This window comes from Pelobates fuscus, chromosome 1, assembly GCF_036172605.1.
Source record: "Pelobates fuscus isolate aPelFus1 chromosome 1, aPelFus1.pri, whole genome shotgun sequence".
Classification (NCBI taxonomy): Eukaryota; Metazoa; Chordata; class Amphibia; order Anura; family Pelobatidae; genus Pelobates; species Pelobates fuscus.
In genome coordinates this window covers 412,628,325-412,700,413 of record NC_086317.1, presented here as the reverse complement: position 1 = coordinate 412,700,413, position 72,089 = coordinate 412,628,325, and the positions used below count along the sequence as shown (strand labels likewise).

General features: G+C 41.0%; 2 protein-coding genes across 10 annotated transcripts; one reads left to right on the top strand and one right to left on the bottom strand.

Annotated features, from left to right (window-relative positions):
• Window positions 1-15,648: 15,648 nt before the first annotated feature.
• CBX5 (chromobox 5) lies at window positions 15,649-61,347 on the bottom strand. 6 transcript variants are annotated; one of them, XM_063428434.1, is made up of 7 exons: window positions 60,968-61,346; window positions 58,110-58,197; window positions 38,294-38,377; window positions 25,920-26,082; window positions 20,979-21,144; window positions 18,509-18,606; window positions 15,649-17,387 (listed from the first exon to the last, which is right to left on the bottom strand). In XM_063428434.1, exons 2-7 carry the CDS (start codon window positions 58,132-58,134, stop codon window positions 17,237-17,239), a joined length of 687 nt encoding a protein of 228 aa, XP_063284504.1. In that variant the 5' UTR covers window positions 58,135-58,197; window positions 60,968-61,346; the 3' UTR covers window positions 15,649-17,236. The 6 variants fall into 6 exon arrangements, with proteins under 6 accessions (XP_063284504.1, XP_063284508.1, XP_063284507.1 ...); XM_063428438.1 differs by having other exon boundaries at window positions 38,294-38,374; XM_063428437.1 differs by having other exon boundaries at window positions 61,169-61,346.
• A 150-nt stretch (window positions 61,348-61,497) lies between these two features.
• HNRNPA1 (heterogeneous nuclear ribonucleoprotein A1) lies at window positions 61,498-65,746 on the top strand. Of its 4 annotated transcripts, none has more exons than XM_063428430.1 (10): window positions 61,502-61,616; window positions 63,065-63,172; window positions 63,381-63,527; window positions 63,630-63,840; window positions 63,935-64,027; window positions 64,125-64,232; window positions 64,633-64,848; window positions 64,925-65,068; window positions 65,231-65,306; window positions 65,433-65,746. In XM_063428430.1, exons 1-9 carry the CDS (start codon window positions 61,602-61,604, stop codon window positions 65,296-65,298), a joined length of 1,110 nt encoding a protein of 369 aa, XP_063284500.1. In that variant the 5' UTR covers window positions 61,502-61,601; the 3' UTR covers window positions 65,299-65,306; window positions 65,433-65,746. The 4 variants fall into 4 exon arrangements, with proteins under 4 accessions (XP_063284503.1, XP_063284501.1, XP_063284500.1 ...); XM_063428432.1 differs by having other exon boundaries at window positions 61,505-61,616; window positions 64,125-64,229; XM_063428433.1 differs by lacking the exon at window positions 65,231-65,306 and having other exon boundaries at window positions 61,498-61,616.
• Window positions 65,747-72,089: the final 6,343 nt, after the last annotated feature.

Genomic DNA, 72,089 nt, shown 5'->3' with positions numbered 1-72,089 from the left:
CTATCCCCTCGTGAGGCAACAAAAGTCAGCTTGCTCCCTTAGTCGGTAAGGTCAGGACACTTACTGGTGAGTCACTGAGAAAAGGAACAAGTCGGGTCTTCTTCATGCGCTGTGTGTTGCTGTTGAGGGGGAGCCCTGGTCTGACTTCTATGTGTTTTTCAGCCGACTCCCATCACGGGTATCTCCAGGTTGGGCAGCGTAGTGAGGTGCAAGGTTCGCCCTTCTGCGAGTCGTGGGGGGACCCTCTGCCTGTGGTTCCCTCCTGTAACTGACCTCCCTGCCTCCCGGTCAGCGGTGCGGCCTGTACCGTGAGCTCTCCCGTGCGGGAGTACATCACGCTGGGCATAGGATGCTGGGGTTATTGCAGGGAGAGTGGGTCGGGTCTCGCTTCGGTGCTTGGGGAAGTTAGCGCTGGTATCCAGGTAACATTGCGCTGTTTCCCGCCGTGATGGTCTGCGGTTCCGCCGGTGGGCCGTTCTGGAGGCTCGAGGGGGGTTTACTCCCAGGTGGCGTCGGGTTGCCGGGCGGATCCATTCTGCTACTGCTCGCAGCACTTGTTTGAAAAGCAGTCTCTGGGCGTTTAGCTGTGTCCAGGTGCTGGCACGGAGTCGGTCATAGAACTCCTGTGTATTTTTGGGAGGCTTTGGACTTCGTCGCTTGGTCAGGCATTATTGTGGGGGTAGTCGCCCCCGGCGAGGTCGGGGATATCCCCCGCCGGTCCAGAGGGGGGGGCAGCGGGGCAACGTTTGATCGTCGCTTGTGAGGAGGTTCTGTGCTGGGAGATCGGCCGCTTCCCCCAAGCCTCAGGCTCCGTTCAGGTGTAGGCTGCGTGGCCGGTTCAGGCGCTTGCTTGGTTTTTCGTCGCAGGACGGGTATCTCTCTGTTCCCTGTGTGGTCCTGATTCTGTTTTTGGGCTTCTCATGTAGTTAGCATAGTGTGGGTAGTCATGAGAGTCGTTTTTATGCCTGTTGGTGCAGGAGCCCTTAGAAAGCACATCCGTCCATTTTGGCTGTCAGGCCCCGCCCCCTATTTCAATTATTTTAATATACCATCCCACTGTTCAGGGGATGGAATATTAATGACCGATCAGCCCTAACCCATAGCATGACTGTGATTTTCTCCTAGTGATTTTATATGGGGATCATATTGAGCCCAGTATACTTTAATTTGTATTTATTTATTTGACTTTTTTATGGCAGCTGGCTACCAAGAGCTTTCTCAATCTTACTCAACCTACCATATACTAATTGATTTAACCGTTTTCCTGCTGGCTGCTAATGCATAGTATGGTTTTTAAAATTCGTGTCCGCAATTTGACAATCCACTCCTGGATTTAAGACATTTAGTTGTATCAAGACAGGCTGAACTCTGGTGGACATTCAGGTCCATATAGAGCTTGTGTTGCAAAACCTGGGCATTGGTAAATCCTTTGGACAATGTTCGGATTTTGCAGTACAAATGCCTCTGGACAGATCCGGATGATTTGTGGTAATACAAACTAGGGGCGCTTGAACTATGCAGTATAAACCCATTGGGTTGGGCATATGGAGATGACCTACATGCAGGAACAGACTAAGCCTTTGTGCCTTAGATTCCAGGCCCTTTGAAGGCCAAATATATGCACATTAACCCCTTAAGGACACAGCTTCAGAAGCTTGTCTTACGCTTAATGACACAAGCAATTTTTGCATTTTCTTGCTGTATGCGTTCAACTTCAATTTGCATCTCTCTCGTTTATTGCACCGACACATATTATATACTGTGTTTTAGAGGACAGAAAGGGCTTTAATTTGATGTAACATATATATATATAAATGCTTATTTATTATTAAAAAAAATACAGAAAAATGCAAACTTTTGTGTTTTTTGTACAGTTTTTGCAATAATAATGTGTGCCTAATTAGTGCAGGCTAAAGAAAGTAATTAAAAATAAATTAATTTAGTTGTTTTGATTTACAGAATATATAATGTGTCTGGGATTTTCAGTTTTGTTTGGTAGTTACAGGTCACAAAGCACAAGGAGTAAAATAAACTTTTAATATGGAGCGATTTTAGAATTTGGTATGTTTGTCTTGTAAGCTTAATAGCCATAAAAGAAAACAAAATTGCCACACAAAAGTATATATTTATATAAAGTAGACATCACAGGCTATTGTCCTAAGGTTGTTTTGACACTTTCTAAGTAGCCATTTCACCGCCAATCTCTGCTAAATATTGGAGTCAAATTTAGTCTTTTGGGTTTTTTGGCACACAAACTTATAACAAAGAACTTCTCATGTGTATTTTGTAAAGTTGGTGTGTGCTATTCCTGTACAAGGTTTTATTATGTGTTTAGTTACTTCTGCTGAGTACAACGGTACCCCCATTGTATGTCTTTGGCACTATTTCGTGAAGCTACAGTGCCATATAGGAGACCTGTCCGTTTCAACATTTACAGTAGAATTTTGAGAGGCGGATTTAATGGGACTATGCTTCAATTTGGGGTATTATAGCAGTTTGACTGTTCAAAAATCTCACAAAGGCCTACCATTTGTAAAAGTAGACACCTCAGGGTATCTCATATGGTGCATATTGTGCTTTAACATACCCCCATTTTTTCACCAATATATGCCAAAGTATGTGGTAAAATATAATTTTGGGCATTTTTTACATATGGATTACATTTTTGCTGGGCATTTTGTACATTTCATATGTGCCACTAAGTTCAAACCCCCCCAAATTATGCTCAGCTAAGCCTTCTGAGTAAAACAATATGCCCAATGTATGACCTAGACACTATTTTGTGAAGTTACACTGCTGTAAAAGAGACATAACAAGTTAAGTTTTTTAAGTGTGAATTTTCATGGAGGGTTTTGATGCGTCCGTGTCCCACTTTGGAGCACTTGAGCAGGCTACATATTACAACTACACTATTAAGGCCATTTCTTAAAGAAGACATCCCAGGGCAATTCAAAAGGCATTTTTTGAACCTTAGCGTGGGATCATTTTTCCGCTAGCTTGTACCAAGTGTAGTGGTAATACGCATTTTTTCTGCCTTTTTGACACACAAAGTGAGTTTGCGCAGTATATTTTTCAAACCTTATGTGTACTACGACTGTATAATACTTCATATGTTGCTCAACTATGTCTGCTGAGTACAGCAATACCCCCGTATGCACCTTTGCCAGGTATATGTGGACGTTGAAGGGGCACATTTGAGACACAGCCATTCCAGTTTTTTTCAAACTTTGAATTATTACGCTGTGTCCATGTCCCATTTTAGAGTATTTTACAAGGCTATATAATCCAATTACCCATAAAGGCATACCATTTCTTAAAGAAGACATCCCAGGGCAATTCAAAAGGCATATTTTGAACCTTAGCGTGGGATAATTTTTCCGCTAGCTTGTACCAAGTGTAGTGGTAAAACGCATTTTTTCTGCCTTTTTGACACACAAAGCGAGTTTGAGCAGTATATTTTTCAAACCTTATGTGTACTACGACTGTATAATACTTCATATGTTGCTCAACTATGTCGGCTGAGTACAGCAATACCCCCGTATGTACCTTTGCCAGGTATATGTGGACGTTGAAGGGGCACATTTGAGACACAGCCATTCCAGTTTTTTTCAAACTTTGAATTTTTATGCTGTGTCCATGTCCCATTTTAGAGTATTTTACAAGGCTATATAATCCAATTACCCCATAAAGGCATACCATTTCTTAAAGAAGACATCCCAGGGCAATTCAAAAGGCATATTTTGAACCTTAGCGTGGGATATTTTTTCCGCTAGCTTGTACCAAGTGTAGTGGTAAAAAGCATTTTTTATGCCTTTTTGACACACAAAGTGAGTTTGCGCAGTATATTTTGCAAACCTTATGTGTACTACGACTGTATAATACTTAATATGTTGCTCAGCTATTTCAGCTGAGTACAGCAATATCCCCGTATGTACCTTTGCCAGGTATATGTGGACATTGAAGGGGCACATTTGAGACACAGCCATTCCAGTTTTTTTCAAACTTTGAATTTTTACGCTGTGTCCATGTCCCATTTTAGAGTATTTTGCAAGGCTATATAATCCAACTACACTATAAAGGCATATCATTTCTTAAAGAAGACATCCCAGGGTAATTCAAAAGGCATATTTTGAACCTTAGCGTGGGATCATTTTTCCGCTAGCTTGTAACAAGTGTAGTGGTAATGAGCATTTTTTTATGTATTTTTTTACTTTGTAAATCTTTTTTTACTTTGTAAAGCTTTTTTTACTTTCTAAAACCCGTTTTTAAACTTTTTTTTTACTTATTAAATGTTTTACATTTTCTTAACTTTTTTTTACACTTTTACATTTTTTTCTAAACTTTTCTTTTACCGTTAACCCCTAACTAGCAGTAAGCAGCACTAACAGTAAATTCCCCATTTTCCCATAACTCCCACCCACCCCAGCTAGCAAAATATATAATTATAAAATATTTTAATGAATTAATTAAATAAATTGAACCCCTGAGGGTTAAAAAAATAAATAAAAGTTAATCCTCAGGGGTTAAAAAAAAAATAGATCACAGTATAATACTGCGATCTGTATGTTGATCACTGTAGGCAGTGATCAACTGGCAGGGAAGGGGTTAATTTTTATTTAGACTGGGTAAAGGGGGGTGGTATTTTTTTTTTACTTAAACGTTACTAAAACAGTTAAAAAAATTTTTTACCTTTTTAAAGCTTATTTTAAAAAAAAATTAACGTTAACCCCTAGTTAGCTTAACACCAAATTCCCCAATTCCCCACTAACTTCCACCCATCCCAGCTAGCTAAATATATAATTTTTAAATATTTAAATTAATTAATACAATAAATTTAACCCCTGAGGGTTAAAAAAAAAATAATAATTAACCCTCAGGGGTTAAAAAAAAAAATCAGATGACATTAAAATGTATACCCTGCCAATTGATCACTGTAGTCAGTGATCAATTGGCAGGGTATACATTTTAATGTCATCTGTAGTCAGTGATCAATTGGCAGGGAAGGGGTTAATTTTATTAAAACAGGGGAAAGGGGGGGGGGGGATTTAACTTTAATATTTTTTTTCCACCAGGGGGCAGGATCAGTGAAGATCCGTCTCCCTGCACTTCACACAGAACCCGGAAGTGCAGGGAGGCGGAAGGTAAGTACATTGAGCACATGTGCTCGCTCTGACATGCTGTCAGAGCGGGCACATGAGCTGGGGCAGCCCGATCGGGTGCTCCCGGTCTGCCTCTAATACAGAGGCAGACCGGAGCACCGTTAACCCCGCGATCGCCGCGATTGCGGCGATCTGGGGTTAACTTTTGTAAATGACTGAAATTTTCCGTCAACGGTCCTTAACGGTCGGAAAGGGGTTAAATAAATGTTAAATATAACTTTAATTTAAAACTGGATGTGTACAGTATGTATTCCTTTGGATGTTTACATTGTAACGACCGGTGCATCAATACATGTCTGTCTGAGTAAAATCTGTGCGAATGAACTTGTGAACTGGATGCATGTGCTTTTTTTTTTAGCGTCAGTATGAATGCATTTGGATTGTGTATTGTGTGTTAGTGTGTGACTGCATGTAAACATTTGAGTGTAGTGAATATGTGTGTGAATGGGGCAATGTATTTTGACTGGGTAAAATATAGTAAAGCAATTATGTATTTGTAAATGACTTAATATTACATACTTTGTGTCAAAGAAGGGCTGTATGTGTGTAAATCCTAAAGTACAATATGTGTAGTGGCCGAGGTTTATTTTCATGTAGTGTAAGTGTGATAATACAGTGTTCTACGAGCGAGTATAACAGATGTGTGTGAAGGCAGAGGTGTATCTGTATGGAATGTAACGATGTGCATGTAAGGGTGTTTTATTTTGAGTATGTGTGCATTTTTGTGGAGGGCCCTTGTGTGTAAATACAGGGAGGTGATGGTATATGTATGACAAAGTGCATTAGTGTGGAGAGTCTGTATGAATTCAGCGATAGTTGTATGGAGTGTCTGTGTGAACATGGGGGGGAGGGGGAGTAAGGAGAGAGAGAGAGCAACTGTGAGTGGTGTGAGTATTTTTATTTAATATAGTTTTTGGAGTCCCCCAACCTCTTTGGTGTCCTTTTGACCATCCTCCCCCTGTTTATCTCCACATTATCTCCTTTTTTTCTCTTTTTCTGTCTCACCGTCCTATGAATCTGTACTATGACCTTCACAACTTGTCCTTCCCAAACACCCCACTTGTGACTTTCCCCATTTCTATCCCAATCCTGACACAATATTTTCACCCACACCTTCCATTTTGTGCCTCTTCCCATTAACCCAACAAATATGTATAAAACACACCCATACCTCTCTTTCCACCAGCCCATATTTTCCCCTTCATTTTCAAGCATCTCTATTTATTTTTCCCATTGCTGTCCCCATATACTTATCATGCCCTCCACATCATCAGGGGCCCCACAACCTATCGTTGGAATATATTTTTAAAACCGTTTTGCGTTTCCAGTTGGAGAGATCTCTAATCTCCCCAGCAGGAGCATGTCTTTGTGATCTGGCTCCTGGCTGTCTCTGGCCTTCTGTTCACAACCGATGTGTCTGCCCCTGCCTACGGGTGTGTTACTAAACAGCAATCAGTGGTAAACTGAATTTGAAAATCCAGGATTAAATAGCCAAGCTATGACTATCGCTAAACTGGAGATATTCCCCCCCGTAAACTATTTAGGCCTGACTATTGCAATTCTGTTTACATCTCACCACCATTCATTGTTTAGTGAATAATCACCATGGGGTTGTGCGATCATGCTTTTATTTAGAAAAGCCTATGCAAAAATAAATAAATTAGGGCTCCCAATTGTCCCACATTTGGCTGGACAGTCCCAATGTAGTTTCCTGGTGTCCCACATCTTCAGCAAGCACTAGGCCCATGGTTCTGTATGTTGGGGGCCGGCCAGAGAGGGTTGATGCCAGGTTGGCATGCCCATTCCGTGGGTTGACCTACCCATTATGGGTGTCACCAGTGAAGCAACTTGTATCACTAGCAATGACTCCTTGAAGGCCCACCCCCCATGTCTGTCCCAATTCCATACCTCCCAATGTTAAGTATGAGGTTTTATTAGTTAAAATGCACATATATTGTCATAGTGAATTCTATCACCAGCATGAAAGTCACATCCTGTAGATGTATTGCTGGTACAACCTGAATGCTATTATCCTATTTTTTACATTCTGTCTTTGTGGCTAACAATGTGGTTATTTCCTTTTTATTTTAACCCCTTAAGGACCAAACTTCTGGAATAAAAGGGAATCATGACGTGTCAGGCACGTCATGTGTCCTTAAGGGGTTAAATTAGTGATGAAAAGCCCTTGTAGTATTGACTAAAACCCCGGTTCTAAACTCTAAGCTGTATACATGCATCATACGATAGTACTGTGAGTCTCTTGAGAATACTTTTTCATTGTTGCCAACCCAAACAAATAGGTTTGTTTGCAGCAACTCCCCCCCACCACCAACCCCAACCCTTTTCAATAACATCTGCTGTATTTTCTTTGCCTAGACCTGAAAGCAGCCTGATGCCTTAAGCAGTTGCCTATTGTATTCTTATACGGGTCATTCCTGCTGATGTCATTATCAATAACAATAAATACTGAATATAGCAATGTAATTGGTGATGCCTAGTAACATGCATACAAAGCAATGTATGTTCTTAGCAGTCACATAAATGTAGCTGATGTGCATATTTTCAAGGATGTTTACTATTACTACATTTTTCAGGGGAAAATGCACAGGTAAAAATTATGTTTCTAGGGCTCCGAGTAGATTGGGGAAGGAAGGTTATGAGCCATGACGGAGAATGTATAAGAATGGAGGAAAATCACAATATCATCTTGGGAACCCTCTAAATAAAACTACATGCTATTTTTTTTTTTTTCATTTTTGCTACAATTCACTGTTAAGTAAATAAACCCCAAATATAAAGTTCATATACAATGGATTGCAGGAAAATGCTATTTTCTGGAATCCTAATGTCTTCTATACACTCTAGAGCACCACATAAGCAGATATATGTGACAATGTTGTCTTAAAGTCCTTTCTTTACCAGTATGAGCGACATCATACTCTTACAGCCTTTTTTATCTTTTCCTGTGGGTTATCTGTCATTATCTCGCTTCCTAGCTTAATGAATTTATTATATATAATCTTCTCCCCGCACCCCCCACAAAAAAAAATGTATTTCAGTGTGCAACTCTTGTAGATTTTATTGATTGTTCCCTATCTATATGATATCTCTCTACATACAGGACAGCAGTGTTAACATCTGCTCCTCTCCATAAACATTTGTCTATAACAGTGGTTCCCAAACCTTTTAGGTTCAAGGCGCCCTTAATATTTCACTATTTCACCCAATTTAAAATTTCTAGGTTGCGTATCTGTACAGCGCTGCGGCATTTACTGGCGCTATAGTGTAATGTACAGTGGTGGTGTTTAAACGGGTGCTTGTATATAGTTATTGTGTTTTAATACATGGGTGTGTTTGTATGTAATGTTTGCGTTTGATTGCAGGGGTGTGTTCACTTTTAAATGCGGATGTACATTTGTGTGATGTATTTGTGTTTGAGTGAAGGGGTGTGTTTGTACATATATATATATAATTTTTTTTAATGCAGGGGTGTGTATATGTAATATTTGAGTTAGATTGCAGGAGTGTGCTTGTATGTTGTGCTGGTGTTTAACTGCTTGGATGTATGCACATACACTACTACATACATACATACATACAAACACATATGCACATTAACACACAGATGCATATAAATACACCGACACATACACGCAAATTCATATGGTTAAATATTTTATAAATAAATAAATAATATAGACACCGACACATCCACACACATAGATACCCACATGCACCCTAACACACACAAACATCGATACATGCCCACACCATGACACAGATATATATAATATATATATATATACACACACACTTTATTTTTTAAATATCTCCACCCACCCTCCTTTCAGCTTAATTTATGTGCCAGGAGGGTGGCTTGGAGTCCTGCTGCTGCTGTGGGATAGAGGTTTGGAGCGCTTCATGATCCTCTCCCTCCCGCACCATCTCTCTGTATGACACTAGAAGGAAGTGACAGGCTGTCATTTCCTCCCAGCCGGCCGACATTACAGGGATCCGGCGCCCAACCAGGCTCCTGTTCAGATGTAATGCTTCCCCGGTGCTGTAATCATAGCATCGGGAAAACATTCCACGGCACCCCTGTGTGCACGTCGTGGCGCCCGCAGTTTGGAAACCGCTGGTCTATAACTTTATATCAGAAACGTATTTAACATTTAAAAAAAAGTGGGATCACATTTGTAAATCCTTATATGTAGATAGCATGTTAAAACTACATTGGGGTTTTATTCACTGAAGTTAAAATGTCTTCTGGTCTGGTTTAGCAAATACAATCCAAGGGCAGCTAGACTTTAAAGTCTGGGCTATGTGCTTATTTGCCAATGTCCTAACTTTACACATTAGCCTTTTGAATTACCTTGAACTTAGCCTGTATTTTCAGTATTTCCAGATACAACTCAATGACTGAAATCTGGAACTGACTTATGGAAATAAACATGCAAATGGTCACAGGGAAGGTGGGGAATTACAGTCAATCCAGTCACATCCGGGTCTGCATGTTTGGGGGGGGTCCAGTAGGTGGCCCATGCACTTAGGGCCACTCGATGGGTATTTCTGAACCAGGGTCCATATAATACTGACAGCCCTGGAAGGAAGGGAATGGAGGTCATATCCTTTCAGCTACATAGGGATGCTCGCACTGGGAGGCAGAGAGACGGGGAAAGAACCTGTTAACAAGAGGATGGCTTAAGAAAATAAAAAAACAAAATTATGACATGTATGTGTAATATGTGCATACCTCCCAGCAAACACCAAATCTACATGCACACCCTTGCAATCAATTGCTAACATTACATACAAATATAACTTCATTCAAACACCAATTTTATGCTCTCATTGAAAAGCCAACACTATCTACAAACACACCATTCTAATGCAAACATTCCATAGGAGTACACCACTGCATTCTAATGGCAATGGTACATACACACAAACATTGCTCACAAATACAATCATGCAATGATGGACAAATGGATCCCCCAGCTGGCATAGTATTGTGGTAGTTCTAAATTGGAATTTACCTTTTGGCCACCCTTGCGCTGGAAAGGGGGCCCAAAAAATATTTTTTGTGGCCTTCTCTACATTAGTCCTGCCTTTCACAGGGTTATTCGCTATAGTGAGGATTGTTGGCAATTCAAAGTAAATTTAAAATATAATGGCAAAAAAGTCAGTTATCCTTTCAGTTCAGGTATTTTGAATTTAAAATTTGAAACTTGCTATTTCAAAAGAACTGGCCCCCCACCTGCCAGAACATTCAGTTCAAACTATTTTCAACAACTTTATTGAGGGGGAAAAACCCATTAAAAAAAACTGTCAGTAATATCTGTTTAATCTCTAGATTTTGGGGCAAAAGAGTTAAACTCTTAACCCAATTACATGTCTGTTTAAAATGGATTATTTTAACCAAATGTTACAAACACTTGAATTGTCTTCCCATTGTTAACTGGCTATAGGGATATCTTTCCCATAAATAAATCTACTCAGAACACAGACCAACTGCTTGGTGTAAGTATAACAAAGGTCAGGTTTGTGATTTTTATCAGTACCCATTGTCCAGTTTTCTTCATTTGATCAGCATCTCATGGAAATTAAAATGAGTACTGAATTGTTGCTTAAGATTAATAAAAACTTGGAAGTGTTTTACCTGTAAGAACCATTGAAATTTGTGCATACAATGGAATAACTAATATTGTATTGTTTCATTTTCAGTGCTACGTATTACATACACAAAACAATGTTCAATTGTAAATAAAGCCATTTCAGGAGACCACTAAATTTTGTGTTGTGGAAAAAAGAGAAAACGGAACAGAACAATTTTCTGTCAAAAGAAAGTGGTGGCAAATTCATAAATCGGAGTTGCTACAAATATGATGGCCCTCTACATCCCCCCCCTCCCCCCCCCCCCCCCAAAAAAACCCAAAACATTAAATAATAAAATAAAAAAAATCCAGACATAAGAAGTTGAATAAATAAAACAAAAATGCCTAAAATTACATGTAAATGGCATTGTGATAAATATCCCTGTTGTGTTAAGAGCTGCAGGCTATGTTGACACTTTACTGAGATGGAAATGTATACACACACAGTGTAAAAAGAGTGGGAAAACCTTTCTGAGACTGGTTTGTTTCCCAGTTTGCCTACAGGAATATATCTCTTTGTAGTGCAATGGACTCACCAAGATGTATAAGGTATTAGTCAGGAATTCTGGTATAAGCTGTGCCATTAACGAGTGAGGAGTTTCTACCTTGATTAGCTCATTCAATCTAATTTTGCATCTGTATAAAAGGAACTGCAATCTAGTGAATATGCAATTTCTAACCATGGGTGTGAGAGCACTCTATACATTTTAGGTCATTGTGATGATAGACATAGCTATTGCAAAGAGATGCAGACGATTGTTAATGATACGGATATGCCAACGATTTGAAAATGTGCTACACAGAGGTGATCACAAAGAGTTATTAGTATATGTAAAACGCCAAATTCCCCAGCCATTTCAATGAGCAAATTAAACAGCAGGAATCAAGCATAATTATGGGAACAAAATCAAGAGGGCTCAACCTCACTCAAATATGTTGCAGATTTTGAATGCTATTTTAGATGCAAAACCAATGACAACAAATCTCTAATAAAAGGCATGCTTTTCCCCCTTTCGGGGTATATCTACTAAACAGTGTTTTAAAAACTATTTGGGCAATGGAGTGTCTGAATAAAAGTTGTATTTACAGCAATATGGAAAGAAAAAGAAGCCAAAGAGTGTTAAAAAACTATACTCAAAGCAAGCATCAGTGATCATGCAATAAATGATGAAAAAGCTAAGTGATGAGCACGTGACATAGTATTCTGCCTCCTAAAGTCAGCAGCCTATAGAACAGAAAATAGAGCTTCAATATGGAGCAAGTTCAGTTGTAATGAATGGCAAACATCTCCAGCCTCAATGATCTCTGGATCATGAGAGCACACCGTGATACATATACAAACAGATGAACGAAGGGAGAGGACCTGAACTCACAAAACAAGTACATTTAACCCCAGCAGTAGAGCAATGTTTAAAAAACAAAGTAAAAAAAAAAAAAAGAAACGTAACTTTATGTCCCACTTCACACAGACTCTGAAAGAAACTAAAACCCAGTTACCCAAGTCTTATGCTTACTCCAGACGTTTCTTAAAATATTATAAGGAAAAGTGCAATGATTGCAAATACCCACCGCTAAAACAAACAAACAAAAAAATGTGGCCCATGTGAAGTTCCTAGGGGTAATAAATCCTGAACCAGCTGGTCACATGATCAGGGAACTCCATGTTTAAAAAAAAAAAAAAAAAATACTTCCAGATGGACTCTTCCTTAAACATCTGGCCTAGTACCCAGGTGCTGCATGAATACACATCTGTCATGGTAGTTTATAGTGCACGCAGACCAGACGCATGCTACTGCAGTTTGTTTTGGAGTATGCTGAACACTTAAGGAAGATGTACAGAAGACATTTGCATTTACTAAATTAAATTAGTATTTTATTTGTCCGTTATCACAATATAGCGCTTTAAAAAAACCTATGTGAACCTGTGAGTAAACCACTATACCCTCAGTAACGTAATGTGCCCATCCCATTGTACTTAGCTACGGAGTTTGCTGGCACTACATAAATAGTAATAATGGCGCTATAATAAAATAATATAAAAAAATATATATATATATAGCATTTACAGTTCACAGAATTAAATGTGATCGAAAAGTACCAATTAAGCAGCGCTTGACTAAACTTTGTACCATTTCAGAATAGGTAGTTAGGACCTGCATCATTTGGTAATTTTGAAATCTTGCAAGAGGTGCATTTAAATATGCACATATTGCATGTTGGCTACGTTAATATATTGGTTAATCTCCACATAATCTAAAACACCAGAAAAAGGAGGATGGCAGGGCACCAAAATAAAAGTTAAAAAACAAAATCCCAGCACAGGTTTCAGATTTTTAGAATTTCTACTTTATTTTTTTGTAACCAATTTGTGTTTTATTTTAAGTCATTGACTTCCATATGAATCATAACCATCAAAAGAACCACTTTTTAAATAAAATTCTGTTTTTAAATGCATTTTTTTTTTAATGCTCATTGAAGAAGTACCACTTCATACCACTTATTAAAGTCCTAGATATAAAATTTACCTGCTCAAATGTGAGAGTGCAGTGAGCTACTGTCTTGATACAACGAACCACATACTGTATGCCAATAAAGGCAAACACCTTGATCCTGCAGTTGCCGGACTACATATACCAAGGTGCTCAGTAAGTTGGAAAATGTACTCTAGAACAGATGCAGTGCCACATTTAGCCAAAGGCATTTGGCAGTGATAGCTAATAACCAGAGTACTGTTCACAACATGTTCATTGCTTTCGAAACTCATGTAAACCAAACGTGGAAGAATAGGCTATTTTTTTTCCTCATCATGAGCACAGCTCTAGAAGTCAAAGTGGCTATTAAAAATGTTTAGAAAACAGCATCATAACGAGAAATGGTATCACCAGGTAGCTGTAACCAATCCAAAAAAACTAAACCTCTAAATATGTATATATATATTGTCAAGAAACCTTTTAAAGGTGTGATGTATCTCGGACACATTTTTTCTGGTTTGTTGAATGGAATAAACATAAATGTATTCTGGAAACTAATGTCACAGAGCAGCTAGCAAGTTTTTCCTTTAAGGTTATAAAATGTTAATTTTTACTTTTTTTTTTTTTTTTAAGAAATGGTTGATAACAGCATATAAACACTCTTACAATATTAAATAGTTTAAAACTATAATGTAACCAAATATATATATAAAAAAAAGTGATGTGTAAACGGTTTTCATTTGGTTTATATTCTCTACTTTTCTATTTACCAGCTAATCATATGAACCAACTACAATTTGATCTAATTTTAAAACTTCACTTCTGCAAACAAGCCATAAAAATCAAGGGGGTCATACATACAATATATACAATTATTAGACCTAGACTTTTTATGGACTACGGAGTTCCCCTAAAAACAGAAAGAAAAAAAAAGGATTTGGTTGTCTGGAGAGCAAAATATGCTACTGAAACGTATAAACAAAACATTCAAATCATTAGTTTTGAGAATTTTTACATTTCAAAAAGTTAATCTTAAGACGAGTTTACATTGTTCCATAGAGTATAGCAAGGGGTTCTATTTAAGTTAATGCACTTATGCTGCCTCAAGCAATTGCATTAATTTCCCATACAGAAGCAATGCATGCACAACATTGCGCACGCACACAGACGTTTTTTCTCACAGAATTGGGAAAAAGGATTACAAGAGGCATCTTGGCCACTTCCTGGCTAATCTGGACATCACTGGAAAAAAAAAAAAAAAAAAACTACTGAGATTTCCCTAATTTTCTACTGTTGGCATTTCTTAAAGGAAAACGTCAAACACCATTGTAAATAGTCAAAACATTTTAGAACAGTTTATGGGAGCTGTTCTGGTTATGGTGCTTGGAGTGTTCTATAAAAATCTTGTAAGCATTATATACATAATGCATAAAACGGATGGTCCAATATCTTTTGCATACCAAAATTAAAAGTTCAATTAAGAAGTGTTTTTGACTGCAGTACAGTAAACTTTGTACATAAAGCTGTGTATATACAAAATAGAATAGAAGAGAATAGAAATGGGGATAATGAGGTCAGTATAAGAAGCGCTATAAAGCCGTTCCGGGGGGGGGGGGGGGGGGGGGGGGAGGTTGGGTGAAGGAGGCAGAGAGCAAGTCTCACATGACTTATGGGTATGCTTCTGTTCAGCCAACAAAGTTCAAATGCAACAAACATTTTCTTACATTACATCAGATATTGTATACCACAATTTTTAATGACCAAATGTTAAAATAAACTCTGGAACGTATCCAATTATACGTTGTATGCTACTATTTGTAAAGTGTTATGTAAATAGGGATTTAATTAACTTTGCAGTTTATACATTATTTACGTGAGGAAAAACTGTACAGTGATTGGCAACGCCTTTAAAGAATATTAGTTTACTTCCAGTAACATTTACAGGATTATTGGCAAGTGAATACTTTTTCCTCCTCCTTTAAAGTACATAATACTTTGTTTTGGTGTAAAGTCCCTCATTAACATACACGTTGATTTCAAGAAGGACATGTACTCCTAAATAAATTCTGCTTATTTTAAAGTAAACTTACAAGTGCTTTATAGCAGGACTTGCTTGTTAAAGCACTGCCACATCAAATCTTCATTTCTTGTTTTTTTAAGTTTGTTACATTTAATGAAAAACTTAAGAGATTGTTTTTTAAAATGATGAATATTGATAATTGTTTTATTTTTTTTTAGTAAATTTCACGTATTTATTGCAACTTATCTGACCAACTGCTGCTCAGCCAGATAAAGTGCCATTTTCTCAAAAAAAATCATTACACATAATTTAGAAATATTTCATTAAATCTCAAATGTAATAAACTTAAAAACAAGAAGTAAAAATTTAATAGTTGTGTTTTAAATAATTTTGCAAAGAGTAAGTGCTCAGATATTTTGCCAAATTTAAAAATAACCCCTTCCCCCTCCAAAAACAAACAAACAATTCCTGACCGGAAAGATTAAATAGGGTCAAAATATCTAGGATCTCATTTATCAGAATGACCAATTAATGGGTGAATGACACAAAGAGAAAAAAAGGTGACATTTGGCAAAATAACGAGTATTTGTTTTATAACAGATGTATCAATTCTACACCAGCATTCATTGTTAAAATAAGCAGCTTTTATTTAAAATGGGTTCTGCTCAAATAAATGGACAGAAACTGACACGGTACCTGCAGAAGTAAAATACTTCATATTGCACCTTTCATACATATCACAAAGTTAACTACTTCATGGCTGTCTAACTACAATGCTCTGAAATATAGCATGTACAAGTCATCAAATGAGACGTGGGAAATGGAGTCCATACCCAGGGAGCTTACCATTGATTATCTGGTTACCTCAAAATTGTATAAAACCCCAGTTGCAGATTTATATGGGAATACACAGACATAAAAATATAACAAACACCCCAGTAAGCTTCACTACAACATTCTCTATAGGTGTTCCATACTTGGGAAACAATACTCTTTGTGGCATTCATTATGGCCTCAGATATAAAAATCATGACATTCTATTACTAAATATGGCACATGAAATGAACCACACATACAAAGTCCACACTGTCTCTTAACATTCCCCACCAATAACCTGTAAGGGGTCCCCCCCTCCCCCTTTAGAGTGTAGGTTCCCGTAACCACATGCAATTAGTGTATTCTCTCGAGGTATTTTTCATTCACATTTCTGGTACTGTTTCACAGCAATGTGCAGAGTTGATTCCTCTTGTTATGTGAAGTTCTCATTCCTTGTGGTTGTTTGAACCCTACTCATTTCAGGCACAAAAACGAGGAAATGCAAAGAGACCGAACATCAAAGTATACATATATAGATATATATATATATATATATAAAAAAAACTTAAAACAAAAATACAGTCTTCTCCCTCATAGAACAAAAAGTCCAAATGGTAATAAGCAGCAAGGTTTCCCTTCACAGTACACAATATATCACTGTTAAATCGAGGGATGTCCTTTTAAAATTGAGCCAAGTAGTACCCAATCAACACCCAAAAAGTTAACCATTAACATTAATACCCTTTACCACTAACTTTCAACACTGTAGAGGTTCATTTAGCATAACAATTCATGGTCTTAAGAAATGGGTAAAAACAAATAACGTATCTTCCCCATATTCTACAGTGCCTCATTTCCAAGAATGGAAGAATTGCCATGACACACTCCTTGCATCTCATGGCCATCAGATCTTGTGCAAATGCCCCTTGCTGGGCTGTTTCAAGGTGGAAGGGTTATTTTAACAAATGAATGCGAAAAAAACCAAACAAACAAACAAAAAAAGTTTTACCCCCCCTCTTGATAACACTTGGACCAGGGTGGGTAAGGAGAGTGGGGAGAATGTGTGTATGTGAGTAAATAAGGAGACAGTATATATACACATGTAAAAAGAGCAGTTTAGCTTTTCACAGCTTCCTTTTCTTTGTTTTCTGTGTCCTCAGGGTAGGCATGCCAAGTCAATCTTTCTTCATAAAATGCAATGACAATCTGGGGGCATTTCAGGTTGGCTTCTTTAGCAAGTACCAGGTCAGCTTCGTCTGAATCTTTCCTACAAGGAAAATAGGACAGATGTATCAACATATTAATCTTGACAATCTCAGCCAATCCAATGCTTCCTCATAAGAAAGCATTGGTGGGCTAATGTGTATGTGATGCAAAGAGCCATGCTGCGCCCTTCAAATGCTCTCTAAGAGCTGCATTTAGGGCCTCTAGTGACTGTCAGGAATACAGCCACAAGAGGTGTGTTAAAGGGACACTCCAGGCACCCAGACCACTTCTGCCCATTGGAGTGGTCTGGGTGCAAACTCCCATCACTCTTAACCCTGCAAGCTAATTATTGCAGTTTTTATAAACTGCAATAATTACCTTGCAGGGTTAAGTCCTCCTCTAGTGGCTGTCTACGAGACAGCCACTAAAGGGACTTCCGGCTTCTTAGAACATGAAAAAAAAGTGTTTTAGACGATGCTGGGCGTCCTCACGTTATGCATGAGGACCTCCGGCCTCGTCGGAATCCCCATAGGAAAGCACTGAATAATACTTTCCTATGGGGATGTCTAGTGCGCGCGCGTCCATTGCCATTAGGTCTCCCCCGCCCAGAGCCTGACCAAGCACCAAGGGACATCGAAGCTGGATTCAGGTAAGTCACTGAAGGGGTTTTAACCCCTTCAGCAACATAGGATGGGGGTTAGGAGGGAGGGAGGGAGGGGAGCACAGTGCCAGCAAAACAGGTTTGTTTTCCTGGCACTGGAGAGTCCCTTTAATCCTGCAAAAAAAAATAAAAAAAAATTGCCATTTTGTAGAAACAGCTATGTTTTCATTGCAGGGTTAAAACGACAGGGGTACTACACAAAGATGATGTGTTGAGTGTCTTTAGCGTCCCTTTAAGTCATATATGCACTAGCAAATGAAAAGGCCTGTGATTCGCTTACAGCTGCAGTCTGGGACCTAACTCACCATATTGGAGAGGTATGCCATTTGTAGCTCTCTTATTATATCTATGTTAGTATCTTACATGATGAAACAGAAATGGAACAAGGAGCATCTTGCACCATAACAAAAGCAATAAGGATTAATGTTGTTTTAAGTATGTCTCTAGTAAAAATAGATTGTAAGTTGACAAAATATTTCTCAAGTTACAGCACCGCCCCTTCAAAAAAGAAACCTGCTTACCATTTCATCAAGAACATGAGCTCGCCACATGAATCTGTAGCACCAATAATTTTCTCTGGTTCCAGACCTCTCTCAAAGCCACGGGCTATATCATTACTCTGTAAAAAGAGAGAAAGTTTAGAAATATGTGTGTGTTTTTTACTGTGATCTTTCTGAAAGAAAGCTAGGCCATCTGCCTAGATAATGTAATTTGTAATCACATGAGAGTAAATGCGATTTGTCAGCTTAAGTGGTTTGGGATGGTTCAAAATAAATAAATAACAGAAATTTAAGTATTGTTAATACATTTATGTTCCTGTCCTACCTGCCAGAACAAACTAATCTGGAAGTCTGAAAGGCGAGATAGGGTTATTGTCTTACACTAGAAGAAGGGGAAAATAAATAAAAGAAATAGAATTTTGCCATTTTAAAAAAAAATTATTCTGCCTCCAGTGGTGACCTAGTAAATGATCAGCTTGTCCCGCACGAATTGTAATATTGTAACACAGTTTTGGGAAAGACACTGAATGGAATGAAATCTCAATTGTATTCATTATTTTTGTTACTGATCCTATGTACAGTCTTATGCCATATGGATTTTGGTATAGTACCATAAGGAGTGACGTCAGGAGTTGTTTGCATTAACAATATTTACAGATCGTTTTGCAGATGTCACAGCAATAGTTAAATAAAACAAAGTTGTGCTTCATTAAAGGGATACTATAGGCACCAATTCATCTCAGAGCCCCTCCCAGTCACAAGAGGCATGTAAATGGATTGGTGCAGAGTTGTGTTTTGCTGTGCATGCTCACAAGCCTCCCAATGCTTTCCTATTGCAGGACACCAGGCTATATCTTGTTCATCTACAATCTGCAAGCTTTTAATATGTTCATCCACTGTATTCATAAAATGTAAAGCTCTGGCAGCTAGAACAGGTACAATGTAAAATTCATACAATGGCTTCAATGGATTCGTTTACAAGACTTTAAATGTTATACAAAATTTATTCAAATCCAATGTATCCTTATGTACACTGGCCAAATCATCAAGGGTTTAAAGAATCCTTTAACGTTTGTGCAGTGGTGCCATGGGGCTGTTTAGTTTTGGATTAGCTGTTCGCATCACACACATAATTATTTTTTTCTCAATTAAAAAAAAAAAAGTGTTTGAAAATGGCAATGGAGGCAGTACCGTGTTTCCCCGAAAATAAGACCTACCCCCGAAAATAAGCCCTAGCTGAATTTTCGGGGTGGGCTGCAATATAAGCCCTACCCCGAAAATAAGACCTAGGCATTTTACCTTTGCGGCCCGGCGGGACTTCCTTCTTCTATGAGGAGGAGGGGGAGGAGCGTTGCGGGCCGCGGCATCGCGCAGCGTGATGACGACGTGCGCAGCGTGATGACGACGTGCGCAGCGCCGTCAGTCTGCCTTCACGGATCTTCAGCGGAAGGATCCATTCCGGGCAGTGAGGCACCCAGTGGTCGGACTCTTTGAAATGTGAGTAGATACTGGTATTTTATGTCTGGGACTTAATTAAAGGGGGGGTGAATTAATTAAAGGGGGGGTGAATTAATTAAAGGGGGGGGGGATTAATTAAAGGGGGGGTGGATTAATTAAAGGGGGGTGGATTAATTAAAGGGGGGTGGATTAATTAAAGGGGGGGTGGATTAATTAAAGGGGGGTGGATTAATTAAAGGGGTGGTGGATTAATTAGAGGGGGGTGGATTAATTAGAGGGGGGTGGATTAATTAGAGGGGGTGGATTAATTAGAGGGGGGTGGATTAATTAGAGGGTGTGGATTAATTAGAGGGTGTGGATTAATTAGAGGGGTGGATTTATTAAAGGGGGTGGATTTATTAAAGGGGGGTGGATTTATTAAAGGGGGGTGGATTTATTAAAGGGGGGTGGATTAATTAGAGGGGGTGGATTAATTAGAGGGGGTGGATTAATTAGAGGGGGTGGATTTATTAAAGAGGGTGGATTAATTAGAGGGGTGGATTTATTAAAGGAGGGGTGGATTAATTAGAGGGGGTGGATTTATTAAAGGGGGGTGGATTTATTAAAGGGGGTGGATTAATTAGAGGGGGTGGATTTATTAAGGAGGGGTGGATTTATTAAAGGAGGGGTGGATTTATTAAAGGAGGGGTGGATTTATTAAAGGAGGGGTGGATTAATTAGAGAGGGGTGGATTAATTAGAGAGGGGTGGATTAATTAGAGAGGGGTGGATTTATTAAAGGGGGGTTCAATGTACATACCGGTACCGTAAATAAATAAGCCCTACCCTGAAAATAAGCCCTAGTGTGTTTTTTGGGACTAAAATTAATATAAGACCCAGTCTTATTTTCGGAGAAACACGGTACATCAATATAGAAGGATTATTCCAGTTAGAGTTGCATGCTGGCCAATATTCCTCATTTTATATTATTTTCAGAAAACAGAAACACATAACCATGCAGATAGCTACAATTCAGAATGGGAACCATGTCTCACCTCTCTCCTCTTCTTAGTTCTTATCTCTTCATTGACACCTTTCCTTTTTGTGGTTTCGGTCTTGGCTTTAGGTTCACTCTCCTTGGGTTTTTTGTATTTTTTCATAAATTCAGAGATGAGCTCCGGGCAGTCCAGGTTTCTATCTGGCTCCCATGTGTTGTGCTCCCTGTGGGAGGAGAAATAATTGCAAAATTAAGCAAGGTGCCAAATTGTATAACAATGAGGTTTGCTTCTAGCTTGTGCTGTCAGTTGCAGCGACGTCTATGAGCCCAAGTGATCCAATACCATTGCACCTCCTTCTATTTGAGGTAGTCTACGAAGCACCACGAACACAAGAAAATCAACACAATGAATTACTGAGGAACTTAGATAGGAGACAATAGCTTTTACTTCAGAAACCGCTCTTTTTCCAACACAAAGCCATTTCCATTTCACAATATTGCAAAAGTCTGAATCTGTTGGGAAAATTTCAGAACAACGTCGTCGAGTTTACAACTTGAAGTTTGGTAAGGACAATCTTAACATCAAAGGAAAAAAGACAATTTGCTTGAAAATGGTAACTTTTTTAATTTTATTTTTTAATCTGAGCTTTGCACTTTCTTCATTTTAAAACAAGCTAACAAGAACACATGTCTTAGCATACCTTGGAGGCAGTATGTATAGGTAAACTTTAGTACGAGAACTATAAATTATGACTAATCAATAAAACAACTGCCAAAATTATGAAAGTAATAAAAATATAAAGATGATATTTGACTTAAATATAGCACAAACTCTTGAAAGACATTTTTTTTTACCCCGTGTATTTTTTGATTTACAAGGATTTGAAATGTTATACAAATTCCAATGTTTTGTTGAGAAAATATTTGATATACTACATGCCTAAATTAGAGGAAGTTAACATTTCAAAGCTACAGACACAAATTATTTAAAAATGGGATCACTTGATAAGGAATAATCCATTGTACAAAACGTTTCTTATTAAACACTCCGGGCACCAAAGTGGCTTCATCTGAAAGGTGTCTAAACCGTTTATCTCTGTGGGCAGCCAGTAACAGGGTGAGACTAAGACCACGGAGGAGGAGGCAGAGGCATTGAGTGGTCAAACTGGCTTTGGAGTTAAAATGCTTGAAAACGGTTAAACCCCATAAGGTAAGATGGTGTGCATTACACCATAACTATTAATTTAGATGAAGTCATTATAGAGCTGAGAGTGGTCCTTTATGCTAGAAATTACAAATATGGAGTATTAATAGACAATATAGCACTAGAAAACAGAAAAGGAAATCTATAAGATTTTAAATACACCCCAAATTAATTATCAGCCTAAGTCCAAAACACAAATCTTACAAAAAGCACTTCAAGAAGGAAGAGGAAAAATGGCATGGGTCCAGTAAATCAATCAGTGGTAACTAGAAATTTGAAAGCCAAAACTGGCATGTCTAATTTAACCCTATAACTCCATGAAAATCAGGCAAATTCTGGTGACATTGCTATACTTAGGGACAGATACAGAATACAAATCTAGGATCTTTACAACAGTGGGACACACTATCTGTTAAATTACCACAAAAATGTTAAAGGGAAAATAAAATTATCAATACAATATACAAACATGTTGGTGAGACCTCCATCACTTACGATTTAAAAATAGAGGACCCATTTACAAGTAAAATAAGATTTACGCACTTTATCCTTTGCCACTCTGCCCTCTCTGAGGTCATCAGTAATGATGATGTTGGCCAACCCAATGCTTCTCCATAAGGAAGCATAGGGAGGGAGAGGCATACTGCTAATATGCAGCACTCACCGCATAGCGCCTATCAGAATCTCCTCAAAGAGATGAACTATAGTAATGCATCTCTATGGGGAGATTAATCAATGTGCATCATTCTCGGTGCCACATGTAAACCCTACAAACCTACTATAGTGAGAATTCAAGCTGAATTCCAACTGTAGAGACAAAATAGCCGAAGTGGACAAATTCTCCCAGTTTGCTATGCTTCCAGTTTGGGTATTTTGGCCTTAAATTTTAAATTCACTTTGTATTCACTTCAAATTTTCACTCGAGTGAAAAACCTTGTGCATCATACAGGATTTCGAGATTGGTTTTGTATATTATCAGGTTTTTTTTAATGTGGTTCACAGTTTCTTTACCAGGTCTCCAGCACAGCTGAATACTGGGAGGGGAATAAATAATGACTCACTGACATAGTTCAAAAAGATGGTTTGCAATCTTAGATAAAGTGATGGGTCCAGACGAGTATGAAACCCTTGATCTGGCTAATTTGTACTATAAATGGTATGTGCAGTGGCAAGTTTTGCTCTAAAATGTGTTGTACCTTTCATATTGCTCTATCCATAAAGTAAGCAATATCTTTACATAGTATAGCAGAAGTAGTATCTCAACCTCAAAGCACACAGCAGCCATTCATGAACACCAACTGCACACTGATACAATGTTTTAAGGTCACTGGGTCGTTTAATCCTCTTCATTCATGGCTGTGGAGTCCGTACACAAAACCTTCAACCCTTCAATTTACGATGCCTTTGACTCCTTAGATTATACACACTAATTGGCAAAATGGTGGAAACGTTTGGGAAACCGTCTTTTTTGGAATAATCCCATCAAATTGTCTTTCTGATGATATGTAATTCCATGTAATGAAACAAATATGTTGAATTACAAAGAAAACACAATTTCTACTTCCAAAAAAAAGAAGGAAGAGATTAGGTTTGAAAAATAAATAAACAATCTGATTCTGGTGAACAATAGGAAAGAGTCAACTGGGGTGATGCATTCAGAATAATCAATATGATGGGATAAAAGTAAGAAGAAGAACTTAAGAAGATTTGCTTCCCAAATGCATTACAGCTACCATAAAGCATCCAAGTTGATCTGGGGTCGTATAACAGGACATGGGGTAGGCAGATTTTGTGAGATTGATATTACTCTAAGTGGCATAAAATACATCAGTGATATCCTTGAGTCAAATCTGAAGCATTTAGCATGCAATCTTTTCCAGGATAAGGAAGCCTATATATTTCAACAGGGTTCAGGTCCTAACCATAAAGATGCCGGTCATGGTTTATACACGTGGTTTCAGGGGGGGAAAAAGTTACACTGATAAAATGGCCAGGTAATAGCCCTGAACCGAACCCAACTGAAGATCTGTGGAGCCAATTAAATAAACTTGTTAGTCAGAAGCAACCAAAGAATAAAAGACAATAGATCAAAGTAATCCTACCATCTTGAATTCACATTATTAACTCACGAGGACCTAAAACACTTGGTTCACTCCATGTTGTAAGACCTTAGTAAATAAAACTGGAGTTAGGGCAACAGGTTTCCTAATAAGTAGTACTAAAACTGGTTAGATGTTATGAAATGTGCTTTACCATGGTTTTCTTTGTATAACCTTTTTTGAAATGCTTTATTTACTTTTTTTTTAATAAAGTGTTCTGCATTATATGCAGCATTAACTTATCCTTTTTAATGATACATAATTTTATTGTATTATTCTAAAAAAAGACTTAAGAGTCATCAAAGCTCAGAAATACAGTTTTTACAAGCAGTTTCCACAATTTTGCCCACCAGGGTATAATTATATAACAGTTTACCGTATACGCCCGAGTACAAGTCAATATTTTAAGTGTTAAAAAAAAAAAAATATATATATATATATAATACTCTCTCAAAACCTAGATGTTGACTAATACAAATTTGTTAAAACATGGCCGGGCTGAAAATAAGGCAGAGGTAGATTGTATATGATACATGCAACACATCTCATACTTTTTTGGAGAATATCTGGCGTGCTTACAATCATTATTACTCGATTCAGTATGCTTTGGTGCCAATATTTACGCTTTATACACAATTTTTTTTAGAACTAGCAGATGACATTACTGCTTGTGGAATCATATTTTTCGTACATAAACACAGCTGACTGGTTGGAGAGATACAGAGAATCACGCACATAGGTGCTACCAATTAGCAAAGAAGAAAGATGCATGCCAATATTTTGTTTGTGTACACTTAAACCTGACTATCTTATGTGATTGGTTATTTGATTGTACGATTAATAACAGGATACACTAAGTAAAACAACATATACATATGTGTATATATATATATATATATATATATATATATATATATATATATATATATAAATAAAGGGACTATTTGTTGACTTCTGCTGCCTAGCCTAGGCCGAAATTGTAAATGTTCAAGTCCGCAGGTCTAACCTAGCACCAAAAGTTGCAACATTATTTTGGTGGTTGACGTATCAGGCAAATATAGCCCTAAACCTAAATGTAACACCTCGAATTCATGGGTTCAGCTTAAAAATCAGAACATGCGGTACATTAAAAAAAAGTTTAAAAAAAATGTACACTTGCAAATATTGTAATTTACATTACAAAATTGCTGTATACTGGTCGAGTTTTGAAACACATACAACAGATTTCAACTAGTTATATATTTTACAAATAGGTCTACCTCTACCACAATTCCTCCTAATGAATAACTTTCACTAGCTAAATTTAGAAAGAGTTCAAGAAAGTAGAAAAGGTTACTCATAACTTTGATGTTAACCAGCAGTATAGATACATTACATTGGACACAACCAAGTCAGCCATTCCATGTGAGGCATGCCAACCCTTTGTAATCCATGCACCAGCAAGAAAAGAATGAAGGGGAATCCCACAATATAACTCACCTTCAGTCTAAGTTACTAGAAGAAAATCAGGTGACATCAATGGGGATTACACACATATGAAACTCATACGGTTAATACAGAAGTGGAGATTGAGCTGTAGGTGCATTGGGTCCCCTGGGTTTGAAAGAGGAGTTGAGAGCATTTCCACACTTAAACTAAATATGAATTGATAGTCAGTGATTTATAAAATAAACAAAATTAAGACATATTTACTTACTCTGAGAATCCTTTCCACTTGAGGAGATATTCCACTTGTCCCTTCACCACTCTCCTATCAAGGACCTTTTCTACAACATACTCTTCTTCCTCAGAGGAAGAGGAGGCATCAGAAGCTCTCTTGGTCTTTTTTCCCATCTTGGTGCTCCTACCCTGCTTTGCTCCTGCAACAAACAGGTTACATAAAGTATAAAATGGCATTTAAAAAAAAATAAAAAATGTAGATCACTCAGGAATTATAATGCAAATATGGGTATGTTGTGGGAACTAATTTTAATTTAGAATAGTGTTTCCGAACAGTACTCATAGACCCTATACAGGCCAGGTTTTATCAACAATCCATTTGGAACAGGACAAAGAAACTAAGAAACTAGTACCATTGACAATACTGAGAATTAGGTTTGGAGGGACACAACTGTAAAAACTCATGTAGTAGAGCAAGATGCAAACAAATTCTGATTTTTTTTTTATTGGTTATAATTGTCGATGTGTCGTTTAAAGGAACTGTATTGGCACCATAACAACTGAGTTGTTATGGTGCCGGCTTACATTTAGGGGTTAAACCGTTCACGAATGCTTTACCTTAAAGTTTAGTATCCATTGTCTGATTGCTATGACTCCTGTCTATCCGCTGCTCAGATTTTTGAAAGAGGAAGCCTCAGATAGGTGCGCCGCTAATTGGCTAAATTACCTAAAAGTAAGCTTGCACTAGGGATCTCCATGCAGATACAGATTTCTAGTAAAAACCCAATGTGTTTTCACACTGAAATGAAACCTATAGGCAGACCAGGATAGGCTTACAGATCTTTGCCACGTTTTGGTTGAAAGAGAATGTCAATGATCAGAGTGGAAAAGAGGGATATGGAGAGTTTTTATGTTTGTTTCCTTTTGATGCATTTTCTTGATAAAGCACAGAAACCGTTTTAAATTCTGAATACACACACTTAGCTGTAGAAAATAAATAGGTCAAATTTACAGGTTTTCACTCACATTGTTTCACCCCTTTCATTGCGTAACATTCAACAATTTTTTCCCCCCATGGATGCATGAAATAAATAAATCGATCCAGGCCCATTTGACCATTACTTTGTCTTCTGTCAAACATCATATTAATTCAAATACAGCATGCTTCCTAGTACATTTGTGGATTTAAATTTTATCTAACCTGTGCTGTAAGGAAGAAGCAGGGATAAGAAGTTTTTCCCCATATCTCAATAACAAATTAAATTTCGCATTTTTTTCTGTTTTTACATTAATCAGTACAGGTACTCCTCACTTACCTACCGGGTTCCGTTCCAACGACCCGGTTGCAGAACAAATTGGTCGGTAAGTGAGGAGTTAAGTGATTCCCTGCTCTAGTGCGCTTGTCTATGTTCGGGAAAATTTCCCCAAACATAGAGGAACGCACAAGAACATGGAGTCCTTCTAAACTATGCTCTGGCAAATTTCCCTGAATGTAGATTAGAGGGATTCCCTGCTCTGTTGCGTTCGTCTAGGTCATAGTCGAACGCAGCAGATCAGGGAATTCCTCTAAATCCCACAACGGCTTGCACTTACCACCACGCGAGAGAGCTGGTCGGAAGTGCGAGCAGTCGTAAAACAGGTAGTTTGCAAAATGAGGGCCACCTGTATCTACTATTACATCATACAGTTGGTGATGACTTCAGCACCTTAAACCCAGCATTCTGCTGCTGTGCCTTTAGATTACCTTGGATGACACTTATGACCTGTGGAAGTTGTATATGCCTAGTACTTGTAAACCATCACTGCTGTTTGGGATTAGTGGCTTGTTATCTAGTGCAGGTAGCATTCCAGCTTTAGTCAAGCCACACAATGGGTTAGTCAAAAATATCTGATGGCAGGCACAAAGTCTGCACCATAACACAGCTAATTCTTTAGGGATAGTCATTACGTTTCAGTGATCCGCAATTCGTGTTTGGTTCTAAAAGTGTAAACCGTTGGACTCAGGAAGAAAACACCATATTGATGAACCTTTACAACTTAGACTGACCCTTGAAAATACTTTTAGATCAGTAGTGATTGTATGTTAAGGAAGTAAAAATAGAAGAAAAAAAAAATAAAATCATACATTTTTCACATGACAAGGCTTCAAGTGTGTGAGACATTATAGAAAAATAGTGCCATCAAGGGCTTCTGAAGGCAAACTATGTGCTGTTGTTGCTATGAATAGAGTAGACTGACCGCCTGTGGGTGGTCTTTTCTGCTCTCCATTGTCAGTCAATTCTTCAGTATAGTGTCTACGCTGAAGAACGGACTGAAAGGTGGGAGAAAGACCTATTTTTAGAGATTGTTCTACCGATCTATACACTTGCTAAGAAATCTACCAGCACAATGTATACATATAATACATACAATACATAAAATAGCAAAAGTTAAAACATGCATGGCAGGTACCCTTTAACAGTTTTTTCTTTTAAAATCGAATCTTGTTCTTGAAAGCCACTAAGGTGCTGGTCCATGCCGTTCTTTCTTGCATTGACTACTGCAATCCCCTTCTCAGTGGTCTTACGCGTTCCCAGATTGCACCGCTGCAATCTATAATGAATGCAGCGGCAAGGCTCATTTTCCTATCTGCCCGCACCTTCCGCATGCCCCCACCCCTCCCCTCCCCTCTGTCAGTCCCTGCATTAGACATAGGGCTGAATTTAAGATTCTGGTGCTTACTTAGAAGTCCCTACATAATGCTGCTCCAACCTACCCATCCTCCCTAATACACAAATATGTCCCGTTGAGGCCCCTGTGCTCTGTCGAAGACCTACGTCTATCCTCTGTCCGTACTCCCACATCTGAAGCTCGCCTCCAAGACTTCTCCAGAGCTGCACCTTTTTTCCCCCAACTCCCTTCCCTTCTCCGTTAAACTTTCACCCAGTCTCCATTCCTTTAAAAAATTATTTGAAAACACACTTCAGGAAAGCATATAATTTAAACTGTTAGCTGGTTTGGGTATAACATCATAATCAAGAAATACCTAAATATATAATATGTCCAATCTCACATGCAAAAGTGGGGAACTCAGGGGGTGGAGCTAGCAGAGCAGACACACTCTCCCAAGCTCTCTACCCAATATCGCAAAAATCCAGATTTTAAGGGAGAAAATTGAATGCTATACATCTACAAATACCCTCAAAAGGTACAGGAGAAAACCATGGGTCGGAAGCACAGAAAAACTAAAGCAGACAAAGACCCTACCAGTCGCGATATCAGAGAACTTCTATGGCTCTAGCAAAAGTCTGCATGGGACAAGATGGCAACGAGAGAAGATAGTTATTTATACTCCTCGGAGGATTTCTCCATAGACCCGGGAGAAGGGGCATCGTATGCGCCACCACCTGAGCCTAAACCTACATGTATCACTACTGAGGAACCGATCACCGCTTCCCTATTAAAAAGCATGCTAGTGGAACTTAGAGCCAATATTGCGACTGACATGGCCTACATTAAAGAAGCAATAGAGGGAGTCACCTCCAAGGTCACACTGCTGGAGGCCTCATCTAGCACCCACGACTCCGGGATAACAGCTCTGGAGCGAACACTGGTGAAAGTGCAGAAACAGCAACAGGCCACCAATGACCGGGTCAATACCCTGGAAGATCGGCGAAAGCGCTATAACTTAAAGATACCCTGGCCGGCAATCACTGTGCGTCTCTGATGAAGCAGGGCTATCTCCCACGAAACGCGTTAGTCAACAGGAAAGAGAATCCAAGATTGAATGTAACAGTGATTGACGGGCCAGGGTATCATTACAGGAACGCCCATCCACTTTGGATCCCAGAAAGAACATCAAAGTTTTCTCTGCGAGCAGTGCTGATTCCTTGGAGTGAGGTCCACAGTGGAACGCATTGTGGCACACAAGCAGTCCTCACCGGCGATCGAGATTCAGAGGAAAAGATTACCATTGGTCTCCTCATTCATTCGCATCTGGGACTAAGGTTTTCTTCATAATTTTATCCTTAATAGACTGGTCAATATACTGTGAATCTATTTTTAACTCCATTTTTATTTTTTAACATTGTGGAATTAAATTGATCTTTTATTGCACTCTCAGTTGTTTTAAAGTGATATTTTCGACATATTGCTCCATAACAGCCAGCTACAAATACTGTTTTTTTACTGCTTTATTATAAGTGGATTTTTTACCATTATTATTATATTTATATGTTTTTAGTGATATATTTGTCATATATTGCTCTATCAGCAGCCAGTTCCATGTACTGTTTTAGGCTTGCTTTAACACTAGTGGATAATTTTTTTCTACCATTATCTCCACTATTTTTTTTTTTTATTTTTTTTTTTAACAGTTTTTCCATTCCCTTTATCCATATAAAAGGTATATCATCTGGTAACGGTACCATTTACCCTGTGACACTCTTCAATCAAGGATAAGGATATTGCAAATTCCTGTCCTTATGTGTTTTACACCCCACCTCCTTTAGAATGTAAGCTCAATTGAGCAGGGTCCTCTTCAACCTATTGTTCCTGTAAGTTTATTTGTAATTGTCCTATTTATAGTTAAATCCCCTCTCATAATATTGTAAAGCACTACGGAATCTGTTGGCGCTATATAAATGGCAATAATAATAAATAATATACTGTATATACTCCCTCTGGGCATTTGAATATTCCAATATTTGACACCTTAGATTACCTCACTATTCATCCATCTATCTATACTCTTTATTTAAAAGCTCCTGGTAACTTGGTACTACTCTATATAGTACAGCACTTTTTCTGCACTATCTCTATAGGTTTTTTGGTGAATCCCTATATCCCTCCAGTTTTAGAGCTGTTTCCTTGTCTGTCTTGTTCCCTCTTCCTTCTGTATATTCTATCTTTGGATATGAGACTATTTGCATTCTATGTCTATATCTGTTCATTCATATTATTCGCTTATGTTCCTTTTGCGCAATAAAATAAAAAGAGTATAAAAAATGTGTTTTTTAATAAAAAGGTGGGAAACTCAGGGACACATTACTACAGGGCTGCATATTTTATACATATCCCTAGTTTACACAAGTATTCATGTTGCTCCATTTAAAGGTACAGCAGACCTTTAGAGTTTGTACACAATTTGTCTCTGAAAGTAGGGACATCTATCAGGTATATTCCAGTATTAAAATAGTGTTATTAGCAGCAGGAGAACGTTTAATGCCATAATTTCTACAGGCCTTTTCTAATCAATCACACAATAAAAACCAAAAAACTAAAAAAAAAAACCCAAAAAAACCTGAAATCTAAACCAAGGACAATTTCTACAATTGCCTGCGTGAATCCCCCTAGTAATACAAGACTGCTAGATCATTTAAAATCAAAATGAATGGGGAAAATTGTCATTTAAGGCTCCAAAACCAAGCTAAGCTTTCATTTTGAATTCAACAGCCGGCTTGCCTGATAATCATGCTGTATGGCAGAGACAAAAAAGGAAAAATAGAGGAAGAATAAAAACCAGCAGCCTACTTATCCACAATAAAGATTGACTATCTGCAATAAATACAATTATAGTAAATGTTATACAGAAGCATTGCAATGTTCATTTTGGAGACCCTAATTATATAATATGCATACTGATGAAAGATCCAATCTTCTTAAACACTATACAATTAATATTCTATTCTGTACCCAGTATGTTAAAGGGTTAAACTTTGGTTACCAACCCCCATCAGACACTGGAAAGCAACACAGAGAAAAGGAAAGGAGAGAGCTGCAGAAGGCTGTATTCCCCTCCCCCATCTCTTTGGGGGTAGGGAGGAAAAGGAAAGTAAAAATACAGCCTCTGCTGAGGACACAGCCACACAGCTGGGTGGTAAGGCATATTGTAAGTTCCCAATGTGACCATCAGTTTAAACAAACACACTGGAAACATTAACAACCTTTTATACATGATGCAACAAAAAGAACTCGCCCCTCACAATAGACAAAATAATATGTAGCAAAAACTAAAGAGGAAATAAGTCATTTTCATTTGAATAGGTATTTAAATGTTACAAGGACTACTGAGACATACACATTTTAACCATAATGACCAATACAAAGCCTTAATCACAAACTGCCCTTACAAATACTATGCCAGCATGTAATGACCTGCATATGTATCATTAGCAAGTCCTGCCATCAGAAAAAGTCACTGCATACAGTTAGTTGTTGGTTTTGGTGGATGTGAGAAACATGGTATAATGTTTATTTATATTACTCCAACTAATTCTACAGCTTTGTATACAGACACAGGATACCGCAAGATGGGGTGACAAATTTATACATTTGTGTATGCCACCATGCTTATAATATAGGGCTTGGCTTGAAAAAAAATCTGTCCAGCCCCCAAGGTGACCGGTTGCCTAAAATTGGAGGCGGGCAGTTGGCTCATGGAGGGCTCAGGCAGTCAGCCAGCTCATGGAGAGCTGAGGGAGGCAGGAGGCCGACAGTGCGGTAGTGGCAAGGGAGTTGTCATCTCCGTGCTCTGCTCCCTCGTGCGCACTCCAGTAATGCTGGGAGCCGGGATATCACGTCAGTCCAGTCCAGCCCTGCATCACTAAACAGTGTTCTAGGGAGCAGAGCAGGGAGATGACAGCAGCCCCAATGGACCCCAGGGAAAGCTGATCCACTTCAGCTCTCCCAACGTTAGGGAGGCTGGGTGGACTTAAAAAAGTAATAATTTGTGAGTGAATGTTAGTGTTGCAGTATCAGAGTGTGTGTGTGTATCAAATCAATGTGTCTTTGTCAGTGAGTGTGTGTATCAAATCAATGTGTCTTTGTCAGTGAGTGTGTGTATCAAATCAATGTGTCTTTGTCAGTGAGTGTGTGTATCAAATCAGTGTCTTTGTCAGTGAGCGTGTATCAAATCAGTGTCTTTGTCAGTGAGCGTGTATCAAATCAGTGTCTTTGTCAGTGAGCGTGTATCAAATCAGTGTCTTTGTCAGTGAGCGTGTATCAAATCAGTGTCTTTGTCAGTGAGCGTGTATCAAATCAGTGTCTTTGTCAGTGAGCGTGTATCAAATCAGTGTCTTTGTCAGTGAGCGTGTATCAAATCAGTGTCTTTGTCAGTGAGCGTGTATCAAATCAGTGTCTTTGTCAGTGAGCGTGTATCAAATCAGTGTGTCTTTGTCAGTGAGCAAGTGCCTGTCAGTCAGTGTATATGTTTAGGTGACTTGCCCCCTCCAATCACATGGAAACGTTTTTACTCACCTTTTTTCACACACCGTGGCTGGCCCCACCTCCGTGGGTGATATCAATCTTGATGTCAGCAAATCCAATGCTTCCACATAGGAAAACATTGTGAGACTGCGCCAATCAATGAAACCCTATGAGGAGCATTACTGTGGGTGCTGCACACTGTGCAACACTGACTAAGGAATCACCTCTAGAGGTCGTCTAAGTGACTGTTACTAGAGGTGCTACCATGCAGGAATGTAAACACTGCTTTTTGTCTGAAAAGTCAGTGTTTACATTTAAAAGCGTGCAGGGATAGGATATAGACTTCAGAACAGCTATATTAAGCTGTAGTGGTAGTTCTGACGACTAAAGTGCCCCTTTAAAAAACAACAACAAAAAAATGCTTTTTTGACATTGAAAAACCTTGCGGCTACTTTTTTTTTTTACTTGTCTCCTAGATTCCAAGCAAATTTGTTAAGCTCTGCTATGGGGATTGTAAAGTGATTGTAGAAAAGGGCCTTGTGCACAGAAATGACAAAAGGAAAAATCTACCAGGATCTAATTATTGGACATTTTAGATTAGTTTATCATATAAAAGTGTGTTAAAAAAAAATAACAAAAAATATATCCAACAAATGCACACGTTTTGAAGATGTTTGCTGCAAATCCCAGGATTGAATTCTTCTGCAGGGAGTACTCCCCAGATTAGTAAATTACTGAGACAATTCCTCCCACCACTAAGATAAATGCACAAAGCCCACAAGAAGACACAAATGAAATAAATTGCCATGCAATGTACTAGGGACAATAGTAAGGCTTTAATGACTGTTATATAGTCTTCCTACAAAATTATTTTGCTTTTTATAGATCTGCAACCTATTTTAAATGGGTTTGTACATCAGAGCATGCAGTACGTACAATGTCATTGCTTTCTTTTAATTAATACATGTAGTCCTAGAAATAGTGGGATACAAAGTCTCTTATGATGGCATACACCACACACCCCTACATCAACTGAGAGTATACCTTCCCCATATGGTTAGTGTAAGGTTGACGTTAGGGGTAGATAATGTGAGGGTTAGAACTAGTGTCAGTATGGTAAAGATAGTGTCATTACCAAAAAGCATCGACATTATGGCAGGTCTTATTTGACCCTAGAAGTCCATTTCAACTCCTGGCAAATGTGTATATATGGAGTATCATTTTACTTGGTGCAGTAGCAAAATACAAATATGGTTCCTTTGAGCACTGGGACATAATGTCTGAAATTTCCCATGAAAATAAAACATGAAAAATATAATGAGCAGATAAGGCTCTCTGGATGGTCATAAAAATGGTTAACTGAAAAGTGTCAAACATGCTCTTAGTTAAAGTGAACCCGTCATGACATATAACTGTGCAGTTTTCTAACCATCTGGCTAATCTCATGTTATACTATACATTAATATTGTTAAAAGCTAATTTTTTAATTTATTTCCATTACACATTTCCACCTAAGCCAGTCAATCATGTTTCAGTGTGAATTATACTTGCTGTAAGACACACCTCTGCTACATACTCCTGTTTTGGAAACACAGACCTATACCAGATTAAAAATAAATACAAAAAAACGTATCCGTTCTCTCTCCATTCATAGATTGCCTGTCCAATAAATTAATTATTCTGGCTGTTTCGCTCCATGCTTGCTGCTGCTTTGATACAGAGCCTGCACCTCTCCCTAATTCTCCTTGCAGGCATTGCTTTCTCTGAATTTAAGTAGGATTCATGGCCAGGGGATGGTTTCTATGGTAACAGACTTGCAGAGCAAACTTCTTATATCTGTGCCGATTGGCACAGAGTACTGACTGGGGGGCTGTTTTTGCTAGAACAATGTAAAAGTGAAATTTAATTCTCTATAACACCGGTTCCCAAACTATGTGCAGCGGCACCCCAGACAGGCACACAGGGGAGCCGCAAGATATTTAAATGATAGCACCGGGAACTGTGCCGCCCTCTCCCCTGCCAGCTCTGCAGGACCGGAGGAGGTCAGAGATCTCCCTCTCCAGCCCACTAGCAGTGTAATGCCGCAGCCGGCATGCGAAGGAGGGAGAGAGGACCCAGGGGAGCTCTAACCTGCAGCTCCGCCAGGTTCTTCTCTAACTAGCTTGGAGAGTTGCCGCGGTTACCACGGCAATGCTCCGAATCTCACGAGTTCACTCACCACTTGCAGTGCCCCTCCCAAGATTAGGTTCTGGATCTGTGCTTGAATGGCAAGCATTTTTGCTGAACATGGGCCCACTATATGCCGCTGCGCTGTACATATATAAAACCTTGAACATTTTGTGACTTGGGGCACCATATTAAGGGCGCCTTGAACCTAAAAAGTTTGGGAACCACTGCTCTATAATTTAGGATTAAAGGGACATGCATCACTTTAAATAACTGTCATTCAAAAGCTTTAGCTTTGAATGAAACAGTTTCTTCACTCTGCAGGCTGAACAAAACAGGTAAATATGATATTTTAATATTTACCTACTTCTTTCTAATGCTTTCCGCATTCCCTCAAATTGTGACACTTATAAAACCAATCCTATAGGAAATGTACATTGGACATGCCTAACAAATTTACACACTTACATTTGAAAGATCTCTTAACCTTGCAACATCCAGACAGAGGGACAAGACAGAAAATCTGAACAGTGTGATATACGCTGACGAGGCTCCAGTGTCAGGTTTCTCTCTCCTGTGGCTACACAATGATATCTTTTTCTGACATTAGTGGACTTGTCTGAAATGGAGATATGTGGGTAGGAGGCAGGGGAGATTGAACTCCCCTGGCTGAGAGGAATGCCCAGTGATGCAATCTGACCAAGTTTATAAACATTACATATATTTCAATTATTTTTTTCGTTTTATTTTTGGTTTGTACATTTGTTTTAAAGTGTTTGCTTGCTGGTTGACAAAAAAAATAATTGTCAAGAGATGCATGTCGCTTTAAGTTGTACTGTGTTAGAAAAAGAAGACAGCCGTACTCATCCTGGGTACCAATCCAGAGTGCAAATTTGAACCTGGAGCTGGCAAATCCCAATAAATAAGTAGGAAAGCAAAAATGATCTAGGCCAGCGATCGCAAACCTATGGCACAGGTTGCACGCAGAGCCCTCTCTGTGGGCACGCAGCCAGAGGTCACCGGGGGGCGCTCCCTCCTTCCAGTCACTGAGTAGCGTGGTTGGGCGGCACGGACCTCGGTACAGGAACTTCAGTTTTCTGTACCTGGCCGGACTGAAAGGAAGTGCTCACTGAGAGAGCACTTCCTTTCAGTCCAGCCGGGTACAGGAAACAGAAGCTCCTGTACCGCGGTCCGCGCTGCCGGGCCACGCGACAGGGAGGGGGGTTAGCACCAAGGGAAGGGGGAGAGAGGAACACTAAAAGGGAGGGGGGAGAATAGTGACCACTACAGGGGTGGGAGAGAAGTGACCACTAAGGGGGTGGGGGAGACAAGTGACCACTAAAGGGGGAGGATAGCGGGGGCGAGAGAGGAGCGAACACTAAGGGACCGGGGAGAGCTCAGAGGACGGAGGGGACAAGAGGGTGACAGGGGAGAGAACTTTGGGACAGGAGGGGATGGGAGAGCACCAAGGAAAGGAGGGAAGGGAGAGCACTATGGGTGTCTATCTGTGAGAATGTGATTGTCAGAGTGTGTGTGTATCTGTGAGTGTCAGTGTGTATAATTGCCGTGGTGGCACTTTGAGGAAAAAAGGTTGGTTTGTATTGTGGTTTGCGCACTCAGGCTCAAAAATGTTCACAATCTAGCCATTCTAGGGTAGTTAGGGCAATTTTAAAGAAGATCAGTGTATAAAGTAACAGCAGAATTTTTTTGACCTCAAATTAAGTATTTTTCAAGTTGTATTGTCATGATGCCATAACAGGTCCCCCTTAAAAACCCCAGAGAGTCTACTATCTACAAACATACTTTTGTTTAGCGGTTTTGGATTCTGTGACAGCAATTCAAAAGCTGTGGTCTCAGCATACTAAATTTTGCAAAGGTTTAGATTTTAAACCATAATTCACTAGATGTTAAAATTCAACAGCTAAATAACCTAAGGCTGACTGCTGATGCATAGGTACTGCTGTAGCTCTTAAAGGGATACTCTATAAGAACTAAATTCCCTTGATCGTAATGATGTTAATTAAGTAACATAGATGCTGCCCTTGGAGCCTTGCGGTTTCTGATAAATGGTATAGTCTACATTTTGCAATCCCTCGTCTCCCTGTGGCTGTCATTCAGACTTTGGACCAAAAATGAATTCAATAACAATCTATTTTATATACAACATCAAAACAAAGTAAACTTATGCTAGATACCGTTGTGTGCATGTCCTACTCCTATATGAAGCATTGGATTTAGTGTTTACTATAGAGAAGCCTTGTTTTGGCAGATTGTGTATGCATCGGATGTCTGCAATGCTTTTCTATGAGAAACGTTTGGTTAAAGGAACACTATAAGCACCCGGATCACTTCAGTTCATAGAAGTGGTCTGGGTGCAGTGTCCCAGGTCCCTTAACCCTGCAATGGTAAATATTGCAGTTTTGAAAAACTGCAATAATTACCTTTCATGGTTAACTCCACCTCTAGTGGCTGTCTACCAGACAGCTACTAGAGGGACTTCCAGGTCATTACTGGACTTTTTATCAAGTAACTGACACTGGACGTCCTCATGCTAAGCATGAAGACATCCAGCATCACCCCCAAACCTCATAAGAAAGAATGATCGATGCTTTTCTATGGGGGAACTCCTAATGTGAGTGCAACACTCGCTGCGCATGCACAGTAGGTCCTCCACACCGTCTAACATCGGTGAAGGAGCGGAGGCGGATGCTGAACCAGCATCTAAGGACATCAGTGCTGGAATAAGGTAAGTGACAGATGGGGTTTATGTAAACAACTTTGTTTTCCTGGCACTATAATTTCCCTTTAAGTCCCCAATTGTGAGAACTTTAGTAAGGGAGATTGAAACACAGGTGCATTTTAAATATTTTTTTTTTTTTTTTTTAATGCCATTGCCAGTAATTTTAATTGATTAAGTAACACAGGGGACAAAGAAAAAATATCCTAGACTTTAAAAGAACACACTGTTTTCAATATTTATATATCTGCGCTGTTTCTGTTCAGTCTAAATTCCTTCTGCATTTCAACCAACATATTACATATACATAAATAGTTCCATACCTTGATCCGGCTCCTGGTTTTCGGAGGGCTGGGGAAAGCAATTTTCTATTGCACTCTCTTGGGCATTTTCTGAGATGGAGGCTGCTGTACAATTGCGAGAAATAAAGGGTGTAAAGGAAAACTGCTTACCCCAGCCTTAAATACAGTATACACAGAAATACATAAATTACATTATAAGCACAGACCTATAGTAACAGCACAAATAGATCATGGACAAATATATACAATAACTTTAGCATTTCAAACATCAAAAACGTACCATTTGAGAACCTAGATTGTGTCATTAAAATTTGCTGGGCTACTAAGCATTTACAATAGGTTGATCAATGAGCAACTGAACTCTAAAGCTAAGCTCCTACAATCACCATCTGCCGACCATTGCCATCCGGGGTAGATGGATTTGCATCTGATAATGAGTAGGCTTAGTTTCTGCATCGCCAATGGAGTTTAAGAGGGAGCAGGATATGGGTATCAGTGAGAGTCATAGGTTTTGCCAATTTATTTTTTTGGTCAATTCTTTATTTTGGTGATGACAGTTACATTGCGACCGGTATGCATTGTGTGGCTTGCGCAGAAGCCTGACGGTGTCTTGGTAACTGTCTGATTTTTTTTTTTTCGTAACATGTATATCATGCATAAAAGACATACAAAAAATAAGCATAATAAATGTAATAAACATATGTCACGTATTATTGTTGTATGAGGATAAGTGATCCGTTTTGCGTGTTGCTGTGTGTACGCGTCGGCTGTGTTTGTTTCGTATTGTACCCTTCTGCGTTGTGTTATATTTTGTCTCTGTGTTGGTCCTGCCTCTGCGGTCTGGGTTTCCCCCAGCAGTCAGGTGTCGAATTGTTCCCACAATGCCCATACTTTTTGGTAAGTGGTTGTGGTGTTTCGCACCTGGGCCGTTAATCTGTCCATCAGACAGTGTTCTCTGATTTTCGTCTGTACTAGCGTAACAGGTGGGGTTTCTGACTTGATCCAGTGTTGCGCTAGAGCCCTACGTGCTGCCAGGTTTAGTAGGTTTATACTGGTCTAGCCCGTCTGTCGGCCTAGATAGGAGACAAGCACATGGGTCTGCAGTCAGCTTTTTCTGTAGGATGCGTGAATTCAATTCTGTCACCTCTTTCCAGTAAGTTTTTGCTTTGGGGCATTGCCACCACATGTGGATGTATGTGCCTTTTTCCCCACACAGTCTCCAACATGTGTCCGAGGGGCTCAGTCCCATGTGGCATTGTTTTGTTGGGGTGGTGTACCATCGGAATAGAATTTTGTACATTTGTTCCAGTAGTGTGGTGCATATGGATACCTTGGAGCTTGCTTCCCATATGTCTCACCACTCCTCCCCCTCCAGCTTCTCGTCCAGATCAGTTTCCCACTTGTCTGTGTAAGTTAGTGTACCCCATTCCCTTGACTCCCCACCAATGTGGTTGTATAGAGTTGTGATCAGTTTCGTGGGCATGCGTTCGTTAAGACACATGCGTTCGAAAAAGGTTATTTGTTGGAGATTGCTGTCTTAACCTCTGTGGTATGGGCAAAATCTCGGATTTGAATATAGCGAAAAAAGTCGCGGGTCGTCAGGGGTGCTAGGGTCTTGAGATAGTCATAGGTAATTACCTGATTGTCTTGGTACAGGTGTGTGTGTGTGTGTGTGTGTGTGTGTGTGTGTGTGTGTGTATCTCCTTGTCCCCGTGGCCTCTATGCCTTTAAAGGGTTTTGTGCGTAATCCCGGTGGGAACGCTCTGTTGCGCAGTACCGGTGTCATGGGAGAGGGATTATTCATGAGCTGTTTTATGGCAGTTTTGTCCCATACGTCTATCGAGTTTAGGATAGCTGGGCAAGTGGTTTTAAGGAGCACCCTGTATTTTTGGGGGGTCCATATTAAGAGTTGCGGTGGGTCCTCGCCCATCAGGGCCGTTTCTATGTCCACCCATTGGTGGTGGCCGGCAGGGCTGTGCCAGTGTGCTATTTGCGCTACCTGCGCTGCAAGATAACAGTGGTATAGGTGAGGCAATCCCAGTCCTCCCCTCCACTTGGGGTTGTATAGTACTGCCCTGCCTCTTTCCCTGCCATATAAACTCGTCTATCGCTTTCTGGATGTCGGCTAAATCTCCTTTGGTGACCCTAACGGGTAGTGCTTGGAATAGGAATAGGAGTCTGGGCATGACGTTCATCTTTATTGAATGTAGTCTGCCTATCCATGTGATGGGTTTTATCAGCCCATTTCTCTAAGTCTTTCTTTAGCGTGTGAATTAATGTAGTGTAATTCAGTTTGTATAGCATGGTAGGATTTGCTGAGAGTTGTGTCCCGAGGTACGTGAGCTTCTCTGTGGCTATCTTGATTTTGTGTGTGTTGGTTAGGCTTGTGTTATCTTCTTCTGTGAGGTGAAATGATATCGCCACTGATTTGGTGAGGTTAACTTTGTACCCCGAGACGTCCCCATACGTCTGTAAGAGTGTGTGGAGGTGTGCGATTGATTTTCTGGGGTCTGAGAGCGTGAGCAGAACGTCATCTGCGTACGCCGCTACTTTGAACTGTTGGTTGCGAGTCTCGTTGCTAGTATTTTTGTGAATATTTTTAAATACGAGTTGATGAGGGATATTGGTCTGTAATGGATGGCATCCTTGTTTGGTTTTGGCAGCAGCACGATATTTGCTGTGGCCATGTGCCGGTCGGGGGTTGCATGAAGTGGTTATAGAGTTTGGTCAGCTGTGGGACCAGTTCTAGACGGAATGTTTTGTAGTAGTGAATGTCATACCCGTCGGGGCCCGGAGCTTTGTTGCCTTTGAGGATTGAGATCGCTGCTGCGACTTCCTCGGGCGTGATTGGCTCTTTTAGGAGGTCGGCTTCCCCCTCTGTGACTTTGGGTAGGTCGGTGTGTGTCAAGAAGGTCTCTATGTTCGTCAAGTATTGGGTTAGTTCGCTGTCACTGCGGGGGGAGTGGTTATATAACGTACTAAAGTATCGCGTGAACACCTCGTTGACGTCTTTAGGTGTGCTAACCGTGTCATTGGTGTTTGTCTTGATGGCCGTGATCGGCCGGAATCCGGGCCTGGGTCTAAGTGTCCTTGCTAATAGCGTGTCCATTTTGTTGGCTTTTTCATAAAAGAAACGTTTGGACCATGTGAGAGCTTTAGTTACCTCATCAATTGACAATTCTTTTATGGCATGTTTAATAGCTTGGAGTGCTTGGAAGTTTGTTGTGGTAGGGTCGTGTTTGTGTCGGGTTTCTGCCCTCCTCAGGTCTGATTGTAGCTCTAAGCTTTTTCGTTTTGGTTTTCTTTTTATGGGTTGCCACTTTGATGAAGTGGCCTCGCAGTACAGCCTTATGAGCCGCCCATAGTGGCGTTGGGCCGATATCTTCCCCCATCGTTCGTTGTGAAATAGTCTGCGAAATAGGCTTTTTTGGTGTCGTTGAGTATGTTTTCATCTTTAACCCCTTAAGGACCAAACTTCTGGAATAAAAGGGAATCATGACCTGTCACACATGTCATGTGTCCTTAAGGGGTTAAGTAGAGATGTGTTCAGTTTCCATGTCCAGCTACTGTGGTGTTGAATTTTGGTCAGAGTGGCTGTTACAGCATCGTGGTCTGACCAGGTGATATTATGTATTTCTGTCTGACTCAGTTTGGACATTACGGCTCCGTTGAGGTATATGTTGTCAATTCTCGAGTACGTGTTGTGTGGTGCTGAGTAGTACATGTAGTCTTTGGTGTGTGGATGTTGTATGCGCCAGGCGTCTAGCAGACCTGTGTGATTGAGGAATGTGGTCAGTAGTTTGTCTTGTCCCCCCCCCCCCCCCCCCCCCGTGAGCGATCCACACCCGGTTTGCCGCTCCTATCTATTGCCAGGCAGGGGACTGCGTTAAAGTCTCCCCCCATTACTAGGACGCCTCCCGTTTCTAAAGAGTCCCAGTATCCGGGTTCCGGTGTGTTGGGGGCATATATATTCACTATATGCATCTTTGTAGAGTGTATGGTACCGGTTAAAGCTAGATACCTGCCCTCTGGATCTAAGTGTGCTTTAGTCATGGTGAACGGGCATCTTTTGTGTATTAGGATGGCGACACCTGCTTTTTTCTTTAGGGCCCTTGCTTCATAGACCGTGTTATATATGTGGTTTTTCAGGTGCACAGGTGCTGACCTGGGCAAGTGCGTTTCTTGTAGTAAAGCAATATCTGCTTGTTTAGCTTTTATGTCCCGTTGGAGGATTCTACGTTTGTTCGGTGTGTTTAGGCCTTTAGCATTTATCGTCAGAATTTTCAGGGTCATGGGTACATTCGTCTGGTACGCTTATGTTGTGGGTATAGTGTCTCGGGTGCTAGGACGGTCTCACTTGTGTGTCGCGTGACAGCATGTAACAATAAAAAACTCATAAACATTAACATCAGTAACAAAACAATAGTCAGACATACATATATACAGAAGAAAATACCCTCTGGTCTTACAATTCGCCAGAGTAACTGGTGTGCATGCACCTATCTTTCGGGTCTTCACATTGGTACCCAATCAGGTGTGGGTGCTCCACACATCCGTGTCAATATTGTGTGAGCCTTACGCTTGGCGTGTGTGGCTGCGCTGACCTTTGGACTGCAACCCTTTCATCCTGCCTGCGGTCCGGGGGATTTTTATCAGCTAATTTGTTTATTTGTTATTATTTTCTCACTTTTCCTCCCCCCTTTCCCCCTGCTCCATAGTCGCTAGTGAGCATGCTTTATGGCTAACCTGCTGGTGTCAGTCTCTACTTATTACTGGCTGTGGTATGCTGCGGGTGTAACGCGTCCCTTGCTCTTAACTAGTCTTGCCCTGGCAGGGGATGTGTAGACCTCGCCCTCCATAGTGTTTGTCCCTGTTACAGTCTAAGCTGTGTTCCTGTTCCCAGTGTGAAGTTTTATTGGACATGTCTCTTAAGAGCTCAATTGAAGCAGTCCCGGTTTGCTCTGTATGCGCTGGGCCTTTGTCCCCGAAACAGCCCCTCAGCTGTGGGGCCATATGTCCATGGGGCAGCCCTCCTCAATCCAGCGGGCTAGTTGGCCAGTGTATGTCCCTTGGGAGTAGTTAGTCCCCCCCCGTGCAGACTCGATATGGGTTGACTAGCTTAGTATGAGCTCCCCCTACAGTGAGTTCATCTTTTGTGGGAGATAAGAGCGGTGCTTAGCTGTGGTCGGTACCGGCCTCACCTCCGTCGCTCGAGCAGTGAAGTGGATGCGGCAGCAATGTCTCATCTCAGGCGTGATGGCCCCCAGTGTCTGAAGCGTCGGTCCACTCTCTTTGAAGTGAAGAGAGTTCAGGCATTGGATCCATCTGCAGATTGATGGTTGGTGGGGGTTCTATTCGGAGGTTGCGAAGGAATCGCTGTGGGTCATTCCCAGGCAGGAGGGTGTGTGTGGCTCCTTCCTTGAAGGCCACCAGCTTGAAGGTTTGGCCCAATGTGTACTTGACTGCGTGGTGTTGCAGTATATTCGTTAGTGGCTTCCACGCTCTTCTTCTCTGTAACGTCGTCGTCAGGTCCTGATATGCAGTTATGTCCGCGCCCTGATAGTTTAGGGTGTTGTGACGGGCGTACTGCATGACCGCTTCTTTGGAGGAATAGTAATGGAACTTTAATATCACGTCCCTGGGCGGCGTCCCCTCGGCTCTGCGGGCCCGCAGAGCCCTGTGCGCCCTGTCGATTATCCATTTGTCTTCTGGGATTTCGGGTATGAGTTGATGAAAGAAGTGCTCCATTTTTCTCACCAGGGGGCCTTCATTCTGCACCTCCGGTATGCCCCTCAGACGTACGTTGTTGCGGCGGGTGCGGTTCGCCAGATCCTCCACTGCCATCTCCAGGTCGGTGTGTATCTTCTCCGCTGCTTTGGCGTGGGCCACTACCTGATTGTGGGCCTGTGCTGCGGCATCCGCCCTGTGTTCCAGGTCCGCCGTCCTTGCTCCCAGAGCATGTATTTTTGTCGTTGGTGCTTGGGTGCTTTTGTTGATCTCCCCCGCCAGGTAGCATCTGACCTCCGACAGCTTGGTGAGTATGTGCGCTGTGTCGATCTGTTTGTGGCCTGGAGGGTCCGGGTCTGCCGTGGCACCCGGGGAGTTATGTCCCTGTGGGCTGCGCTGGCGGCCATCTTGCGCGGCCTGTGAGCCTCGTGGAGAGGTGAGCATGTCGGCCACCGAAATGACGGCTTCTTTGTGTTCCCCTTTTTTTCCTTGGGATTTGGGTCCGGTCTGTACTCCAGACATTTTGGGGGTATTGCAACCAAATTTGACGGCTCGATGCTTTTGGCAGAGATTAGATGGAGCGCGGATACTGTGGAGCTCTCAGACTACACGTCCATCTTGGTCGGCAGTCCGGCCACGCCCCCCCCGCCAATTTGTTTTTTAAAATGGTTACATAGTTACATAGCTGAAAAGAGACTTGCGTCCATCAAGTTCAGCCTTCCTCACATATGCTTTTGCTGTTGATCCAAAAGAAGGCAAAAAACCCAGTCTGAAGCGCTTCCAATTTTGCAACAAACTAGGAAAAAAATCCTTCTTGACCCCAAAATAGCAGTCAGATGTCTCCTTGGATCAAGCAGCTATTACCCCACTAATTAGAAATTGTATCCGTGTATGTTATGTTTTTGCAAGTATTTATCCAATTGCAACTTAAACATCTGTATAGACTGACAAAACCACCTCTTCCGGCAATGAATTCCATATCCTTTTTGCTCTTACTGTAAAAAAACCTTTACTTTGCCTTAGATGAAATCTCCTTTCTTCAAGCCTAAATGTGTGACCTCGTGTCCTATGTATAGCCCTGTTTATGAATAGATTTCCAGATAATGGTTTGTACTGGCCCCGAATATATTTGTATAATGTTATCATATCCCCTCTAAGGCGCCGTTTTTCCAAACTGAAGAGATTTAAATTTTTTAACCTTTCTTCATAACTAAAATGCTCCATTCCTTTTATCAATTTTGGGATTAAAAAAAAACAAAAACAAAAAAAAACCTCCCTACTACAACCAGGGGATTGCAGACTGCAGTACCCTAGCTACCTAAATGAGTTGTAGTAGTTAGGGTGCTTAGCTGGCCTTTAATATTTTTGTTTTTCTTTTTACCCATGATGGAAATCCCCAGAGACCTTTTATTAGGCAGATGACCGTATGCAATCCCGAGTCCTTGCATTAACCCCTTAAGGACCAAACTTCTGGAATAAAAGGGAATCATGACGTGTCACACACGTCATGTGTCCTTAAGGGGTTAAACCTGCCCGCAGAAAGCATACATACATAAAAAGATCCCATGAAAGTGGAGAGAGTGTTGGGTTAAACATGTTTTTTAGCATTAAGCCTTTGTGTTTACCAACAACTCCCGTTGCAGGGAATATAGTCATACAGCCAGGGAAGATAACAATAGAATGTCTCTTTTAAAGAAATGATTTTAAGGAAGAAACAAACAAAAAACAAAAAAAAAACAAAAAACAATCTATCCAAATATAGTTTTCTATTTAACCCCTTAAGGACCAAACTTCTGGAATAAAATGGAATCATGACGTGTCACACATGTCATGTGTCCTTAAGGGGTTAAAGGGACACTGTAGGCACCCAGACCACTTCAGCTAATTGAAGTAGTCTGGGTGCTGACCCTTTTGCACTTAGTCCTGCAATGTAAAACATTGCAGCACTAAGTCTTCCCTCAGTGGCTGTCTACCAGACAGCCACTGTGTGCACTTCTAGAATCGTAATGGCTTTTAATCCGTTATCCGACACCGGACGTCCTCACGCTCTGCACGAGGACCTCCAGCGTCAGATTTTCCCTATAGGAATGCATGGATTCAATGCTTTCCTATGGGGAGGTCTAATGCGCGCGCAGCATTTGCAGCACAGGAGGCAGCGGAACTTCGACCCCGCGCCGAGGGACATCGGCGCTGGGATAAAGTAAATAAAGGGCAGAGGGATCGGTAGTGCCAGAAATACAGCTTTGTATTCCTGGCACTACAGTATCCCTTTAAGATACAGCATAAAAAAACAATTATTCAGCATGAAACATGGACTATGCACATTCATGAAACATTTACATTTTTGGTAAAAAAAATTCTATTAATCTTATGGCGCTATTAAAATAATAATAAAATAATAATTTAACTTGTGTATGCAGAGATAACATGCACTTTTTTCACAGCAAAAATTTCAGGATATAAAACATACAAAGTTCAGAAAAAAACAACAACACATTAATCCCATTGTTATTCTGCAAATCTGTGTGCGCAGTGAATACTGTTAATTAGGGTTACTCAACTCATCACAGCCACAGCAGACCCCTGTATTGGTTAGGATGTCAGAAATAACCTGGCCCAGTTCCCCAGTAATTGGGCAAATCGTTTAGTAACGGTTTGCCCTGTTACCCAGGTTCCCATTGGGCCCTGACACTCCGAGTAGTGATTTAAAATCGATTTGATTTAAAAATATATCCAACTTGCATGCAGTCAAATTAATCCCTTCACTAAAGAGCACTTTATGATTGAAACATTTTTGTAATAACATTTATTTCAAGGAAGAAATGCATACCCAGCATTAAAACATAAAACTGCACTTTAGTTTATAGATTGCTTTGCAAGAAAACTGAACAATTGTCACTTATTTGTTCATTCTTTATAAAAAATATTTGGGAAAAGAAAAGCTCTAAACATACAGTGCTCTTTATCTTACAATATTTCACACAAGCAAAAATACCATTGTTCGCACATAGGATAGGTGTGACAAAAGTAGATAAATAAAAATAGTCACTTTGCATTTAGGTATTTCTAAGGACCCTGAAGGCATTACTAGCAGTGTGTAGCTTACTGAAAATTGCAACAAAGTGTAAAGATGCTTGCCTTTTCACATACAGAAAATAGTTAAATTATATATTTCTAAAATAAAAGGTATTTAAAACTGTTATAGCACTTTCTGGAAAGCTAGTAGTGAAATTGTAGAGTCTATTCATTATTCCACCCTAAGAAAATGCCAAAACAAAACAAAAATAAATAAAACAAATATATACACACACTTTCGATAGTGAAGGTAGTGTTTTAAACAAACGTGAATCTTATCTACGTAAACCCTGTTTTTTTTTTGCTTTTTTAATAACTTGTAGCTACCACCAACTTTAGTGACAATGTAACCTGTGTAATACAACCTTTTTGGTGAATCTTTTGAGTTTTCCATAGCTTACACATCCACACACTAACCTGCGACATAACACATGACCACTTTTATGAAGACATTCCATGATTGAATAATAAAAATAAATTACACAAATTGCATTGTGCTGGTTAGTACATTTTATGACTGGCAACAGGTTTATGAATTACATAAATGGATCAGTATGGTAATGAAGCATTCATTGCAGGGCAGGTGCATGTTGTAGAAGATTCCAGCCCTTAAGAGATATTCTATGAGGGGACTTCAAAAAGTATCAAGGATGGAGATTGTTTAACATGAATCAAGCTATGTGGTATTGTAACACAACTTGGCTTAAAGGAACACTCCACTGGTTAGAGTGCACAAATAATGAAGCCAGAACCTGGAGAAGTACTGGAGGAAAGGAGCAGCACCCAGCAAACCAGTAAGGAATCAAACCATTCTAAAATGGTTTCACTACTCACAATGGGGGAGGAGGGGTAGTTCTCCCAATAGTGTTTGGAGTGTGCTTCCATTATTTACTCCAAATATAGTAATTCTTTCAATGATTGCGTAATATAAATATATACACGTACACCTTCATACATGGCTCAAAATGCCCACTCACCACTGGTTATTGAAAATACAGCCACAGTGAATAGAAATTCACTCCTGTTTAGTATGCCATGGCTTCAAGTGGTAAGTAACACTTCAATCTAGGAGCATATCCCATATTTTGTTATTTCACATTTTTCACCTCACACTAACAGCAGCTGAGCAGTTAGTTCATCTGAGTATTTTATTAATATGGGACATGCCATACACATGAACCATTTACTCTAGGGTACATCAGATTAGTCGGGCTTTGTGTTTTTTTTATATTTTATTTATTTAAGTCTAATCCTTTTACAGCTAACAGGACATTTGAATAAGATCACATACCAATACATTTGCGGGACTGCCTTTCTTCACATTCGTTTGCTTTTTTTAGCCCGGTTTTGAAAAAAGTCATTTTGGGGGAATAGTTACGTGCTGAAGCATAGTCTTATTTTAATATTTGGCATATACTAGGTAGGATATTTATGAGAAGGGTTTCAAATTGCTACTACAGTTTGGGCTGTGGGTTTATTACTTTGTGTATATATATATATATATATCAATTTAAGTAGCAACAATTTAAAATGTTTTTATATGATACTGCAACTTTACACTAGGCTGTAGAGTTTAATGTTGCAACACAATCTTTCCATTTTTGGTTTGTTAGGCAATGGTCACCACATGCCTGCAAAGATAAACCAGGGCACTCCAAGTCAGTGTTGACAAGCTATGATGTTTCAGGTAAGTTAACTAGTGCAACATTCTACACCTGAACACGTTAAAATTTAAGATAAAAAAACAGGGTTTAGACAATTTGTATTATCAAATATTAAGTTGCAGTTGTGGTGAAACTACAGAGAACTTTTCACCAATTGTATAAGCCAAGTTTTGTCTTGTGTGGTTAGAAGTGTATGTGTATCTTAAAGGGTTATTCAAATTATCAGAACCACAACAGTCTACGGTAGTCGTTAAGATTACCCTGGCCCAGTTCCCCGGTAATCAGGCAAACCATTTAGCAACAGCTTGCTCTCTTCTTCCTGGGTGGCAAATGGCAACACAATGATGCTGCCGGAGGTGGAGTCACATCTCGTATGTCCAGCTTTTTTTACTGAACCCCTGCACATAAAGACTCCAGGCACCATGACGACCTTAAATCACTGAAGTGGTCATGGTGCTTGTAGTAATCCTTTAAAGAGTACATTTTATTACTTACCTGACATTCCACTCAGCATTAAAGCGGCACTGTCATGCCGAATTCCGTTTTTTTTTTAACCCCCCTCCCGCCTCAACTACATCCAATCGACCCCCTAGTCATCCCCAAATGCCCCTATGCCCCCCACATTACCTATTTTTTATTCTTTATTTTCTGCCCCGATCTATATTCAGGGCGCCGCCATCTTTGTGTGGGTAGGTGAAGTCCCTGTGGGACACGTCATCTACCCACACTACACAGACTGTGAGATTCCCGCACATGCCCAGTGAAACACCTGGACATGCGAACGGGAATTTCACCTATTCATTCATTCATCAGACAGACGAATGAATGAATAGAAAAAATCAGACGAACAAACTAACACTGTGTATCAGTGTTAGTTTGTTCGTTCGGTTTATTACAAGGAGGGAGCTACCGGCGTGCAGCTCCCTCCTTGCATTATGTAAAGACAGAAGCGGCAGGGAGCAGTGCTCCCCACCACTTCATTAGCCCCCCAGGTCCTCCCCTCACTCTATGGGGGTCAATATGACCCCCATAATAGCACAAGGGAGATTCAAATCTCCCCAATGCCCCTACTCGCTATATCGCGAGTAGGGGCATGTCCACTAAACAGTGAGCAGCCTGTGGCTGCTCACTGTAAAAAAAAAAAAAAAAAAAGGGTAATAAGGGGGGGACGGGGGACCTACTGTCCTCCCCCGCCGGCCCCCACCCCTGGACGGCGGGTGGGGGCCATAATGGGAATGAGGGGGGACCTACTGTCCTCCCCTCAGGCCCCCACCCCTGGGCGGCGGGTGGGGGCCATAATAGTAATAGGGGGGGGGGGACCTACTGTCCTCCACCCCCCGGCCCCCACCCCTGGGCGGCGGGTGGGGGCCATAATAGTAATAAGGGGGGGGGGACCTACTGTCCTCCACCCCCCGGCCCCCACCCCTGGGCGGCGGGTGGGGGCCATAATAGTAATAGGGGGGGGGGACCTACTGTCCCCCCCCCCGGCCCCCACCCCTGGGCGGCGGGTGGGGGCCATAATAGTAATAAGGGGGGGGGGGATCTACTGTCCTCCCCCCCCCCCCGGCGCCCACCCCTGGGCGGCGGGTGGGGGCCATAACGATAATGGGGGGGGACCTACTGTCCTCCCCCCGCCCCCACCCCTGGGCGGCGGGTGGGGGCACTAAGTAAATTCCCCCCCCCCCCCCATCAAGGTGACTAGGGGTGCCCAAGCCCCTAGTCACCCACCCCCCAACCAAATAAAAAATGCCCCTACCTACCCCCCTCACCCTAAAAAATAGTGAGGGGGGAATAAAATTGCTAACCTGTAAAGTAAAATTAAACTTACCATTCGACGTCTTCTTTTTTCTAAAATCTTCATTTTTCAGCCCCAAAAAAGGCCAAATAAAAAACCATCATAGCCGTCGAACTAAAAATAAAATAAAAAACCCGAGCGCAAAAAAAAAACCCGACGAAAAAGAAAAAACCCGAGCGCACAAAAAAAATAATCCATCTTCACCCATGGAGGGCTCCGCGCAGACTGAGCTCCGCAGGGCTGGGCAAGGCTTATAAAGCCTTGCCCCGCCCTGCAATTAGCCTAAGAACACTCTGATTGGTGGGTTTAAGCCAATCAGAGTGCTCTTTGTCATTTTACAAGCGTGGGAAAGTTCTTTGGAACTTTCCCACGCTTGTAAAATGACACAGAGCACTGTGATTGGATGGCTTGAAATCCATCCAATCACAGTGCTCTGTGTCATTTTACAAGCGTGGGAAAGTTCTTTGGAACTTTCCCACGCTTGTAAAATGACACAGAGCACTGTGATTGGATGGATTTCAAGCCATCCAATCACAGTGCTCTGTGTCATTTTACAAGCGTGGGAAAATTCCAAAGAACTTTCCCACGCTTGTAAAATGACACAGAGCACTGTGATTGGATGGATTTCAAGCCATCCAATCACAGTGCTCTGTGTCATTTTACAAGCGTGGGAAAATTCTTTGGAACTTTCCCACGCTTGTAAAATGACACAGAGCACTGTGATTGGATGGATTTCAAGCCATCCAATCACAGTGCTCTGTGTCATTTTACAAGCGTGGGAAAATTCTTTGGAACTTTCCCACGCTTGTAAAATGACACAGAGCACTGTGATTGGATGGATTTCAAGCCATCCAATCACAGTGCTCTGTGTCATTTTACAAGCGTGGGAAAATTCTTTGGAACTTTCCCACGCTTGTAAAATGACACAGAGCACTGTGATTGGATGGATTTCAAGCCATCCAATCACAGTGCTCTGTGTCATTTTACAAGCGTGGGAAAATTCCAAAGAACTTTCCCACGCTTGTAAAATGACACAGAGCACTGTGATTGGATGGATTTCAAGCCATCCAATCACAGTGCTCTGTGTCATTTTACAAGCGTGGGAAAGTTCCAAAGAATTTTCCCACGCTTGTAAAATGACACAGAGCACTGTGATTGTATGGATTTCAAGCCATCCAATCACAGTGCTCTGTGTCATTTTACAAGCGTGGGAAAATTCCAACGAACTTTCCCACGCTTGTAAAATGACAAAGAGCACTCTGATTGGCTTAAACCCACCAATCAGAGTGTTCTTAGGCTAATTGCAGGGCGGGGCAAGGCTTTATAAGCCTTGCCCCGCCCTGCGGAGCTCAGTCTGCGCGGAGCCCTCCATGGGTGAAGATGGATTATTTTTTTGTGCGCTCGGGTTTTTTCTTTTTCGTCGGGTTTTTTTTTTGCGCTCGGGTTTTTTATTTTATTTTTAGTTCGACGGCTATGATGGTTTTTTATTTGGCCTTTTTTGGGGCTGAAAAATTAAGATTTTAGAAAAAAGAAGACGTCGAATGGTAAGTTTAATTTTACTTTACAGGTTAGCAATTTTATTCCCCCCTCACTATTTTTTAGGGTGAGGGGGGTAGGTAGGGGCATTTTTTATTTGGGTGGGGGGTGGGTGACTAGGGGCTTGGGCACCCCTAGTCACCTTGATGGGGGGGGGGGGATTTACTTAGTGCCCCCACCCGCCGCCCAGGGGTGGGGGCCGGGGGGGGGGGGCAGTAGGTCCCCCCCCCCTTATTACTATGATGGCCCCCACCCGCCGCCCAGGGGTGGGGGCCGGGGGGGGGGAGGACAGTAGGTCCCCCCCCCCCTATTACTATTATGGCCCCCACCCGCCGGCCAGGGGTGGGGGCCGGGGGGGGGACAGTAGGTCCCCCCCCCTTGTTACTGTTATGGCCCCCACCCGCCGCCCAGGGGTGGGGGCCTGGGGGGGGGGAGGACAGTAGGTCCCCCCCCCCCCTATTACTACTATGGCCCCCACCCGCCGGCCAGGGGTGGGGGCCGGGGGGGAGGACAGTAGGTCCCCCCCCCCTACTACTATTATGGCCCCCACCCGCCGCCCAGGGGTGGGGGCCGGGGGGGGGAGGACAGTAGGTCCCCCCCCCTCTTATTACCATTATGGCCCCCACCCGCCGGCCAGGGGTGGGGGCCGGGGGGGAGGACAGTAGGTCCCCCCCCCTACTACGATTATGGCCCCCACCCGCCGCCCAGGGGTGGGGGCCGGGGGGGAGGACAGTAGGTCCCCCCCCCCCTTTATTAACATTATGGCCCCCACCCGCCGCCCAGGGGTGGGGGCCGGGGGGGGAAGACAGTAGGTCCCCCCCCCCTCATTATCTTTATGGCCCCCACCCACCGCTCAGGGGTGGGGGCCGGGGGGGGGACGACAATAGGTCTCCCTCCCTTATTTTACTTAACGGCCCCCACCCGTCATTTAGGGGTGGGGGGCAATATTTTTTTATTTTTTTTTCTACAGTGAGCAGCCACAGGCTGCTCACTGCTTACTAGACATGCCCCTACTCGCGGTATAGCGAGTAGGGGCATATTATTTACTAATACCAAGTCATTTTTACTTGGTGTTAGTAAATTTGGCTGAAAGACCAGTTTAGGTCTTTCAGCCTTTTAGTAGATAGCTCCCTGATACCGTGGGAATTAGGGAGTTATCTACTAAGCGGCTGCAAGAGGCAGCCACAGCAATGAATAGGATCGGAGTTTCATTCATTTGAATGAAATTCCGATCCGAACAAAGTACCGAATTGCATCCTAACACCAATGGAGAAACAGTGCTCATTCTGTTAGGATGCAATTCGGCAGTTTTGCCGGCGTTCTGTCTAAGTGACAGGACTTTCGGCAATACTGACAGGAAGCATTGTGGGAACTGGGAGGAAAGCTAGGGATCATGGGAAAATTGCTCTGACCAGCGGAAATGAAGCACACTTTGCTCCTCCGCTGGTCAGAGCTGGTCAAGCGGAGGAATCCCATAAGACAAAGAGTCCCTACTTTGTCTTATGGTTTTAAAGAAAACTAAAGAAGAATGGAAGAAATGAATAACAGATCCCGAGAGAGGGCGAGAAGAGGAAGAGATTGAGGAAAGGTAAGTTCGGCATGACAGTGCCGCTTTAAGCCTACAGATGTGGGTAATACTTTTCTGACACGTTGGCTTTATCACCAACATGTGGCGCCTGAACGGAGTGATAGCAGGTCACTGTTGCTATACTCCCTAGCAGTGTTGGCTAGAGTTTATACAGCAACCACAGCGCATATGCTGTGCTCACTATGTGTGGACAGTAGAAGGACATCATCTAGGTGGACCCTCTTGCTCTCCATTATCAATCAATCAATTCTTTGGCACAGAGTATGCGGAAAAACTGCTGGACAGTCGAGAGAAAACCCATATATATATATATATATATATATATAAAAATATAAAGGTTTTTCTCCCATTCTATACATCAACTAGCAAAACTGCTAACACAAAGTACAGATGAAATTTGATGTTCTTTAAAAAGTGCCCTGGTAGCATAGTAGTTTCACAACTTAACTGATACTCCTTGCACCAGCCACCACTGCATCTGGAAGCTCTAATCCAGTGATAGGCAACCTTCGGCACTCCAGATGTTGTGGACTACATCCCCCATAATGCTCTTACACCCATAATGCTGGCAAAGCATCATGGGAGGTGTAGTCCAAAACATCTGGAGTGCCAAAGGTTGCCTATGCCTGCTCTAATCCAACGAGTCTGCCCTGCAAGGCAATGGAGGCTCCTTTCAGGTGTTTCTGGCAGCAACTGAGATGGCAATGGGTGTCCAACAAACCCCAAGGAACTCCAGGCACCATAACTACTACAGCAGGCTACAGTTTTGTCAACATCGGCTTTACCATTAGACAAAAATAATCCCAACTGTGTCTTTAGACTGATGGAATTTCAATGAAATTCAGAGAAAAGGCAGTGTTTACATTGCCTCAAGGGACACTTCAAGTGGCCACTGGAGGTGCTTTCTGGGTCAGTCAGCTCCTGTCCCCACCCCCGTGCCAATTTCAGCCAATCCAATGCTTTGGAAAAGCATTGGATTGGCTAAAAATAGGCCATTTTGATGATGTCACAAAGGAGGCAGAGCCGCCAGACCCACGCGGCACTAGAAATAAGGTGAGTTTTAAACTATTATAGGGGCAAACCACCTAAATGGTGGGTTAAAATCTATAGGGTCAGGAATACAGGTTTGTGTTCCTGACACTAGTGTTCCTTTAAGTAAAAACTCAACAAAATGAAATTTTGGCAAAAAGATATCTAACTCTGACTTTAACCATATGCCAATGGCATTGTTTATATCATTAAAGTGCATGTCACCACTTGTAGCATGGGATACCACTAAAACAGTCACACAATTGCACAAGCTCAGTACATTATCGTCACCATTTATAAAATCGAGCCGAACCCAGTTATGCACAGATAGTGATACATAAGAAATTATTGGAATTTAACCCCTTAAGGACACATGACGTGTGACATGTCATGATTCCTTTTTATTCCAGAAGCTTGGTGCTTAAGGGGTTAAAGGGACACTATAGTCACCAAAACTAGTTTAGCTTAATGTAGCAGTTTTGGTGTGTAGATCGTGCACCTGAGGTTTCACAGCTCAATTCACTGCCATTTATAAGTTAATTCACTTTTCTTTCAGTTTATGCAGCCCTAGCCACACCTGCCCTGGCTGTGACTCACAGAGCCTGCATGTAAACAAAATAGTTTCAGATGTAACTTACTTTAAAAGTTTTTATCTCATGCTGTGTAAATTGAACTTTAATTACATACAGGAGACTCCTGCAGTTTATTGCAAGGTATTAAAGTGGGAGATAGGAAATTCTAAATTAAACAGCATTTCCAATAAAGGAAGTGTAAACATTACATGACTTTCAACAGGAAGTGTTTAGGAAGGAATTTAAACATTGATTTACTAGTTTCTTATTTAAAATGTATGCATTAACTTTTAAAATATTTTAAACGGTATTCTTTTTATAATGGATATATTTTAACATTTTGAAGAAGAAGAAAACCTTTTTTTAAAGTTTTTTTAAAATATTCAATCTATGCATTAATGTTCAATTTTCAGTCATATGACCTGTGGATGACAGGTTCCCATTTAGGGTCCCATTCTACCAAAACATTCTACCAAAACATCACACTGAAGTACTAAATCTATGTACTTGTATCCTGAATATGGGTGACGGTAGCTCAAAAGTAAGTTATTCAGAAATCACTTAATATGTATGGAGTATGCCATTTAATTGAACATTATAAAAGTGTCCATTTCCATAAGAAATCAGCACATTTATAATTCAATTAAGAAATACCTACCTAGCCGTCAGAGCTAGTTCTCTCCCTCTTCAGTTTATGTTAGTGACAGGATTGCCACTGCATCCGCAAAAGATAGTAAGTCATTGTTTCTCAGCTCCCTGGCTCCTGCATCTTATTCTTGGCTCTCCCCAGCTCCTACCCTCGCACTTGTTGCTGAAAGTCTGCACTGAGGAAAAAGAGAAGAGCGTACAAATGCTGCAGACGTAAGAACTGCAGATTTTGCAAGCTCTTTATTAGACATACCCCAAAGACAACATGTTTAACTAAATACATGCATGTTTTCATTTTGGGTATATGTACCAAATAGTGATTTTTTGTGTGTGGTCAATATGACCCTTCGTTTTTTAATACATTATTAGAGCAACCCTATAGCATTAGGAATACAAATTTGTATTCCTAATGCTAAAGTGTCCCTGTCCCTATTTTTTGTTCAGGTCCCTCCACCTGGGTGCATTCAAGTTTAGTTTTTTTTGTTTTTTTAAATTACGCCTTTTTTACCCAGAGCCGAGTCTTAGTGCTGATGGAGGAGGCAATTGTCCAACTAAAAATGCTCCTCATTGAGGAGCAGTGGGGACCGAACGTGCAACAAGCCCTGCACATTCAAACTTCCCCATAAGAAAGCAGTGAATGAATGCTTTTCTTTGTGGCTTTGTGTCAGTACAGCAGAAGCACCAATGGAGGTGGACTTAACCCTGCAATGTAAATTTTGCATTTAAAGGACCACTCTAGGCACCCAGACCACTTCAGCTTAATGAAGTGGTCTGGGTGCCAGGTCCAGCTAGGGTTAACTAATTGTTTTATAAACATAGCAGTTTCAGAGAAACTGCTATGTTTATCAATTAGTTAAGCCTTCCCCTATTTCCTCTAGTGGCTGTCTCACTGACAGCCGCTAGAGGCGCTTGAGTGATTCTCACTGTGAAAATCACAGTGAGAGCACGCAAGCGTCCATAGGAAAGCATTATGAATGCTTTTCTATGTGACTGGCTGAATGCGCGCGCAGTTCTTGCCGCGCGTGCGCATTCAGCCGACGGGGAGGAACGGAGGCGGAGAGGAGGAGGAGAGCTCCCCGCCCAGCGCTGGAAAAAGGTAAGTTTTTACCCCTTTCCAGAGCCGGGCGGGAGGGGGTCCCTGAGGGTGGGGGCACCCTCAGGGCACTCTAGTGCCAGGAAAACGAGTATGCTTTCCTGGCACTAGAGTGGTCCTTTAAAAAAAACAACAAAAAACCTGCACTGTTAACAACATACATTCTCAAGAGGAGTATCGATGCTTTGTAAGCTGATAGTCGTAGCATAGATGCCATCAGCTTACACAAAGCCCAGTCTAGTTAACTAGGCTCTGTGCAGCCATATTCAAAGTTGTGGCAAGGCTCTTTCTCCTGGGAGGAAGGAGTGCTTAGTCTGAATTAAACATCCTAAACTGGAAGACAAAATCACCCAGTAGCCTGAAGTCAATATTTTTATTTTATTTAATGACCAGAACATTTTTTTTGCAGTATACTATAGCCAGGGGTTTCTTTCTCACATAAATACAAGATTTTATAAGACAGGAGGCAAGTTAAGGCATGTAAAGTTGCAAAGGGGGGTTATAGGATCAATGATCATCAGATTATTGTGCTTACAGAGTACAAGACCACTATCAATCTAGCATACAATAGCATCACAAACAGGGTGTGACAACATGAATATTCAAATGCAGCGTGTGTGTGTGTGTTAAAGACTATCTCTACATAAAAGTATTATAGTAATTGAAGTAGTTTTGTTAGGCCAATAATTCATGAATGGGACTCCTTCAAATACATTACAATTAAGGACTAATCAGCAGGAACCAGTGACCCACCCACATAAACTACAGATTGCATGCAAGAACTACAATCAAACTGGAGCCTTACAGGCATCCTAGAAATGTTAAACCCATACTATTTCTCATTGAGTACAGTTTGATAATTACATTTTACTCAATTGATATAACAGGGTATTTACAACTAGGCCCCTTTTTCATTTCAAGGTGTGAACTAGTACACAGCTTTATTTGAAGCTTTACATTTTAAAAGATCAAAATTATATAAAATATGACCTTCATTTTAAACGATATGAACTAAAATCAGTGAAGGGTTGAAAAATGATATACTCCTGAATATAGTATGAATGTTATTTCACAAAACATTTAGTAAGAACTGCATCTTGTGTCTTATACCTGTAGGAGTCTCAGTGATGTCCATTATTTACTTCGGAAATGGGATGAGTCAGGAAAACTTATGTTGTAAAAGAAAGATTCTTTTTGACTGAAAGACATGAATTTTACCAGGACAACAAATTGATATAATGGCCATTTTCATATTAAAACACATCTGCCACAACTTGAAATACAGTATTTAGACCTAGAAAGAATGTTTCAGGAAGTGCAGCAAGACCAAATTTCCAATCTACGGTGCTCAAAGTGCCACTTTAAAAATCAGAAGCTGGCTTCTAAAATAAGTTATTTTAAAAAAAAAAACAATACTTCCAAGTGTAGCTTCCGATTCTCTTTAAAGGAGTACTCTAAGTAACGCAACGACTACAGCTTAATGTTTCACCCATGCTGGACGGCAGTTGATAGACTGACAGTGCCGATGACAGCCAATGTTGTTCAGGTAGGATGAAATGGGCAATTATAATGTGTAATTTTACCTCCCAGTAACTGCGACATGTATATATCTGTAACCATAACTTAAAGGAAACACTACCCAATTAAAAAAAAAAAGTTTTATTATGGAACAATACACATGTTAAAGCATGTAATAAGAGATATGAAAGCCATGTTGAGGTTATGAAGACATTTACAAACCAGTCTTGATTGTGACTCATAGTATCTCCAGAACCCCTCAATGGCATTAAGGTCCCATAATACACAGTTTACATTTATGTATACCCTATATTTCTCTATGAAAATGAAGGCTTAAGGAAATAATATACATTGTATGAGCACATCAAAGGACTATATCATGTCTGGGAATTTATCACATTTAATTGAGATTGTTCTTTTACTACTAAATAAAAAGAAGTATGTAAATTACCTGTTGGATGTAGATTTTGTCATCAATGAGATCAGAAAATATACAAAGCACTCAGTAGGAGTGAGAATAACCACACCTTTGCAACTTCACAGTTAGATGTGGTCAGTCACACTGACAATTGTGATAGAATATTTAAATTAAATACAAGAATGTGAACAGTCTCCATTATAGGGTACATTTTACTATGAAGGAAGGAACACAAAGGTCAAATTCCACAAATACAATCCTGGCCCTATGATTTTGACATTCAATATCAATATAAGTTTAAGAAACATTACCACTGGGGTACTATTAGATCAGAACAGAGTATGGTAAAAGTGTATTTTAGCATATTTAATGGTTTGCTGTTTCGTTCAAAATAAGTAACTCCAAATAATAAAATATGCTAAAATACACGTTTACCCAAAGTATTAGTTCACAGCTTATTTACATTCTAATACAATCTAATAGGATACAGTAAAGGAACAATGAATGGAAACAGTTTCCTGCAGAATTACCATGGTGATGAGACCCTCAAATATCAAACATGTGTACTAGGTTTCTATGTGGATATTCATCTTATTTATGAGTTGTAATTTAATCATGCAAGTGAGTACAACATGATCCTTAAACAATTCGTGTTTTAATACACATAGGTGGAAAAAGTTTTATGTATGAAGAAGGTCTTACTGCACACCCTAAAAAATACAATCAACACAGATATACTTTATTTTTTCACAAGCACATACAAGTAGACAGATGCTAACAGAAATCACGAACACAATACATCTGAAAATTGATATCTGCAAGAAAAGTATCCAAGGCAGTTATGGCTCACACTTCCAGTGCCTCAGCTATAGTGGGCTAGTTATTGTGAATGGATGGCCAAATATTAGGATTAAGGGATGCTTTGTCCTCCTGCCTGGGCATTATAGGAACCACTGTGCACTAAAGGTGAGCCTTTAGTGCTGTAAGTTGCAAGCCTTCCATGTTCCAGATATGTAGATAAATTATACACAGACTAAGCATTGTGCTTTCTGTCTATGCTTATTAAAAAAGCATCTTTATGCCTTACGAGCGCTGTACCCAGTGGTATGTTGGATTTACACACAGACAACTATGGAATCTTTGTCTTAAGATGTGTAAGTAAATCTATGTGTACTATTTTAATATCACTGACATGTCACATCCATTAAGCAGTACCAAGGGGGCAGAGGAGCTGGTTAGCAGAGAGGATGCAGAGTTGCCCTGTGTGGGCAGTAGTGCCGGCTTGTGGCCTTTGCATGAAGAATGCCACCCCGCAGTATGTAGCATTCATGTGATTCGGGAAGGCAGCAGTTCATTAAAGATGGACAAACGCTCCCCCTGTACCATATGAATGACAACACAGGGCAGCACCTTCCATGCAGTGTCCCCCCAGCACGGTGACAGTTCTGTCCCCCCAGCACGGTGACAGTTCTGTCCCCCCAGCACGGTGACAGTTCTGTCCCCCCAGCACGGTGACAGTTCTGTCCCCCCAGCACGGTGACAGTTCTGTCCCCCCAGCACGGTGACAGTTCTGTCCCCCCAGCACGGTGACAGTGTGTCCGTCCCCGTCCCCCCAGCACGGTGGAGACAGCCAGCCTGGTTATGGTGCCCCCGGTGTGAGTGAATGCATGCAGTCGGAATCCATGTTTGTCGCGGTCTCCGTTACACAGAGACATGTTACGGTGACATGGTATGCAGCCAGGCCCCCCTCCCAGCCCTCGGCCCCCGCCATGCACGGCTACCTGGACACGGCGCTCTCTCCGACCGGCAGCTCCTGCACGCCTGATCCCTGGCACCGGCAGCCGCGCTGAGTCCCTCCCCTCACCCAGCCTCTGATTGGACGCTCGCTCTGACCTCGCATTCCGATTGGCTGCTTGCGGCTGTCACTCACACTCTACGTCCCCGCTCTGACTCCTCCCAGTGAGCCCCGGTGTGCGCACCCCCCCTCCTCCTCCCCGGCGATGGCGGAGCGCACGGCCGGCTAGTAACTCACCTTCAAGCCGCAGGCACGGGGGACCAGCTTAGTGTGAGCGAGCCGTCACCTCACAGCCCCAGTGCGACACAACCAAACCCCCGCCAAAAAAAACAACCCCGGGCCGCGCATGCGCAGCTCCACCCTGCGCCTCAACACCCGCCCCGCGCGATGGCCCCCGGTACCTCGCTGTGCCGTTGGCAGGCAGGCGGACGGTATTACCAGCGGTCAGCAGGGTCACCACGGCTGTCTGTAACGCCGTACTACCGTGAGGAGCCGTCCGGTGTCCGTGAAACACGCCGCAGAAAGAGGGCGGGGCTTCGCGTTCAAAAATTCGTGATTGGCACAACGTACGGGCCAATGAGCGAAGCCCGAGCGTGTGGTGAAAAAGGAAATGGCGGCGGGAGCGTGGGCGGGACTTCTTCATTACAATGGCGGTCGCCTCGACCAATCAGCGAGCGTGTCTTATTTTTAAAGCCGCGCCAGCCAATCGGTGCCGCTGAGTGTTAAATGACAGCCAATGAGATCAAGGGGCGGGGCCAATGGGCTATACATAGGCTGGCCGTGCTAGTATAGCAGGATCTCAGTGTTCTCTATTTCCTTCCAGCTCGATCTCTGAGGGAGTCACCTCGCAGCCAGTACCGCTACCGTCACCATGCACAAATCCGAGGTAAGGCCTTGTCCACCCTGGCCCGCCGGGGCCCCATACCGCTCCCTGCCACAGCCGCTCCCTGCCACAGCCGCAGTGTTCCTATTAGCCATATTGATGGGATTGCTAGTAATGTGCGTAGGATGTGTCCGTATTTATCAATAATTACCGGCTCTGCGCTCTGTCACGAGGCGGGGTAACATCGTGCGCTAAATACACGAACCGCTCTGGGATTGGCTTTAATTATCTTCACTTTAAAACCTAGAATTTTTTTATTTAAATTCGTAGTATTTAATAAGGTGCGCATGTCGGGAGGATACAGTGATTTTATTTTCACACTAGGCCCAGGTAGCCGAATATTTCGCAGACATTAAATGTAATCCTCCCATTTCGGTATCTCCGGGTGTTAATATCCCCGTGTGATTCGGTGAGGCATTCCCTGTATATCGGGCGGCCCCGGGCCGGTCTCGGATTGCTGCGCTTGTCGTGTCAGTAGGACTAGGCCTCGGAGCCTTTCTTTGTGTCCGCCATTTTGTGAGCCCCTCCTCCCCCGCTGGCCCCGCCCGCACTGCCCTCGATGCAGCGAGGTAATGGCGCCCTCATTGTCTCCCCGAGCATGCTGTTACTGGATGGCGGGATACACCGCATCACAGGCAGATACAGCACCTCTCAGCATCCCGGGGAGACTTTAAACTAAATTTGGGGATTAATTTACCTTAACTCCGCTTACTAAACTGGATGCAACGTCTCAACCCTAAACCGGATTGTTATATCAGGGGATTAGTGTACAGACTGCCTTTACAGTAAGCAATATTAACTTTATATTAAATAATATGCCGAACATGAAAAGGGGGTGCGCTCACATCAGGTGACTAGAATCCACATTATCCATCCCTTACTCTTGTCCCAGGCTGGCTAATGACTCAGTTGGAGGGGCAGTTATTTCTAGTAAAAGTGGGCTGTGAAACTTCTGATTTTATTTTTTTTTTAAATGGCAAAATGTTGCACATACGGATCCGGGCACCATGTTCACCTTAAATCAGTGAAGTGATCATGTTATGTAGATTAATCATTTTAACAATAAAGTCCCTAATGCAAATAATGACTGAGAACTCCAGAAAGTGGCCCAACAATGTAAGAAATATCTCAAAGTAACTCTACCTGATCCCTGTTGCGGATTAAGTATTCACTGTTCTGGCCACCAGTATGGAGTGGACATGCATGATTTGCAAATTGTTAACCGTATCTATTAAGCAGAGACTTGACTACCAAGCATTTCAGTCTTTCGTGTAGGAGTACTGATGCTAGATATAGTTCTATCTTGTACTTATGTTTATTACTTTGAAGGGCATATCTGCACCTGGAAAGAGTCTGCTCTCCCTGCAATTTTCTGTATTCTCCATAGGTCTGGCAACAACTGAAAAATTCAAGTTACCTTGTGCTAAATCTTATTTTTTTTTTTTATAAAGGAACCCGAACAGCTGCGTAAGCTCTTTATTGGAGGGCTCAGCTTTGAGACTACAGATGATAGCCTGAGGTCACACTTTGAACAATGGGGAACACTCACAGACTGTGTGGTAAGAATATTTTTGACAAATTAATCACATTTTAAGCCTACTGGTTAGTTGTGATCTCAATTTAAGTTGGTAATTTGTTCGGTCTGTGGCATGCTTTTGTTTACTGCACACTGTAGGATAAAAAAACTGATCAAATATTTTGTTGGGTTGCTTGGATGTATAAGCACACTGACAAATTGTGTAAATAAAATAATTACTGTTTAAACAGGTGATGAGAGACCCAAATTCAAAGCGTTCTCGTGGATTTGGCTTTGTTACCTACTCTTCAGCAGAAGAGGTTGATGCTTCAATGAATGCCAGGCCACACAGGGTGGATGGGCGTGTAGTTGAACCAAAAAGAGCAGTTTCAAGAGAGGTACGTAATCATATTTTATCTCTAAGGTAGCAGTTATTTATAAATCTTTCTTTGATATCAAGATCTCAATATACAATGTGTAATTTGTTTATTACATTTCAGGACTCAACAAAGCCAGGTGCTCACCTCACTGTTAAAAAGATCTTTGTGGGAGGTATAAAGGAAGACACTGAAGAACATCACTTAAGAGATTATTTTGAGCAGTATGGAAAGATTGAAGTTATTGAGATAATGACTGATAGAGGCAGTGGCAAGAAAAGGGGCTTTGCTTTTATTACATTTGATGATCATGATTCGGTGGACAAAATAGTCAGTAAGTTGGCAGTTGCATTTCATAACACTATGAATCTGTTTGGTCTCTCTAGTGTAAAAGGCATTTTACTTATTTGACTTTTAACTTGTTACAGTACAGAAATACCATACTATCAATGACCACAACTGTGAAGTGAGGAAAGCTCTATCCAAGCAAGAAATGGCAACTGCTTCAGCCAACCAAAGAGGTAAGTCTTGTAGCTTCTCTAGAAGTGATTTGCAAAACTTCTGCATTGTTTTCCAAGTACCATACTATAAATTTACACTTTTTTTTTTTTTTTTTAGGGCGTGGTGGTTCTGGAAACTTTGGTGGAAGAGGTGGATTTGGAGGCAGTGAAAACTTTGGAGGAGGAGGACGTGGTGGCAGCAACTTCAGTGGCAATAGAGGTGGTGGTAAGTTGGCGTTTTTATTTTCTGGGCCAAAGACCTGCTTTAGGATTTCTCCCTCTCCGTGTACTGCTGCACTTAGTTTTTTGAGAAACTAAGCTTCTTGGTAAGCAACTGTCTATCTTACACTTCTTTTTTTTTTTTTTTAAAGAATCCCTGTCCCACTTAAGTGCTTACTTAGAATTATTTACTGAAGAAACATCCTACAGATGCAGCTTTTTGATTTTATTGTTAGAAAATGTAATGCAACTCGTGCTTGGGTAACTGTACTGCATGCTGAAATAATACAGGCTCTCTAGTATCTTAATTTTATTGAGGGTAACAGAGAATCTGTAAGTTATTCGTCTGCCTGCAGTTTCTTTAGTATTGACCTAAAAGTTTCTAATCACTTTGTACTCTTAAACAGGGGGATATGGTGGACGTGGCTACGGAGGCGATAATTATAATGGCTTTAATGAAGGTGGATATGGTGGCAGCCCACCTTATTCTGGAGGTGGAGGTGGACGTGGCTATGGAGGTGGCCAGGGATATGGAGGTGGACAAGGAGGCAACTATGGTGGAAATGGAGGTGGATATGATGGCTACAATAACGGAGGTGGCAGTGGCTATGGAGGCGGAAATGGTAAGTACTTTTCAATTGGTTTAAAGAAGGCAATTTTTCTCTCCCGTGCATGTATTGACACTTATTTTTATTTTAGGCAACTTTGGCAGCGGTGGTGGTGGAGGTGGTGGTGGTGCTGGAGGATATAATGATTTTGGCAGCTACAACAGCCAGTCCTCTAACTTTGGCCCAGTAAAATCTGGCAATTATGGAGGCCGAAGCTCTGGACCTTATGGAGGAGGTGAGCAATTTCAATATTAAATGTGGGTGAGAATTGTCTCTAGTGCAGGTTAAATATGCATGGGTTATCTGATGCAGCATACCAGTGTTTGGTATTTTAGAAAATACTGCTTTGTGACCTTATGCCACTCAAGTGTGTTCATTAAATCTGTCTTTACGCTAGGTGGCTATGGTGGTGGGTCCAGTGGTAGTGGCAGCGGCAACGGTTATGGAAGTGGGAGGAGATTTTAACTTAACAGGTATGATGTTTATATTTTAATTCTCAACCTGTTCCAGTAAAGGCTTATACAGAGCAGGCAACTGCCACTTAAACTTCAGTTATGTACGTATTTGTAGATTAACACTTATTCCGTATTATTCAACAGGAAGCAATGCTTAGCAGGAGAGGAGAGCCAGGCAAGCGACAGGTTACTACAAAAGTTGAATTCAGCCAAGCACAGTTGTAGCAGGGCATAGCTGCTGCATGAAGAAATGTTAGTGAATCTTTTTAACGTGTGAGGAAAACACACAGGACTATGCGTGACTAATTGTATGAAGACTAAGCTTATGTTGAAGTGTAAAACATTCCTAAGGACTGAGTTTTTTTTTTTTAATATATAGGATTTTTATTTTCCTGCAGTTGTGTTGGTAAAGGACTGTACAAACTGGATCATGACATTTAATAAATGTTTTTTATACACCTGGTTATCAATCCTTAGTGTGGGCATCAAATAGTATATTGATATCTTGGCAAAATGGCCATTTATTGAAAAGGTACTTGTTAAGTAGTTGGCACACATAAAGTCATGTCCTCTTATCTATTTGAGACTTTGCCATCTTGGAACTGGTCAATTGAAGAAGCTTGTCAGACGGGTTAACTGGGCTATTCACTAAAGTGAGAATTCAACATGCATTTTAAACTTAAACTCCATGCCTATAAATATGAAAATCCTTATTCCCTAGCCTTTTGTGTATGACCAGGTCCTTCAGCCATAGACATACTTGAGTCAGACCTTGTTTGGGGGAGCAGGTTGTGGAAGACTCCACTTTTCAAAACCTGCCTGACCACTTGACTATTTTGGTGTAAATCTTAAAATTCACTTTAAGTCCTCAATTTAGTGAAATGCTGTGCTGGCTCCAGGTATGTTAAAGGACCTTTCCACACACCATAAAGCACCTGAGCTTGCTTAAGTGACCTGAATGAATCACACGATGAGTTCTTAAAGTGCAGATTTTGTTAAAAATTTGTAGTTTTCTAAGTTAAGCATCCTTCTGGCTATCACACAGCCAGGATAGGTTTCCCCATAGCTAACAAAGGCAGAACTCTATTTTATCCTACCTGCTTTTCCCCAACTCTCCCCATGCATACCTCAAACTGGCATGCTGTAAGTACATGTACTCTGCGGGGAAGGGAAGATGGATTGCAAAAGGAAAATTTTATATTTTTCCTCACGCCTGGGTACATTCATGTACTCATTGGGGTGTATTATCAATAGTGATTTCTAAGTCTCTGCCCATGTGGGCAGTGAAGTCGTCCTTTAAAGGCCAATTTTAGATTTAGCTGTACTAACAAACCCTAGGTATTGTAATAGTGGCTTGGAACAAATGGCAGTGTGATTTTAACCTGTTGAGGGCATTTACTTATTGTAGATTTTTTGGACTGACAGCCTGGTCCGTAAATCCCAATATTTAACTTTACCCAATATTGCATTAACTAGACCTGCTTGCACAAAGCCACTGTCTTGGGTGGAGCACTGTTAAACAGATGTCTGCAATGTAGTGCCCTCTAAAAACTGCTTGCATTGCCATACCATCTCTGGCCAACCACACCTCCCAGAAATCATTTTTGTTCTGCTTCCTGATCTCTAAAACTTTGCAGGACACTAACAGTGTGACCTTATAATGCTGTGGCATGTGTTCAGATACAGAAATAAGCATTCAGATGGAGGTGAGACTGAAGGCAGTGTTTTGAGATGCATAATACTGCAAGAGGTGGGAGAGGGCTAAAATATTTGCATACAAGAAATGGCAAATAGGCCAGAAGCTTTAAAGGAAAGTGCTGCCTGAAATTCCTGGTAATATTGGCTTTTTTTTTGGCCTAGGGATTATTTATTTCTCTCCTTACTTCTCCCCTCACACTTACATTAGTATGGTCCTTCTGAGGATGAAGACAGTTAGGAGTCAAGTCTAGCTAAAAGATAAAGTGGATACTAGAAAGACTTTTCACAGCTCAGACCAGGCAATGCTCACCTAACAGTAGCCAAGAATCAAGTAAAAAGGTATATGCAATTTACGGCTAGCAAGATAAATGGCATTCGGCACAACCAGCGGAAGGAGTCAGACAAGTAAAGAGTCTTCAATTTAAGCCTAGCAGGCAGTTCGAGCCAGAAGTGTGACAGTTTTGTAACCTTGCTAGTAGGTAAGAACAGACTTTCTTGTGATTTTTGTGCTTAATTTTGTACTTTGTACTTGGGAGTTTTCTTTTGTGCGTATTATGGTTAGGCAGCAGCCAGGTCTTTTTACTGGATGAAAACATCAATATAAATGTAGTACTTAGTAGCTCTGGTACGAAGGATCCGGTATTCTGTAAATGAGGTGAGGCAGATTTTTGAATTACTCTTCACTTCAAAGGAACTCCTCAAGGCACCATAACCACTACAGCCCTTTAGTGTCAGGCGTGCCCCTGCATCGTCCACTGTAAAAACAGATTTTTGGTATACTTGGCTACATTTCCCCTGCAGGAGAATTTGGGGTTTGTGTAGAGAACCTCTGTTCATACAGGACTGCTTATTGGCTGAGAACACTCCGCTGGTGAGCTCAGCCATTGAGTAGTTCTATATGGCCTTGTTTAGTGCTACAGAACTGAGCCAGATTCTCTTGCTGGAGGATACTGGAAGCAGGTGCTGAGTGCCAGGTAAGTTTTTGAACTGTTTACTTACTGGGCAATGGGAGGGCACTCGTGGGACCATAACTGAAGTTGGCTCTGGTGGTTAGAGGTGTTCCTTTTGAGACCGTGATCAGAACTTAATCTACTTGTACAATCTGTACAGAAATTGCCAGGCTAACTGGTCTATTTTCATAGTTTAAACAAAGTCAATTATGGAAGCTTACAAACTTTAGATTTCGAAAGGCACCATGATGCAAGAAAGTAAAGATTCTATGCAGAGTGTAGGTTTAGATTTTTGAAGTTTGCAGCAGACAGACTTAAAATAAGCCAGAATATATGGTCTATTTTATGAAATCTTAACTGAACTCTTCATTCTTGCATTACTCTAAATGTTTTGCACTTTTTTTTTTAATTACAGGAGGTTGTGCAGCTGTTGCATAGCTTATATGTATTTTCTCACTCTTCAGACTTCTGCCTACCTGGATAAACGTAGTGAGGTAAATGTTGCATATTTAGGGTTTTATTGTAAGCGGGCAGGAGGAATAAAACTACCACATAATTTATTTTTTTATATTCTCCCTCCAGATTTTGGAATGCTGTCCACTAAAGCTCCAGTCATCTGAACACAAGTTTTGTTATAAAACTTAATTGCATACTTTGTGTCAATAATTGAAGGTAAGTTGTCTTGACAGGAATCGTCCGTTAGGATAATGAGGCTCTTCAAGCAAGATGTATGGACCTACAAACAAAACAGAATGCGTTGATCTTGAATGACTTGGTTTTTTTTTGTTTTTTTTTTTATAAGGAACTTAAACTTTATTTTAAAATGAAGGCATTCGTTAATCTTGTGATCAGATAAAAAAAGCTTGAAAAAATATCCAGGCTTAAAGGTACACTTAAGGTGTATTCCTAATCCTCAAGTGTCCCTCTGTTTTTGTTAAACCCGTTCATGGATGGGGGCACAGACTGTTACCTGATGGACATCGGCGCTGGGGTAATGTAAGTAAAGGGTTTCTAATCCTTTATTCACCGACTGGGGTGGGGTTGAGGGCTATAGAGGAATACAGCTTTTTATTCCTGACCCTATAGTATTGAACGCTGGATGTGTTGTTTCATGGAGTCAAACTCTGTGAAACTGCAGGAAGCACCTGTAATGACTGTCTTGTGGGCAGACACTAGAGGCAGTTTTAGCTTTGCAGTGTAAACACTGCAGGGCAAAGGGAGGCCAGGGACACTGCATCCAGACCACTTGAATGCGAGGAAGTGGTATAGGTGCTGATAGTGTCCATTTAATAATAATGGTCTACTTAGTTTAGCAGTGGAATGCATTTTGAGTTTGATTAAGTAGATTCAATGTTTTTTTTTTTTTTTAAACATTGATTTGACAGTTAACATAGCACCTGTCAAGTAGTGGATGATATAAGGTAGCAAGTCAGTTTTTTTAATTTTTGTGTTGGAAGAAAGGAAAATGGGTAAGAGAAAAGATCTGAGTGACAAGTGCCACATAGTGCTGGATAGGCCAGTCTTTTGGGGTATTCCCATTATTCAGTGGTTAGTACCTACCAAAAGTGGGGAACTGGCATCTGTGTATATTGTGGACACCGGGGAACTGTCCCCAACAATCATAGCATGAATGTATCGTTCAGGGTGGATATTTTACCTTCAATGGTCTAGTCTGAGTGGCGGACAGGAAACTTGGTGTGTACAGTATTCACACCATGTGGACATGCCCTTTTTTGGTTTTGATGTCCATCCCTTACCTCACTCCTAGTTAGGTTCAGACACGTGAGTGTCAGAATTAAATCATGGAGAATGAAAGGGTACCTGGTCTGATAGTGCTGGTAGATAGCAGTGTGTCGTTTAGCTATATAAGAGATGGCAGTAGGGTGCACTATGGAAAGAAGACAGGCCAGCCAGAGGCAGTATTATGCTGGGAAATCTTGTTTCTTTGCATTTATGTGGTTGTTACTTTGACACATACCTAGATATTGTTGTAGACTACATATACTCCTTCAGGGCAATGCTGTATTTCAGCAAGATAATGCATATTGCAAAAATTGAGGGAATGGCTTGAGTAATAGGAGTATTAAAAGTGTTGCCTTTGCCTCCAAACTCCCCAGATCTCAAACTGAGCCTTTGTGGGATGTGCTGGAACAACAAATCAGATGTATGGCAGTCCAACCTCTCAACTTGCAGGACTTAAAAGATTAGGCAGATGGTTTTGTGTATATGTTTATGTAAATACATAACTTACACACACACGAAACCAAGATGGCTGCACTTACCTGAACATGCATACATTTTAAGTGTGCTGCTGGTACCAATTCATAAAACAAAAACCAGCACACTCATTCACTAAGCAGCAACTTTCAAGCTTACAGAATGTACTTTTTTTTTTCTTTTAAATACCTGACAAAAATATAATAAATTGCATAAGTCTGCTATGATGACAACATACCTAATTTTTGGCAAGCCCAATCCTATAAAATAAAACTGCAGCCATCTTGATTTGATGTATTTGGCTCTTTTAAACTTCCACTGCAGAGAACCCCAGGTGCAATGATTTCCCAAGTAATTAGGTTGATCTCATAAGAGCAGTCATTCGGTTGCTAGGATAGAACCTGCCAAAAAATGGGGTACAGTGGCGTTGTGGCAGGCTTATGCAATGTATGACCTTATACTGTAACAAAACCCCCATTATTTTTTTTATTTAGGATTACCCTTTTGATCTTTCTAGGGTGGTTTATCACTTCTTTTTATTTTTTACAGTTGAATAAAGTGTAATTTTCTTTAATAAATGCATTTGAAAAGACTTGTCTGGCTTTTATTTTATTATATGTATACCCTACAGGCCATGAATTTTAAGTGGCTCCTTAAATTACACAATTAATGTGAAAGTATGTTAGAGCTATGTATAAGAAAAGACACTATGCTTGCAAGCAATTGCTTAATAATTTTGGGCATGAGACGTATCTGGCTATAAACTTTAAATGGCACAGCAGACTGGTCGCAGTGTACGATCATGGGACCGCGGTGGTGGCACAAGTAAGCAAAAGGTAGTTTACAAACAGGAGCGTGACCAATCCCTACTGAAGAAACTGGTGGCTCAAATTGTTTTTTTTTTTACAAGGTAAACTAGGCAGACCTGCACTGACATACAGCCATTACCTTAAAGGAACACTCTAGTTTGCCTAATCTCAAGGAAGAGTTCTCGGTGCAGAGTCCCTACCTGCTTAACCATTCATGGTAAAACATTTTAGTTTTTGAGTACTGCAGTGTTTACATAGCATGGTTTACTCCTCCAAGTTTCATCATGCTTACAGCCATTAGAGGTTCTTCTGCAGCACAGATTGAGTGAACTTTGTCACATGATGCTGAAGCCCATGGGAAAGCATTAACTCAATGCTTTACTTTGTGGAATTTTGAACGCATTCAATTAGATCCCCAATACTTTTCTCTGATGAGCATTGGATTGGCGGGGGAGCCTTAGTGCTGGAGTAAGGAATGTAAAACTTCATTTATTTATCTTTTTCCAGGGGAAGAATCTATTTAGTGCTAGGGTGAGGTACATTGTAGCATTAAAAAGGCAAATTTGAGTTCCTAAAACTATAGTGTGCCTTTAAAGGGGGAATCCTCAAAATATGTAAGCAGCGGCTTCCATCACGGAAGGGGCCCTGTGTCTACCGTGAGTGTTCAATCCGAGCGGATATATTCACTGAAATATAACAATGTATGTGTGGCTGTTCACATGCATATCTTGTGTCCACCTGCAGCTTCATCAATGAAGATGATGATTTAAAAAAAAATCCCAAACCTGTGCCCAATGTGTAATAAGGAACTCCAACCTATAGTGAAACCCCTTAAAAATTTAACGAGTGCTAGAATAATTTAGTGCACCCCTATTTGATGTGGGGAAAAAAACATACAATACTGCAATAAATTAATGTATTTAAACCATTTGTGAGAAGGAACACACATATATAGGAGCCTATTGTGATCCTAATATTTTGCTGCAAACCAGTAAAAAGAAGTGACAGTTTTTATACATAACATACCATTCTTTCATTTATTTGCACCAGGCACCCAGCAAGGAGAATGCATACAAAGGATATAGCTTTTTCTCAGAACTATGAAATTGCATATAGTGCTAAAAAAT

Excerpts from the sequence above, each read along its gene's own strand:
- HNRNPA1 (XM_063428430.1), top strand. Across the intron at positions 63,173-63,380 it reads GAACACTCACAGACTGTGTG|GTGATGAGAGACCCAAATTC; the intron begins GTAAGAATATTT and ends CTGTTTAAACAG. Across the intron at positions 64,849-64,924 it reads TGGCTATGGAGGCGGAAATG|GCAACTTTGGCAGCGGTGGT; the intron begins GTAAGTACTTTT and ends TTTTTATTTTAG.
- CBX5 (XM_063428434.1), bottom strand. The coding sequence starts at position 58,134 with ATGGACATCACTGAGACTCCTACAG. Across the intron at positions 21,145-25,919 it reads AAGTGGAAAGGATTCTCAGA|GGAGCACAACACATGGGAGC; the intron begins GTAAGTAAATAT and ends CTCCTCCCACAG. Across the intron at positions 18,607-20,978 it reads GAACTAAGAAGAGGAGAGAG|AGTAATGATATAGCCCGTGG; the intron begins GTGAGACATGGT and ends CTCTTTTTACAG.